At 41.1% G+C, this 72089-nt stretch overlaps 4 protein-coding genes across 12 annotated transcripts in view; all 4 read right to left on the reverse strand.

Moving 5' to 3' along the window:
• camsap1a (calmodulin regulated spectrin-associated protein 1a) overlaps positions 1-8740 on the reverse strand; it is a 28970-nt gene extending 20230 nt beyond the window's left edge. For both annotated transcript variants that reach the window (XM_081390705.1, XM_081390704.1), the window contains exons 1-2: positions 8391-8740; positions 6798-6955 (exon numbers count right to left, since the gene is read on the reverse strand). In XM_081390705.1, coding sequence (XP_081246831.1) covers positions 6798-6954 — 157 coding nt within the window. In that variant the 5' untranslated portion in view covers position 6955; positions 8391-8740. The remainder of the gene's footprint in view (positions 1-6797; positions 6956-8390) is intronic.
• Positions 8741-13062: 4322 nt separating this feature from the next.
• LOC308705391 (cholesterol 24-hydroxylase-like) lies at positions 13063-26148 on the reverse strand. 4 transcript variants are annotated; one of them, XM_081390382.1, is made up of 15 exons: positions 25837-26148; positions 25623-25700; positions 25076-25157; positions 24897-24970; positions 22530-22616; positions 22312-22450; positions 22105-22218; positions 21857-22013; positions 20904-20975; positions 20757-20829; positions 20582-20666; positions 15963-16073; positions 14519-14607; positions 14342-14408; positions 13063-14257 (listed from the first exon to the last, which is right to left on the reverse strand). In XM_081390382.1, exons 1-15 carry the CDS (start codon positions 25968-25970, stop codon positions 14117-14119), a joined length of 1503 nt encoding a protein of 500 aa, XP_081246508.1. In that variant the 5' UTR covers positions 25971-26148; the 3' UTR covers positions 13063-14116. The 4 variants fall into 4 exon arrangements, with proteins under 4 accessions (XP_081246508.1, XP_081246509.1, XP_081246510.1 ...); XM_081390383.1 differs by having other exon boundaries at positions 13985-14257; positions 25623-25670; positions 25837-26016; XM_081390384.1 differs by lacking the exons at positions 24897-24970; positions 25076-25157 and having other exon boundaries at positions 13985-14257; positions 25837-26044.
• A 4233-nt stretch (positions 26149-30381) lies between these two features.
• On the reverse strand, positions 30382-48771 carry LOC308705390 (cholesterol 24-hydroxylase-like). 3 transcript variants are annotated; one of them, XM_081390379.1, is made up of 15 exons: positions 48451-48771; positions 48236-48313; positions 47615-47696; positions 47434-47507; positions 45085-45171; positions 44867-45005; positions 44655-44768; positions 44407-44563; positions 43489-43560; positions 43342-43414; positions 43167-43251; positions 39425-39535; positions 31651-31739; positions 31483-31549; positions 30382-31398 (listed from the first exon to the last, which is right to left on the reverse strand). In XM_081390379.1, exons 1-15 carry the CDS (start codon positions 48582-48584, stop codon positions 31258-31260), a joined length of 1503 nt encoding a protein of 500 aa, XP_081246505.1. In that variant the 5' UTR covers positions 48585-48771; the 3' UTR covers positions 30382-31257. The 3 variants fall into 3 exon arrangements, with proteins under 3 accessions (XP_081246505.1, XP_081246507.1, XP_081246506.1); XM_081390381.1 differs by lacking the exons at positions 48236-48313; positions 48451-48771 and adding an exon at positions 47924-47981; XM_081390380.1 differs by lacking the exons at positions 47434-47507; positions 47615-47696 and having other exon boundaries at positions 48451-48765.
• An 11215-nt stretch (positions 48772-59986) lies between these two features.
• Positions 59987-72089, reverse strand: part of LOC308705389 (cholesterol 24-hydroxylase-like) — an 18394-nt gene continuing 6291 nt past the window's right edge. The window contains exons 10-13 of one of the 3 annotated variants that reach the window (XM_081390377.1): positions 69023-69133; positions 61256-61344; positions 61088-61154; positions 59987-61003 (exon numbers count right to left, since the gene is read on the reverse strand). In XM_081390377.1, coding sequence (XP_081246503.1) covers positions 60863-61003; positions 61088-61154; positions 61256-61344; positions 69023-69133 — 408 coding nt within the window. In that variant the 3' untranslated portion in view covers positions 59987-60862. The remainder of the gene's footprint in view (positions 61004-61087; positions 61155-61255; positions 61345-69022; positions 69134-72089) is intronic. The other 2 variants (XM_081390376.1, XM_081390378.1) reach the window with 2 other exon arrangements.

The following is a 72089-nucleotide window of genomic DNA, read 5'->3' on the forward strand; positions in this document are numbered from 1 at the left end:
CAATATAATCCTCTGGTGCGGACGCTAATATAGCGTTCTTGGTGTGAATAGGCCTTAAGACCTCATCCTAATAATGTGTTTGATGGATGGGAATGTGTGAGATCTGTTTTGAGGGTGTGAAAAGAGACAGGAAAGGATCCGTTAGAAATCAAGCTGGAAAATTGGACTTGCCACTTGAAATGTAAGTCCAGTCAGATTTATTTGCATAGTGCTTTTCACAATACGCATCCTTTCAAAGCAGCTTTCCAGAAAGTCATACTGTCATGTCAATAAAGCTTTGGGTGTTTTACCATAGAGCAAGTTATTGGGCTGGGCAATATATAAACATATATAATAATAATATATAACCATATATACAAGTGATCCTCTGGGTTTTAGATTAGCTATATTGCATTTATTGTGTGTTGTAGCACATATATTAGTACAACATTGATTTAGGCACATGTCTGAGTGTTCAAAGGCAATTAAGAGATATTTGAATATTGGTCATTTTTGTTCAAAGCAAGAGTAAGCGATTAATGTATTAAATATAATATTTGAATATATTAATGTAAATAAGATTGGACACCACAGGAGAAAAGTCTAATGCTCGGGTGCATGCTGGGAGAAAGTAATTAAGAAATTTCATTTTTTTGCAAGCAAGAGTAAAAACATTCTCAGAAAGCATTGATCGGTTTGGTTGTAAACTAGTTGGTTATCAGAGTCTGATGTGTTTAACATTTTCCAAATGTAATTAAAAGTAATTAAAAGTAATTTAAAAGTCAAGCGACAGTGTTGAGAAATATAGGGCGTGGCCTTAAAGGGATAGTTCACCCTAAAATGAAAATGAAAGCAACACCAAATAACTTTTCCTCTTCGGTCCCCCTACAGGTTGGAAGCGGAATTGTCCATTACCGCTGTCGTAAATAAGTTAGCCTACCATCGCACGCATGCTATTTGTTTATCCAGCACCGGCTTTGGAATGAACGATGTCCACAGGCAAGGTAGAGTATGTTGCATGATTTTATGAAAGTATGATGTATTGCGACATCAGAAACGAACAAAAACGAAATAATGACTATTGTAACGCTTGCCGTAGTTTCTTACGTCTCATTCGAACTAAAGATCCGCTACCCGATCTGGCAAACTTGCATAGTGCGCTTATAAGCCGATAGAGGGTCGCAAAGCGAATGCAGAAGTGCCGTTCACCCTGTTACGAGTTGATGAACCACTGAAACGATTTTGGAAACATTATTTTAAGGTAAAAAATAATCTTTAGTGTTGCTTTAAGGCATCATTTACTCACCCAGGTGTTGTTCAAATGCCGTATGCCCTTCTTACTTTTTTAAATAAAATGTCCCGCTAGCATACGTTCATATAATGGCAGTGAATAGTGACCAGTGTCTTTTTTTGAAAAGAAACAAAAGTATCACAGAATGATCTCATGCAACACGTGCCATATATTCTGTTCTGAGGGTATACGAGAGGGTTTGGCGCAAAGCAAATTTAACGCATTATTTAACAAAAATCCTGACCTTCCGTTGGTCTTCTGTGCCCAGAAAAAGCACACAAGTTGTGAGAAATCTAAATGAATAAAAACACAACACAAAAGAAATCCCCCAAAAAAGTATCCATGTACTTCACTAAGTTGAATCTCCAGACAGGAACACTGTTTGTCTGATGACAGAATAACAGTAGACGGATGTAAACGCCATAACTTTTTGACACAACAGATATATTCACCTCAGAGAAAAAGCACATGGATTGTATTTCATAGCACATTTTTATTAATGCTGGTCGCTATTCACTGCCGCAAGTGGGACGTTTTTTTTTAAAATTCTCCTTTTGTGGTCCATAGAAGAAGGGCATACAGCATTAGAACAACACCAGGGTGAGTAAATGATGACTTGATTTTCATTTTAGGGTGAACTATCCCTTTAATTTAAGACTGAATTAATAGTATAACGTAATGGCATTCCTTACTGTAATTGAACATTTATTATATTGTGAAAAACATTTTGTCATATCGTTGTCAGCAAAAGTTAAAACATCAAGTTTGGCTGCATGACAAAGCGCCACTTTCTTTGTGACTTTCCCTGTGCATTTTTACACCAAGCAATGCAGCATTCCTGTGGAATGAAGTGAGTTCGGACTGTTTACACAGAGTAAACTCTCCTAAATGTCTCACAAGACCTTTCAGATTACCATGGTACTACTTTCTTTTAAGATACACACTTTCATCTCCTAAACTGGCGATGTAGATAACCCTTGATATCCTAGAATTTATTTTTTTAAATATATAATAAATACCATTCGAATTAAAAAAAAAATAATAGTAATAATAATGTATGTTAAATTTAAAATATAAACAATGAAATATTTAAATTGAAATAATCCATAATTTTAAAACATTTCTGTATTATAATTACATAAATGACTATACAAAGAATATATTATAACAAAAATAAAAAAATATTTTTACTTTTTAAATTCACAATAATTTACAATCCTATACACATCACAAACCGCTTCCCATGTGTGTGTGTGTGTGTGTGTGTGTGTGTGTCAGTAAAGGCGTGTGCACTACTTCTCATTAATAAATAAAGGCTGACAGTCAGAAGTGGGTCACACACTCGGAGGGTTTCCCTCACGATGACATCTGACCACACCTTCCAGGCTGGACAAAGAGCTTACGAGCAAAACTTCACATGAATCCGCAAGATCACATCAAATTGTCTTTATCTCTGTTTTAGCTGAAGAGACAGGTTCAGGTCTCAGACCCCGAAAGTCTCTGAGAAAGGACAATCAGTCAAATGCTAGGATATAACTCCACGTTATTCTGAAATATTAGAGTGCATGCAGTAACTGAACATTTAGATTCAGATTTGTTTATTTAAAAAATATATCTGCATAATGTAAAAGCTTTTTTGTGACAGAACACAGACAATATCACTCATTAGGGAAATGAGGGTGCTTAGTTTACATCCGGTTCCTTCATTCATATGCATGAGGCCAAAGAAATCTTACAGATCAATATGGATCTATAAGCAATAAAGACAAAGCTTGTTTCAAAGGGAAGTTCAATCTATCAATCAAAATGATCCATTTAATTCTATAAGTAGATAATAACCATTTAATTTATATACAAAATTATTACAAAACCAAACATTACATATTATTTCACAAACTGCTGATCTACTAAGATTTTATAATAAGAATGTTTTTGTTCTGAAGAAATCAGCAGATTTACAAGACCTCCAGTTACTAGCAAACAGAAATCCTTTAGCGTCACTCAGGGTTATCAACACACCATACACACGTTCACACACCGGTGCTCTCCCACAATCACAGCTATTTCAGTCTGTAAGCTTTGTGATGTAACACTGACGTCGTTATTTCTGTCCCCCGATTAAACTCAAGACAATCTGCTAGAAGAAAACACACACCACCATCATCACCTTTCTCCCTGCCTATCAAATCCACTGTGTTTCATATGCACAAATGTTCATTTTCCAAAACGTGGAAAACTCGGATGGAATCCAGTCATAAAAATGGAATTTACATTATAACGTGGAATGTCATGGAATTTTGCTGAATAAATCAAAAGTAGGACTGTACAATTAATCAAAATAGCCATGTGGACTAGTGTCTGTGAATATTAAAGCACAAACAAATTGTGGTTAAAAACTGAAGTCTGCATGTTCAGCATGTCTGTGTGTGAATGAGCACCGCAGAGTTTGATCTACTACACACACATACTGAAGCACGCGTGACACTCGTGGTGTTTTCAGCGGCCACCGTCTCACTCACTATATGAGGACATGAACAACTTCATCTAGCTGATCCAGTCAGACTGGAAGCAGAAGGTCTGGACTCCATCGCAGCTTTCATTGGCCAAGGACCGCATAAGAGGACATTTGATGCAACCAATCACAGTTTGTTTTGTTCCGCATCATTTTTAGTGTGAAAATGTTGATGTCGATGTCCCTACATTAACAGACCGGCGTGCATCTAATGCAGTATCATTCAAGAACGTTGTGCAGGTTTATTGCAACAATGGCACCGTGAACGTCACATACTTTTGAATATCCCGCTGATAAGCGCTCATTGTCACAGTTGCAAACATGATGGCTTTCTTTTTCCATAAGGGGGTTTGGCATCACGACAGCGCGCAGTTAAAGGTGCACTGTGATATTTAGGAGGATCTGTTGACAGAAATGCAATATCATATACATAACTATGTTTTCAGTGGAGTATAAAGATCTTACTTAAACGGACAGTATGGGATTTTTTTTCGCCACTAGGGGTCGCTAACCTATTTACAATAACAAAGGCGTAGTTTGATGACGCAACATTTGCTAAGAATTATGGATCTTGTCGTCAACGTCAAGCCGACTGATCTAATAATGTTTATGGATGACTGAATACATCGATGTTTTTATCATGACTGTGATATAAAGCAGTTCGGGATTGCTAAGAGACAGCTATCAGCTCCACACACGACGCGAGTCCCACGGATATAAAAGGAATATGGACATTTCATTCTACTGAACTACATGCAGAATTACTACTCACAGGTCAGTTTATTAGACAAATTAAACTTGTGAGGTAACGCAGCGCTGTTTCACTTGGTCTAACATTACACTAGCACACTAAACTGCATTTGAGTGTGTTGAAATGTATGTGTTAGTTTGTCTGTATGAGACTAGCAGTAAGATAGATCAACATTAGAATAACATACAGATCATATTCTGACATTTTATCATTGTTGAACTATATAACATTGTTTAGTTTTATGTAAATGTGCTCACCTGTTTAATAAAGTACATGTAGGAGCGGTCGAAGTCTCGGACGTGGAGCTCTCATTTATATACTATCTATGGGAGCTCTAGGCATCTAGAAAACACCGCGCTGATATTGATTCTCGTTTAAGTTCTCCTTTTTTATCCAAAGTCTGCTTGCCATGGTCCATAATGTTTGAACGAAACAACAACAGCGTGCAGACAGACATTGCGAACCACAAAGTTGTCCGCGTCAGTCGCTTTGGTTACTATCAGAGGGCTCTGGTTCATAGCTCTGGTTGCTATGGCAGTACGAGCGGAAACCAGGGACAATGCGGATATGATGTTATTGACGGCGACAAAACGGAAATAAAGAAACGGGATGTTTCTCGAATTAAATTACAAATTTCTCCTGGTTTGAAAGTTGTTGGAAACAGTCGGGATAATGTAAGTACACAACTAAAAAAATATATAACATAGATATAGTGATTTTTGCTATTTTTAAAGCAAAAAAAGTTACATATTGTGCCTTTAATGAACCGTTATGTTTTTATTCCCTTAGAATGAGCCATTTCGATCTACACACACACTGAAATGCACCGCCATGTTTCTACAGGAGCCTTAAACGGACAAACGCGTTTCGTCACTATGTTGTTCTTCGGGAAAAGAAGCTAGCTAAAGTCAGTGAATAAAACACTGACACAATGATGATCAAGTAACAGTAATATTCGCAATAAACACATCGTTTTACTGAATAATTAAGTAAACCTAATTTCTTAATTTATCTTTGTAAAGAAACCTCATTGCTTAACTGGCTACTCTCTGCTGTCTCAGACGACGACATCACTTCCTGTCGGCCACCGTAACATCTGTTGGTTGCAATTTGCAAACCTCACCACTAGATGCTGCTAAAAATTACACAGTGCACCTTTAAGGAACGCAACACACACGTCTCCCAGAAATCCTGTAGATTTCAACCAATCAGATGGTAACTTCAAAACTCCTAAAGTGTTTCCCATATTGTGAGCCATTTGCATCAGACATTCAGTCAACTTTATGATCATTTCACAATTTAATTCGATAAAAACGATCATCATATCATATAGACACAGAAACTCAAAGGTCTTCATGACAACCCATCAATATAAAAGTTTGAAGAAACTGTGACAGAAATCTATTACTACTTCTCAAAGTAATATAATAATATATATATATATATATTTTTTTAAATTTAAGTAATATAATTGTTCTTCCATTTTAACAGTAAATCATAAATACAGAAAAATTAAAACAGACAGAAAAAAAAATCTAGCAGGGCGCTATTACTGTAAAAAAAAGATTTCATGTCCCTAAACATTAAATTTTTGTGAGACCGTCCGGTCCTTTCCCAACCTCTCTTCTGGTCACTGTGGACTCTGAGAAATGCTGACTAAGCATCCACACACACACACACACACACACACACACACACACACACACACACGTCTGGTGCACTATCTTTGTGAGGACTCTCCATAGACGTAATGGTTTTTATACTGTACAAACTGTATATTCTATCCCCTTACACTGTCCCTATCCCTAAACCTACCCATCACAGGAGACATTCTGCATTTTTACATTTTCAAAAAAACTAATTCTGTATGATTTATAAGCTTTTGTACCCATGGGGACCTCAATTTAGGTCCCCACGGTGACACGAGTCCCCATGAGTCTGTGTGCATTCAGGTTTAAGTCCCCACCGGTGTAGAAAAACATGTCCACACACACACACACACACACACACACACACACACACACACACACACACACACACTTCTGCCACATCGGAACTATTTTCGCCATGCCAGTCACTATATATCTCTACCAGCATCCAAAGCAAGAACTTCAATAGAAGTCACAGGCCAAACAAGAGTGTGTTGTGCCCAGAATACAGTTACCAGCACAAAGAACTGTATTTCTATGGTTTTGGGAACCTATAAATATCACAATACCATCACCTATTTGTAAGGAGGGATTGCAGAAGAGAGATGCACCTACCTTCACCGTACGCTTTGGCGAACAACCAGCGGAGGTTAGCTTCTATCTTTGCTCGGGCCGAGTCGTACATTTCCAGCGGCACGATTTCAAGTCCTCCCTCAACCGAACCCGCTCTTCTCGGGCCGCCGTCCACACCTGCGAGCGCACCTACATCCATCCTAAACACACAAGAGGCACTGAAAACATTGTAAAACTAACAGTTCATTCAAAAATAATTCTATTCCTCATAATAATCATATGGCTTTAGATGATTTTGAAATATTCAGTGTCATATACACCACCAAAAAAAGTAATAAATAAATAAAATAGGCCTAATTATTGTATTTGTTGTTTTTGACCGATTTAATAAACAAGGTTGTTACACTAAAAACTACTAGTCAAACTCATATAAATTTCAAATATTGTTAAAGTAAACTGTCAGTAATAAAATAGGAACAAATAACTAAATTATGAGCAATAGCACAAACATAATAGAACAAACATACAAATAAAATTGGCTTTTCATGTTTTTTAGGTAAGTCTAACAGTATTTTTTTTTGTCCTTTGTTGTTTGATTAATATTAAAAGAAAGACAGCAGCAGGTTTATTAGGCTGCTGTCACTTTAAGAGCTGCACGGATCCAATATACTGTTACACACATGCATCTTATTTCTCAACTGTTTATGTTCACTTAAGATATAACAGACTTTAACAGTAAATATTTTACCTTTAGGGGTACAACAGCTTGTCACAGGGGCTGTACCCTTAAAATTACATCTTTGTACCTTTTTTACTACTAAAAGGTGCATATTAGTTCCTTAGAGTACTTAGGTACGTTAGGGTTAGGATTCTAACCCCACCCCATCCTAATCCCACCCTAACCCTAACCATAACCCTAACGTACCTTAGGTACTACTATGAACCCTTTTGTGGTAAAAAAAAAAAAAAGGTACAAAGATGTCATTTTAAGGGTACTGCCCCGAGCTGTTGTATCCTTAAAGGTACAATTTTTAGTAAATAAAAGTAAAAGTAAATACATTTTTTATTTATTTAACAGTAAATAATATTTCAATACCTAGCTTGAGCAAACCATTTTGTTGTCAACAAGTACTGCTGCACATTTGACATTAAATTTTGACTGCGATGTACCATGGTAAATGCCATCACTTTACTACAGTTCTACCACAGTACTAAGCCCATCCTTTATTGAATGTAGACAGTCTGCAGTCATTGTAAAACCAGTACACAGTGTAATTCTGTGAGTGTTTAAACACCAAAACAGCAGAGGCCCAGACAGACAACCCAACATCCTGATCCTGATCCAGACTGTGTGTTTCAGACCAAACAATGAGTTACAGAGGAACAATCACCTTCCAATAACATGAGACAGCAGCACTGAGGAGTCACACAAGTGATAATGAATGTTTGTGAAACAATGCGATTAATTATGATGTGTTCCTGAATGCAATCCTCAATGCATGCTCAGCAAACGCGAGATTATGAATGAATGGAGCTGCTTTACTATCACTCTCACAGAAATATTATCCGACTGCACCTGTCAGCTAGCGGCCACAACCAGTGACATCAGAGACGCTCGAGCGACCAGAAATTTACCTCGATCCCCGTGCAGAATCCACAATCCAGCTTTGAAGATGCGCGAATATTTCCCGACGCTTTTCCCGAAGGCTCTTCTTCCAGGCGTCTGATCGTTCCCCTCCCCGCCCAGCAGCGCGAGCGAGCGAGCGCGGCCTCTGCTACATGGCGCGCCGCGAGATATTCAGCAAGTATGACGTAAACGGACGGAACAACACGTTTCCAAAAATGTCCCAATTCAAAAATACATATTTGCTCGTGTCTCTTCCGCCACCCGGGCGCTCGCTCATTGTCTGGCTGCCGTTGTCATGGGAGACGCCGCGGCCCTGGGCTGTTATTGTCACTATGCACATATATATGCACGCTCATGGAAGGACAGTGCGCATGCGCGCGTGCGTACAGGCGCGTCCTCAAATGCACGTCCTGATTTAGCCAAGTGGGACCAATATCTTTATGATGACCCTGGGACACCATCATCACCGTGTCCCCCCGTCGAGTCTGCCAAAAAAACACAAAAAAACAACAACAACACACACCTCTGCCAACAAACGCACAACTTACAAGGTAAGACCAGCGACTTTTTACATTCTCCTATTAATTAACACATCAGTCTTCTACTACGGCGGATGATGTTAGAATTCTTTGTTTTTAGAATAGCATTTATCGGAGTACTGACGTTAACATTAGTACAGGAACACCAGGGGCGTTTCTAGGTTTTAAAAACATCAGGGGCTGAGCCTGAAACATCAGGGGCTGGTGTGGGTAATAAGATAACATGATTCGATACAGAGAATAATGTATATTTTAGGCCTATATGCAGGGGGCAGACTGGTTAAAAAATTCAGTCCTGGCACTGTTGCCACACCAGCCCATATTACCACACAGACACACACATTAAAATGTGAAGTAGTTAGGGGGGTTCGGGGGCATGCTCCCCCGAGAAAATTTGGATTTCTCGGACCTACATATGTGCATTTTAAGGTGTTTGAAGGCCAACATTTTTTGATAACAATTATAGCTTTAAAAGCATGTCAGTGGGCAGTATACATAAATTATTTGTCAAGCAGATAACAGATTCTTAAAAATGAGAATGAGGATAAATGTTGAAATGAATGATCCACACTAGAAAATGGAAATGCAAAATGTTTCTGCTTATAGTTGACAATACACAATCACATATTCCAAACAGGAATGGCCTTAAATGAGAAATCTTTCAAGGATTATTTTGAATAGATGTAAACTTTTTAGCATTAAAGTTTGGTTTCAGCAACTTGTTTCTTTCTTGAGTTAATCAATGTTTTTGGCACTATTAAATCAGTTAAATCAAATTTCAATTGTTCACTCATAAAGACAGTCACTTGTCACCACCTACTGGCTTAATGATGCAAGTTGCGCAAACACGGACAAGCGGAGTGATACAAACTGTGAAAAGGCTGATGCTGGTGAAATATTCGAACACATTCGAGGACCTTATATAGGCTATATAGGCTACATACTGTATCAGAGTTAAATAGGATAGGAATACATTGTAATGATGTTAATCAAGCAGCCTAAATCACAGGACTGTGCAGCAATATTTAAGCTCATTATACAAATGAAATAATACAGATCTAGACAAATTGGGCTGCTTATAGTTAAAAGAATGTCATGAACGATCATTTAGGCTAGATGTAGGCCTATTTTTCACATTTTTGGTCACAAAATATTTCGTCAGTTTTGATGACTTTGCAATATTGATAAAATATTAGAATATTAAAAATGAAAAATGAGTAGGGCTACGCCAAAATGTGTAACTTATGTAGCCTACAAAGGAATACAAAAGCCCCGACATAGAGTTTTGACGCAGCTTTAATCTCCCTTTTGGTTATTTCAATACTTAATTGACGACAGAACACGACGTTACATGCTAGTAGTTTATTTTGCGTGATACAGGGCGCGCCGCATTTGCGCGTGATTGAAGAGTGCGCGCCGCGAGCAAACGGCTGACACGACAGTAAGTTAGTTTTTCTGAGTTTTACTGACATATAGCCTGACAACATCTGGTCTGACAGAAGACTGTGCGGCGGTGCTGACTGCGTTATTTTTTATTATTTTTTTAATTGCTGTGAGATTGTTTGCTGTTGCGCGCAAATCCTGGAGATGAACTTGGATAGCTAAATCGCTCACGTGGTGCGTCTCTGTGTGAGAGTAACCATAGTAACTTTGATCTGCTTGAACACATTTTAATCGTCTTTAATACATGATTGATTCCGAATGATATATTAAAAGACCCGGTCAATTTTTTTAAAATAAATACAAAATTATTAAAAAATAATAATAATTATCAATAAATTCAATTTTTTGAGATCCGGGGCTATAAAAAAAACATCCGGGGCTGAAGCCCCGGATGCCCATGCCTAACGACGCGCCTGAGGAACACCATCGGAGTACAGTAACATTAGCTTGCATTGGCGAGTTAATTGGCAGTTGCCAGCCAAAATTGATCAGCATCACTGACGTTCTGGCTCATAAAAAATAAGTAAAATAAAATATGAAAATACTGTTTAGATATTTATATTTTTATAGTGTGCCTAGCTAAAAAAAAAATAATAATAAAATAAAAAAAAAATAAACCCTGGCTTTTTGCGAGCTCATTTTCTGCCGGTGCAGTTTGTTAGCGCTCGCACTGGTGTCACAGAAAAGTTTCCTAAAATCTCTTTAAAATCTCTATAATAACAATATATTTCAATGGCATAAATGGACCATAATTATTGGATAAATATTAATTAGTGCCATAAAATTATCTCAAAATACAAAAGAAAGAATTATTATTATTAATATTAATAAATTATTAATATTATTGAACAAAAATAGGAGGTCACTTTTGATCACGAAGAACACAAGTGTGACTTTCAAATAAAGGAGCACACTTTCTGTACCTGTTACTGTAAAAATAAGTTTACTCATGTGTGACCTCTATAACATATTAAAAACGTGACTATAACACATGCAACAACAAACAGTTAAAATGTTAACCATTTCTTTCTTTTTTCTCTGAACACTTTAAATTAATTTTAATTGTGTCCATATTTTAAAGATTTATGCTCTGCATCTAAATTTTGTTCCTCTTATTTCTTTCTTCACTCCACAGATTCAACTTCATGCCTCACCTTCCTTACATATGTGAACTATAAAATAACCAGTGAATGTCAGTTTATTTAATGAATTTGGTTATAGTTACTGAAGATTGAAGGTCATCCACTTTCTCACGATTAGCCAAAGTGGGTCAGCAATATTTAAACACATTACAAGGCAACTAACTTTTTTTTTTATTCTTTGAATTTTATTCCCTATTAACTGTAGTAACAAACCAAACCGGAAACTGTCACAATAATAATGTGTTTACATTTAGTGAGCAACCTTATCAATTAGATGGGTTTTCTATCTCTCACCATGAGGGAGTCCTCCTTTGAGATCTGGCCACACCCAACAGCGTCATTACATCGGCCAAAACTATTTTATCATTTAAAGAAATAGTCTCTTTAATTTAAGACCATTGTTGTGCTTGTAAAATGATTGAGCACAGTTCAATAAAGCATAAACAGCCCACTTTATAAGTTCCAAAGTGCAGATATATTAAAGTTCAACTTTTGGGGAATGAGGTTAAACTCTTGAGCAACTCTTTGAACTTTTTTAAAGACATAAAAGCCTTTAAGCTGTTTCACTTCTGTATAATTTATTTAAGTTTTTTTTTATTATTGTTTTTTTAGGTTTTATTTATCTTTGTTTAATTGTTTAATGTTTTTTTTTTTTGCAAGTTTGTTGTTCTATATAATCATTATGCATAATCAGATGCGTATAGGATTTGTCATCTTTAGTGATTTAACTACTACTCTAGTTTGTACAAAACAAACTCTTTTTTTTTAGTCTATGGTACAAACACACATCCATGTTAGAAAAGGAACAGAAGGTGGCGTTATGTGCCAAAGCTGAGGAAATGCCAAACCAGCCCCGAAAGACATTTATGAAGCCTTTATTTATTTATTTATTTATTTTTTATTGAAAATATCAAGATTTACAAACAAACATGGCTGCATAAAATCTGTTTCTTCAGAATAGGATACAGAGAAGATATAGCCAGAGGGAGCAGCTCTTAATACAAACAGGAAATATATACATGTATGTAGTCTTAGTAACAAAAATAAGGATGATTTATAAAAGGAAAAAGAAACATTCAAATAAATAAACAGTAAGAAATTATAACATAAGCGGAGAATTCAGCCATTGTTCAGCTATTAACCTCAGTTAGGAAGTGTTTTAGGTTATCGTATATTTTTGTGCTTTAGGACCTTTCAGAGTTTTTAAGGATTTTCTATACAGTTTAAATTCATTTAAAACAAAAACAAATTTGGGAGGTGATTTCACAATTCTACATCTGTGAATGAAGAATTTAGCTAAACATACAATTGTATTAGTACAGAGCTCATCACCCTTGCTTTGCAATATCAATCCAAATGTTATGTCGTCACTGGAGATAAAGGTTGGGAATGAAGACAACCCATTTATGTATATCACACCAAAATATCTGTATCACATAATACATGATTGTCGTACTTTAAGAACAAGTGTTACAGTTTCACATAATACAAATAAGAAATACTGTTCTTCAAAAGAAAAAGGACCCCACATAAATCAGCTTTTATATTTTTTTATTCACTGTGTTTAATCTGTTTGGCAAAGTGGTAGGAAAATATACTATGTAAAGAGACATTTTTAAAATCTGATAAACAAAATGTTTTAAGATTTTGCTGATAATATAATTTGTAATGAAAAAAGTATTAAATGAGCAAAACAAGCATTTTCACCAGTGGTTTCATTAGTTCCTATTGTGTTTATAAAATGTTCATATTTATATAATCAGTGCTGGGTCGATTATTTACAAATTTTTGTCTGTTACAAATTACATGACAAAAATGTATTCTAAAAATATATAGCATTACACATTTTAGGTAATGTAATCAAACTACTTTTTGAAACTTTTAGATTACTTTTGACCCAACTCATTTATCACATTGATTTGAATATGATAATCTTGTACCATATTGATATAAAAATACAAACAGAAAGTTTGTTATTAACAAAATGAAGTGCATTAAACATTACATTACATCAGGGTTTCCCAAAATTAGGTTTCTGAAGGAAAAATTAAAGCATTTAAAATAAAACACTAAAAAGACTGAAATGCCGCATTTACCTGTCAAGTCATGTGGCCATAATTAAATTTGATCAGAGAACCGAGAACATGCAAATCTGTTGTTAATCTAATAAAAATATATATATTTAATTAAAATTTAAAAGATCAAAATAATTAGCGAAAATCAATCAATTATGAATAATTTACTACTATTGTGTTACTAATATGTAATCATGAATCATAAAATCAATATAAAAGTAACTAGTCTGATTATGAGTATTTTAAAAAGTAAAATAATCCAATTACAAGTAGTCTACTTAATTTTGGAATCTGATTACATAATCCAGATAGCATGTAATCAGTTGCTACCCAGTACTGTATACAGTATAATCCACATAATGTATTTCGAGATTATACAAAACCAAATCAATTAAAAGTGCGGATAAAGTATCATAGATGAATAGCCTGTTACAACTTCTGTGCTTAGGTTAATGTTTGAATAATACAAGACCATGTTTGCCAAGTAGACACAAGTACACAAGAGTTGACACAAAACAAGTGCCATAAACATGTCCTATGAGCAAGGTTTAATGTTGCAGATCACTCCACTCATGGGCCGTAGAGTTCCAGTGTCTTTAATGCTGAAAGACTGTCCAGGAACCAGACTGAACTCAAATCTCTGAAGCAGTTTGGCAAGCACAACTTTAGCCTCCATCTGAATGTAGAAATACGCTAAGTTGTTATGATCACAGCAAATTTCGCACTTGGAAAACAAATTGCGCAAATGTATGTTTGTTACCTGTGAGAAGACCTGCCCTAGACAGGTTCGTGGACCAAGTGCAAATGGGTAGTAGCAGTAATAAGGCCTTTCAGACAAGAACACAATTTGATATCAGCATACAGTATGATATTCATGCTATAATGTTTATAACATCCTCATAAAACTCATTTACAACTTGTCCTCATAATGACTTACTTGGGGGCATTCACATCAAATCTCTCAGGATCAAACTTCAACGGATCTTTGAAAAACTTTTCCAGTCTTTGAGAGACATAAGAACTGAGCTGTATGGAAAAAGGTCAAAATGGTTCAAAATAGTCATGTATTCAAATACAATTAAACAAGTAAAATTGATGATGCCATTGTCATGCCATGATGCCGTTGTGCCCAACTTGGATTACATGTGCTTTGTGGATTTAGAGAAGGCATTTGACTGTGTCCCTTGCGGCATCCTGTGGAGGGTGCTCTGGGAGTATGGAGTCCGGGGCCCTTTGCTAAGGGCTGTCCGGTCCTTGAACGACCGGAGCAGGAGCTTGGTTCGCATTGCCGGCAGCAAGCCAGATTTGTTCCTGGTGCATGTTGGACTCCGGTAGGGCTGCCCTTTGTCACCGGTTCTGTTCATAATTTTTATGGACAGAACTTCTAGGCGCAGCCAGGGGCCGGAGGGGGTTAGGTTTGGGGACCACGCGATTTCGTCTCTGCTTTTTGCGGATGATGTTGTCGTGTTGGCCTCATCAAACCAGGACCTTCAACATGCACTGGGACGGTTTGAAGCCGAGTGTGAAGCAGCTGGGATAAGAATCAGCACCTCCAAATCCGAGGCCATGGTTCTCAGTCGGAAAAGGGTGGTTTGCCCACTTCAGGTTGGTGGAGAGTTCCTGCCTCAAGTGGAGGAGTTCAAGTGTGGGAAGGATGGAACAGGAGATTGACAGACGGATTGGTGCAGCTTCTGCAGTAATGCAGTTGATGTACCGGTCTGTCGTGGTGAAGAAAGAGGTGAGCTGCAAGGCGAAGCTCTTGATTTACTGGTCAATCTACGTTCCTACTCTCACCTATGGTCATGAGCTGTGGGTTATCACCGAAAGGACAAGATCCCAGATACAGGCGGCCGAAATGAGCCTTCTCCGCAGGGTGGCTGGGCGATCCCTTAGAGATAGGGTGAGGAGCTCGGAAGAGTTCTGGCCTGGGAACGCCTCGGTGTCCCCCCGGAAGAGCTGTAGGAAGTGTCTGGGGAGAGGGAAGTCTGGGCATCTCTGCTTAGACTGCTGCCCCCACGACCCGGCCCCCGATAAGCGGAAGAAGATGAGGATGATAGAACCGCGTATACTAAATGAGTCAAGGGTGTAGAGTTACATTCAAGCTATTATAAGGCATGAAGACATTTTTTCAAGGGAAAAACATTTACATTTGTAATTTTGGTGATCAAAGATGAGATTTAAGCGATACAATCGATACAATTGACTACAGGGGGACTTTAACTAAAATATAATATTTCCAAACAATGTTGAAGTTTTCTTTCTATCTCCATTCAAGTAGACAGGAGCTGTACTTGTGTAGCTAGGAAGAGCTTTCCCAGCCAGGTACCACACAGGCCACAGAGTGAACAGACCAGCATTACTGGGAATCTGGCAATACTCACAGCAATAGAGCAGCCGCCTGGGACTTTCAGCCCATTTATAACCATGTCCTCATGCAACCACCGATTGGTTCCTGGAGCAGTGGGGTACAGTCGCAGTGTTTCCTTCAAGACCTAATACATTGAGTCAACAATACAAAGACCATTCAGAGAAATGGATACAGAACCATTTGTGTTTGTAGCATAAAATACCATCTCTGAAGACCTGGGGTGTCCAATCCTGTTCTTGGAGATCTACCTACCAGCAGAGTTCATTATCCAACCGTGATCCAGCACACCTGTCTGTAATTAACAAGTGCTCCTGAAGATCTCAATTAGCTGGTTCTGTTGTGTTGGATCAGGGTTAGAGCTTTGCAGGAACTTTGCAGGAAGACAGATCTCCAGGAACGATCCGGGTTACTTGACTGTAACCCTGTTCCTTGAAAAACCAGAACGAGATGCTGCGCTGCTTAGTGCATTGGGAACGTCTTTAATCATGACCAGCAGTGAATATTGTGTGAAACACGTCAATAGAATTGACCTGGAGGAAATATAGCTTCGGTCAATGACGTCATTGCCGCGCACCCGCGACACGAGGCTATAAATAGATGTGCCACATACTTTGTCTGCTGCGCTGCTTAGTGCATTTGGAACGAGAATACCCACGCCACCGTGCTTGAAGATGTCTAGACCCCTTACGGTTGTGTAGGTAAACCCTGAGAGTGGTGGGGCATGTGCCTGTTGATAACTTTTCCTGCAGGAAGTCCAGAACTGAAGCAATCTGGCAGTTGACCAGATCTGCATTATGTACAACACACCACCTTTCAAATACACCCCATTTGCTGGCATAACTCTTTCTAGTGGAAGAAGCCCTAGCACTTAGAATGGTCTTAATAACGTCAGGCGAAAGCCCAGTGTCTCTCAATTGGTACCCATCAGGGGCCAACATGAAGGTTCCACAGGTCGGGCCTGGGATGGAATATCGCGCCCTCCACTTGAGACAGAAGGTCCCTCCCTCTCCGGAATCGCCCATGGCGAGCCGTCGAGGAGAGATATTATCTCCGAGAACCATAATCTGTTCGGCCAACACAGCACTATCAGTAAGAGGCAAGACCCTTGTTGGCGAACTCTGGCTAGAACTCCTGGGAGCAGAGAAACAGGAGGAAACGCATACAGGTGTATTTTGGGCCAGACCAAGGGGGGCTGGGTGACTCAGAGAGAAGTAGAGGGGACATTGTGCTGTCTGATGGGAGGAGAAGAGATCCACCTCCGCTTTGTAAAATCTGGTCCAGATCTGTTTCACTACTTCTGGGTGGAGTTTCCATCCCCCCATCGGTAGTTTCTGTCTGGACAGTAAATCCGCTCCCACATTCAGATGTCCTGGGATGTACACTGCCCTGAGTGACAGGATCTTGTCCAGGGCCCAGAGAAAAATCTGCCTCGCTATTCTGTTTAAGATTGCGTGAGCGCAGACCTCCCTGATGATTTATGTAAGAGACTGCCGGTGTGTTGTCCACCCACACTAGGACATGACAGCCCCTCAACTGAGGGAGAAAGTATTTCAGGGCCAGAAATACAGCCATCAGCTCGAGGCAGTGTCTGTGCCAATCGAGCTGATGACCCTCCCATTCCCCTTGAGCTGGACGACCACTTAAGACCGCTCCCCAGCCCATCAGGGAGGCGTCTGTCGTAAACAGTTTGCGACGACAAGGCGTCCCTTGAGTCCCAAGGCGAGGAACCGGGGTCTGAGCCAAAGAGATAGTGTACGAAGCCCGCGGCCCGTCCACTTTTAATTGCCTTTGAGGATTGGCCCTTGGATGAAATCCCCTGGGTTTTAGCCACAACTACAACGTTCTCATGTGCAACAGCCCCAGAGGAATCACCCTGGATGCTGAAGCCATGAAACCTTGCATTTTTTGGTTTAGCATTCTGGGCAGGAGAAAGAACGCTTTTCTTGGCGTTGGGTCTCAACACTAGATAAACTAGATGAGCTAACACAATATCTCTGTGTTGAAGCGCCATCTCTTGCGATTGTGCTAGTATTAATCAATTGTCGATGTAATTCAAAATGCCGTAAGTCGTAATGGAGCCAGTGCTGCATCCATGCATTTTATGTGTGTGCGGGGTGACAAGGTGAAGGGTTACAAATTTAAGAATCTATTTCAGATATGCTTCCTTACATAACATCACGGTGAAGAATATTGTATTTAGCGTTTAGGTTGAGATAATGATTCTGCTCAGCAAAGTTGCCATTCCTGTTTTCTCCTTATTGTCTTTAATGGCTCTGGAGTCCCAGTTTCACTCAGAGCCACAGCCCAGACATTGAATCGTTGGGCTGATTGGATTAGAACATATGCGTTTGAATGGTTATGCTGATTGGACTGAGACTGTTAACACGCTGGAGTCAGGCAGGTTCCTTAAACCTGTATACTTAATTTGCATGCTTTGTTCAACCTCAATGTAAATCCCTCCCCCTAAATGTCTATAAATTTGCAAGGCAACTTTCTTGAGTTAGACTTGGAAGAAAACTACAGACTTGGAAGAACACTACAGACGACACACAGCGAAGATCCAAATAAATCACTTGTGCTTATCCCAATGTCTCCTGGTCTTGCGTCGATGAAAGAAAACTTTCCAACAGACTAGACCGAATGGAAGAACCCGAAATTGGTACGCTTCGCCCCCGAAAGCGAACCTCAGGAACTTCCTGAGTTGTGGCAATATTTCTATGTGAAAATATACATCCTTCAGATCGACCGTGATGAACCAATTGTGATGTTGAATTTGCGACACGACTGTCTTGACAGTAATCTGCTGTAATAGCCCAACTCTCTCTCTGGAAGAGGAACATGTTCTATGGCCTCTTTGCTCAGAAGAGTTTGTAGCTCTTGTAGTTTTTGTACGCGCCCCGTCCCGCCTGCCCCCACCAGACTGGGCACCAGACCATCAGGACTTCCTCTTTCTAATAATAATAGCCCTGAGGTCTGGCTTGGGAGGTTGCTTAGCACGACGAGCCTGTCCCCAATCCTTATGAGGGGGAGCACGGCTCGCCACACTCTGCTTTTTCACCTCCCAGGCTTTTGAAGGACCGGAGAGAGGTTCAGTGGCCGATGACCCCTCCCCTTGAGTGCGGTGAGGAAGGAACTGAACAAATGCTTCTTCATGCTTCTTAACCTTCCTGAACCTGGTGACGACAGTATTGATGGAGTTGCCAAACAGGCCAGAGGGTGAAACAGGGGAATCTAACAGAAACACACAATCTTTCTCTTTAATTCCTGTCAGATTAAGCCACAGATGCCTCTCCGTGTTGACCAAAGCTGACATTGAACGGCCGATGGCACGGGCCGCTTGCTTGGTCGCACGGAGAGACAGATCTGTGGTTTAACGAAGCTCAGAGAACACTTCCTCGTCGATCGTACTGCCCGCACTCAAGTCCTTTAACAGGTCAGCCTGGTACGCCTGTAACACTGCCATAGTGTGCAGCGCAGCACCAGCCTGACCTGCAGCTTGGTAAGCTTTACCCACAAGAGCCGAAGTTGTTCTGCACGACTTTGTGGGGAGGGTAGGTCTCTTTATCGAAGATGCCGACCCAGGCGAGAGATAGCTTGCGAGCGTCTCTTCAACCTGTGGCATCTCCGTATAGCCCCGTGACTTAGACAGCTCATCATGGAGGTCCTCGAAGAAGGGGAGAGACTGATGTTGTGGTCCCTCCCCCCTGCCACCGGACAGAAACCTATCCTCTAGCTTACTATGTTTGGGGGTCTCTTGTTCGCGTGGCCAGTCAAGCTGTAACCTGGCCACTGCACGAGTAACCACCTCGAGCAATTCCTTGACAGATTTACTTTTGCGAGAGGAACGCTCAGAGGTAGGCTGCTCGAAGTCCGCAGACCCAAGGGATATATCGTCATCCCCCTCGTGAACCGAAGAAGCACCGGAGCGCGCTTCGGGATCACGAGAGGGGACATCTGGATCTGGTGATACGGCAAGCGATAGGGAAGGATCCGTCTCTTGCTCATCATTCAGATCCATGCGGGAGCCCCACGATGGTAATGTGGGTGTGGTTTGAAAAAAATTCAGGCAAGCATGCAGCATCTTAACAGTAAATAGTTCACAATGCTCGCACTCGCCATTCTCCAAAACCAAAGCCGCATGCTCCTCCCCCAAACAAACAAAACAGTAATTGTGTGTATCCAAGTCTGATATACTGTAGGATGAGAACATGGAGGGACACAACGCTTACTCTTTTGTTGACTAATTTTTACTTGTATAAACTCTTTTATAGACGTTCAGAGAAAATGAGAATTTCTGCACACTGCCAGTTGGAAACTAACTCCTCACAAAGATCTGTAGTCAGATATAAAGAGAGAGAGAGAGTTTGACGCACACATGCATAGAATGGCCTCTGAAGACAAAAGACCTGACGATGCACCTGTGGCTCATCTATTTATAGCCTCGTGTTGCGGGTGTGTGCCGATGACGTCATCAACCGAGGCTATATTACCTCCGGGTCAATTCTTTTGATGTGTTACACACAATATTCACAGCTGGTCACGATTAAAGACGTTCCCAATGCGCTAAGCAGCGCAGCATCGATTGTAGCTTTTGAAAGAGAACAGGATTGGGCATCCCAGCTGTAGACCAACCTGAGACAAGTAAGTGAATTTTCCAAGGTCTTCATATGAAATGTCTCTCTTTGTCCCAAGAACTTCATCCACTTCTGCTTTAGCCCTGGGAATGAAAAGAAATTAATACTAGAGCATTGTAATAAAAGTAAATGTGGAATAGGTCCATATTTCTAAGAACTGTTTTATTGTTTACCGTTTATATATCTCAGGATGTCTCCCTAATTCCATGATTGCAAACGAGAGCTGATTTGCTGTTGTCTCTTGCCCTGCAAAAGAATCAAGCACTGTTTATATTGGCAGGGGTTTTTATGAGCAAAAATCTAACAAAGCTGTAACTCACCAGCAATGAAGAAAGTCACGAAATTGTCCAACATCAGCTCATCATCTTTAGCATTAGTAACATTTTCCTGTTCTGCAGCAAAAATGGAAAGTGTTAAATAGTTAAGTAACTCTACCAGTGTTGTGTTGAATATGTTATTATAAGGGCTATTAACTGATTCAAATTTGGAATGAAATTAATTACATGATATGCGGATTAACCACTTTTAATTCCCTGATATACTTCAGGCAAAAATCGAAGAACAAACAGATGTGTATACTGATGTATGATGCTCATTTTAATTTATTTGACTTTTTAATTTGTATGTGCAGAATTTTTGTATGTGCAGTATTTATTTTATTTTTAGTTTGATAGTAGAATGTTTGAAAGTTTAGTATGTTAATTGTTATTTATCTGTATATTTTTGTTGAAACAAAAATCCCGCACTGAAAATGGCCCCCACTGTTGATCTATGTAAACATTTTAGAAGATGGACATGGACATCTTTAGTTGTAAAGTTGCATCTTGCACCATGAAAGCTACGTTTTTAAGACAACGTGTCAACTTAAAGTACATGCAGTTTAAATTTTTTTTTTTTTTTTTTTTTTTTTAAATGTGTCCTTTCTGTGATATTTGGCCAACTTGTATTTGAACTTGAACTGCTCCAATGGTAAATTATTTACCAATTTCTCCAGATTTAGTAGGTTTAAAATTTACAAATACAGTTTAACTTTTTAAAATGTGTCTGGTTCCTGTATTCTATTCCTTTAAGTTGCATTTTTCACTTTTTGGCGTTGTATTTGAACTTTTTATTTTTTATTGTTCAAATGTTAAATTACTTATCAAATGTTCACACTTATTAAGTTTAACCGTGGTATGGTAATTAAATAATTACAATTAATAAATATGCAGCCCATTTAAAAGTTACCTGTATAACAAATGGAAGAAGGAAAATACACTTGAGACCCACATACCTGCCGTTTTGAGGATTTGTGTGAGAATGTCTTGGGGTACATCTTCTCCATTTTCTACTGCTGTCTTCCTGTTTTGTATCCATTTTTGTCCTGTTGTACGCAGGAGTTCAGCTGCATCTTTAACTTGCTGTATAATCTTCCAATTCTTGGGAAAAAGCTGAGGTCCCACATTTAAAAAATAAAAACAGATTATATTACATTAACCATACAACTTTATTGTGACATAAGCAACTTGGTTAGATTCTTACTCTAAAAAATGGGTCTCTGATATCCAACACCATGCCTTTTAAACACAGCTCTACTGCATTCTGGAAGGGGCTGTCAGTTTGCTTTAAGAAATTCAAATCAACACCGAAAGCCACCTGTGAATGAAAACATGACTATTAAGTATTGATCAACAGCTGATTTTCCTTGTATTAGGCTTTCCCTTGGATTAGCAGAAAGCGAAGCGAAACCTTGCAAATGACATCGAGTGTGACACAGTTGACCAGGTCGTGCATGACGGCAGGTGTTTTTGTCTCAGCCATTTCCTCCAGCTTTTCCATTAGGCGCTCCGACATCTCGTTAAAAGTGCCCATCGAGCCTCGTAAGTATCTGACGAATGAGACCACATCAGCTGAGGTGCATCTGTATCACATTTCAGTATACAAGAGATTGTCTGTATTTGACTCACGAGCTGCTAAAGGCAGGATCCATGATGCGACGCTGCCTGTACCAGGTGTCATGGTCCATAGCCGTAACTAGCCCGTTCCCCAGGAACCTGAGAAGATTGAGTCATGTGACTTATTCAACTGTAAAGTCACCACTGGCAAAGCAAATCCTATAAAATATTCAAATTTGAATATGAATTAAGTTGCAGTCACACTAGACTTTGAGAATGCAAAATTTATTCAATACATATTTTTTAAAACATACATTCAACATATAACAAATAATAATAAATACAAAATGTAAAAATAGTCTACAGTCTACTCCACCTCCCCTCAAAACTGCAAACCTGCAGCTTTAAAGTGTGAGTTCTTTGAATACCTTTGGAATAAGCCAAAGGTATTACTGAGCATATACTTTTTCCTCAAATATAATACACTTATGGTATATTGCTTGTATGTTTCGAAGACACTCGTAATGAATTTGTAACTGTAACACATATAAAGCACACTTTAATATCACTAATCATGCATCTAATTAATCCCTACACAGGCATATACTTAAAGTATACTAAGAATACTTGAAAATGAGTTGTTACGAAATAGCACATTCAAGTTAATTAATCAGTAACACACTTGAAATATACTGAATTAGTCTGGCTGCACGTATACTTCACTTTTTTTTTTTTTTTCACCAGGGAAAGCATATACAGCATTAGCCAAAAGTGATGTTCGGCCGAGGAAAATTCTTCACCCTTTGTTCAAAAATTACTACAAATTGTTAAAGATTTTGTAAACATATTGCGGAGTGGTGCAATGAAACATGCCAAATTGTGCAGCCATAATATTGTCCAAGCTGTCATAAAGTTGTCATAAATAACCTCCCAAATTATAAGGCGGAGGGAGGTCACGTGATGCGAAGCAGGTAGGAGCACCTCGTTTTTATATTGCATCACCACCACCAAGGGAAGTGTCATTTCACATATGCCACACACTGGTCCGAATATATGGCAAACTAATTATATGTTGGCTATGAATGCTGTAAAATTTTGTACATTTAATGTAAAGGGCATCCACCACCCTATAAAGCGCAAGAAAATATTAAGCACTTTAAAAAAAGAAAGAGTACACATTGCATTCTTACAGGAAATGCATCTGGTGGATAAAGAGCATGTCAAGCTAAAAAGGGATTGGGTGGGTCAGGCTCACTGCTCATCATTTTCGTCCAACAGTAGAGGGGTAGCTATTCTTATACACAAATCTATTCCATTCGTACTGGGTACTTGCAAAAAAGAATATAAGAATTTAAATTGTGCATTGGACAAGTTATTGGATAGATCACCAACATCCAGCATCATTCAGCATAATTCTGGGGCTCCTCTTGTCAAAATGTTGGAAGAAATTAATATGATGGATGTTTGGCGAACCCTGTCTTTCACATCTACTGCGGTCAGATTCACCGTGTTCACTCTGAAGGAATCACTCACATGGCTGGGCACTTGTAATGACACATCAAGGATGTTAAGAGGCTAAAAGCAGGTTTATAACTTGCCCCATTGAAGTCAACAGTGTGCAAATTTTAAAAAGAGGATAACATGCTGTAGGCAACACAGATTTTTGTCGTTGTTCTCTGTACTGACAGCACTCCAAATGTACCAAAAAAATTAGCTCTATGTTAAAATTGACCGGAGTTCTCCTTTAAGAGGCAAGCTGGGCCTTAGTTCACCATACTGCTGTAAATGCAATATTGAAATGGGGACATATGGACATATGTTTTGGAAGTGTGTTAAAATTCAAAAATATTGGAGCGATGTTAAAAATGAAGTGAGCACGCTATTGGGATAAAATTTAGAACTTTCACCGTTTCATTGTGTTCTTGCTGCTAAAGTGGACAATGCAAGGGACAAGCATAACGCGAAACTGACGGAAATTCTTCTTTATGTGGCAAGAAAGACTATTTTGAAATTTTGGATTTCCAGTGACTGTCCTACAATTGAGGACTGGTACACAGAGGTCTTGAGGATACTCCCTCTGGAGAGACTTACATATTTTCTACATGATAACAATGATGGATTTCTGGACATCTGGCGACCGGTTGTTCATAAAACTAACCTTGCATGACCACATAACTGCTTACAATGTACCTGTGATTGTGTGGATCGTTTTGAAAATGGAACTTCAATACTTTAATGGATCTAGTGGTGATGACACTTGTATGTGAGACATGTTTTTTTTTTTTTTTTTTTGCATCGCTGTTGATTACTTTTTGTTTTATTTTATTTGTTCTTCGTTAATAATGTGCCTTAGTGTAGCACACTGCTATCAATGTAGAGATATTGACACTAGACTTCACCTAGCAATGCAATGACATATCCAGAAAAAATGAAACATACCTTTTTCCAAACAAGTTAAAGAAGCGTTTGTAGACAAAAGGATCTTTGATATACTTAGGTGACATCAGGAGTGTCTACAATAACAGGGCAGAGATTTTTTATTATTATTAGATTTTGTGGCTTCTGATACAATTTTTTATTTTCTTTTTTAATAAAGAAATAAAATATATAATATTTACCTTTGTAGCCTCAGGACAATAAACTATGATGATGACATAATGAAAACTGTACATCTTGTAGACAGGGCCATATTTCTCTGCCCTTAAAAACAAGAACATGGTCACATTGGCGAGAACGCTTTACCAAATTTCCCCTAGAGGATTAATAAAGACTATATCCATATATCTATTTATTTAGCTGAAGTGAGGAAATGCCTGCTATTCAGTGAAACAACTGTGTTTTTATTATAGTTTAGTAAAAGTATATTGATGAAGTGGAAAGCATAAAACTAGAAGATGGCTTAATATGTCTCTATATTTCAATAACGTTCAGAAGTGTTCTTCTGAAAAAATATATTAAATTACATTAAATCATTTGACTTTTTAGAGTTCAAATATTAAGTACACTCACACAGAGAGAGAGAGAAAGAGAGATATGCAATGTCACTACCTATGTGATATTACGTAACAATTGACACGTTTTGTAGATGCAAGGTCAAAACAACAAGATATTACTCTGGCAAAAATTTGCAAATAATCTGTGTTTATACAAGAGTTTTGCTCTTACCACTCAAGAAAAAAGTCGTGCAGAAGACTTTTCGATTTCATTGCTTTTCTGAAAGATGGTATATGACCCAGCAGAAAACTGTCAGAACATCAGTTTTCATGTTAATTCATATCAGCTTTGATCATATACTGACAAATACTGACTTACTGCAATACCGTTATATAGTTGTATCAAACACATTTATATAGAGAACACATTCATAAAGTTTTCTTACTTATCTCTTGGAGGTCCAGGTATATGATCATATTTCTGATGAACATGTCTTACATACAGACAATATGCAATAAATGCACTGAAAACAGCAGCGAGCAGGTAAAACATCACAAAGGAGACCCATTCTGAGATCATGATGGCTCAGTAACGTTACAGTAGCTCAGTGTATAATGTGCGTCTGCCTTTCTTATACTGTCTATGGCGTCTGTCTATGGGCGTCTGCCGGCTACCTACAAATGATTTAATTTCCGGGTCTCTGGAACTTGTTCTGAACGGTTGTGGACCATAGAGGGCAGTACTAGCCTTCTTCCCCATTAATGAACTTTCTGACCCCTTTTCAGTTGGTAAACATGGTGACGTTTTTGTGTGGGCGGAGCTTAGGTGAAGGCAGAACGATCCTCTGGCCGCTTCACTAACGTTAGTTTGCAAGTTTTGTTAGCTTGTTTTTTTTTAACAATGACTGGGGAAAATCAGATTTTATCTTAATGTGCAAGGACACTTACTGTCCAGGACCGCGATTGTTATTTGCAAAAGTTAATTTTAACGGACATCCCCCGGCATACACGCTCAATAAATGGATAGACGATCTATAACTGTAATCTAAATGGTCACAAGACTTTTGTGGTAGCCTATGGCCAGACAGAAGACGACAATGTAAAGAGCGGTGTAACGTGTAGCCTACATCATGTTTAACGTTACCATAGACCGTTCCAATATGGCGGACGGCAGCGGGTGAGAGAAAGCCCTGCTGAGAATTTTGGGAACCATCGATCCATGGTAGTGTTGTGTGTGAGAGAGATGAGTTGATGAGTTAGAGAGATGAGTTGATATTAGCTATTGAAGGACATTGGGTTAAAGGGATAGTTAACCCAAAAATGAAAATTCAGTCATTAATTACTCACCCTCATGACGTCCCAAACCTTTGGAACACAACTGAAGATCTTAATGAAATCTGAGAGCTTTTCGTCCATTGACAGTCTATGCAACTACCACTTTCAAGCCCCAGAAAGGTAGTAGACATCATAAAAGTAAACCATGTGACTCCATTGGTTTATCCTCAAATTTATGAAGCGACATGCTGTGTTTGCGCAAAAAACAACAACAACAACAACAACAACAACAACAACAATAATCTTCACAAGACCACCGCAACGCATGCGTGTTGTGTTGACACAAGAGCGGATGTTGTCACGTGAACGCTCATAGGAGATTATTTTTTTGTAAATGAACGACAAAATAATTAATAATAATTAATGACAGAATTTTCATTCTTGGGTGAACTAACCTAAGAACTAAGTTTGATAAATTGAAAGCAAATAGCCAAGTCTAAAAATCAAATCTGACTGCAAAATTTTCATTTGAACGGCAAACGTTTTCAATGCATGTCCACAGTCTATCAACAAACAATGTCTGATGTATATCAATATCATTGTATATCATTAAAATAACTTTTGGTTTGTTCTGTTACCGATAGTGACTCTGTCCCTGTGTGACTTGTTTAATCGATTCAACTTTGTCACTGTCGGTAACAGAACAAACCAAAAGTTATTTTAATGAATGAGCCATCCTCACTAATATGTGCAGAGCAGCCTGGGAAACTAAAGAACTATGTACATGAATCTGTTCTGATTTCATAGTGCAGGTTTAATTTTAGATCCATCATGTTTTAGTGCACTTTCCTAGGCTGTAAATGGAGAGTTGCAGGTGAATCAGGTGCCTCGTTCAGCCTTTAAATAGCAGACTTTATTTACAGACAAATTAATTCAGTGAATGTCACTGGTTCCACTTGAATCTGGGAAAAGCATTTAGGCTACACTCATCCATCCAGAGATGCTTCGGGGTCATCTTTTTTTTAAATAACCACATAAAATACAGCCAGTGAGTGAGAACTTCAAACCTACTACAACTATCTGAAATATGAATATTATATATTAAATATTATATTTACATAAAAATGCTTTATTATTGGGGTGAATTCTTTTTTTAATTTGGAAAATTGTTTATAAAAAATAATTCAGCTTCGCCATCACAAGAATAAATTACATTTTTAAATATTTATTTTTACTGTGTTTTTGATCAAATTCAGCCTTGGTGAGCAGAAGAGACAAAAACATTAAAGAAAATCTTTTGAACAGTAGAGTATAAGAAATAGTGATGCTTTGCTGCTTTTCACATGAATATTTTGAAGGCAAATCAAGACTGATGAGAAAGACAATGTCACCAAACGGTGTCCTTTATTGTGTCAAGAAAAGGTACTTTACAAAAAACATTGAACAAAATACTTTTTTTCTCCACAAACTGCAAGTCTCTCTTTTTCATGTTATCATTAGAACATTTGATCTGCATTTATAAAACATAAAAAGTCTGGAAAGCAACAATCACACCTCATGTGCACCAATGATGTCATCACACTGCGACACACACACCTGTCTCTTTCTCTTTCTCTTTCTCTCTCTCTCTCTCTCTCTCTCTCTCTCACACACACACACACCTACATGTGTTAGAATATGTCCTACATGTCTACAGCAGGCAATAAATAACAGTGATTGCTACACTACATATGAAAAAGCTCCCCAAAACACCTGAAGCAAGGTACCATGGGAAAAACATTTGAGTTCTCAGTGAACTCAGAACAGTGTCTACAGACAATACTCGGTCATAAACCACTCTCTTTTATGTAAAAACACAAACAAACGTGTGTAGAGTGTGCATGTGTCCATTTGAATACATCCAAGATACAATAAAGTCACCATTTTAAGACTCTTTTTCTACTTTTTTTGTTCACAGAAAACTAATTGTTTGGTAAAAGGACCATAAAAAATCTAATTAATACTGAAATTAATTAAAAACAAAATAACCAAAGCAACAACAACAACAACAAAAAACTATTTTCTGGCAGCATCACAATATTCAAAATTATTTTCAGAACAGTAAATGTTCAAAATAAAAATAAAATACAGTATAAATTAAAAAAGACCTTTTATATCTGTAGTCCAAAACGCATATAAATAAATACAAAAAATAATAAAAATGGTTCTTAGCATACAAAATCAGTAAAAACAATTCTTATCATTAATATAAAATCATTTAAAGAGTCTATTCCGTAACTCAGTCTAGCTTCTTGATGCTAAAGCCCCGCCTACTTGAAGGCGTCTGGTATATGGTTCATTTGCATACTGGTGGGTGGGCTCGAGATGCCCTCTGACCAATCAGACAAGTTGGAATGTGGAGACGAGCTTGACCATTGGTCAGGAGAGCCAGGAGAGGGCGTGAGGAACGGGTGGTCAGGAACCTGCGGCTGGTGACTGGGCGTGTTGTCCATGGGGTTGGAAAAACTATGTTGAGAAGGCGGAGTCAGAAACTGCGTGCTAGAAATGGGAGGAGCCATGCGCTGGCTCTCCTGTGGTAGGATGGTCTGGATGGGGGCGTGTCCTGAGCCAGACTGAAGATCCAGCCCACTCAGGTCACCTAGGAAGTGATGAGAGAGGATGTGGCCAGAGGAGGCGTTGTTTTGATGCTGCATGGGCGCCATATTCTGGTGGGCGTGGTTGGGGATCATGTGCGACGCTGCGCCGAGGTGGCTAGTTTGCATTGTTGGATAGCCCATATGTGACATAGTGGTGGCAGGGTGCATTGTGGGTATCAGCTGTGTGAAACCTGCCTGCTGTTGTTGCTGTTGCACCCTTTGCAGCCAATCGCACGCCCCTGTTTGAGCTCCATTGTTAGCCACTGGCAGATGGGATAAGCGTGGAGGGGCGGAGTCAAGCGGCTTCCCTAAACTCTGAAGAGCTCCGCCCATGTGAGAATCAGCCAATCCTTGGAGTTGATTCAAAGTGATGGGTGGGGACTGTTGAAAGGGTGACGTCATCATAGGTGGGGAGGAGACGTCCGACAGGTAACCGTGGGGCGACTCCAGCGAATCGACAGGCGAGAGGACGCCCACTTCCATAATCCCTCCGTTTTTGCCCTCTCCATTCTTTTTCTTTTTCATTCTCATGTCTTTTCCGCTGTCCTTCCCTCCTCCCACGCCTTTACCCGCCGGTTTCCTCGCCTTCTTGGCCGTGTTGTTGTTGCCCGGGCTGGGTTTGGTGCCCAGATATGTGTTGGGTGGGTATGTGAACTGCTTCTACGGGGCCATAATGTAAGATACAAGGTAAAGGAGCCTTTTATACATTGTCGTGTTTCTTTAGAAATAAACAGTGGACAAAATGAGTCTTTAAACGCCTCAGATGAAGTTATTCGCTGTCCAAGTGAATGGGAGTCAATGAATGCTAACAGCAGGTGATGGTTTGTTAGCAAATGGCGGCCCCCAGGGGTGGTACACTTCTTGGGCGCTGGATTACCCCCTGTTTTTTTCCTCCTGACTGCCACAGCTGGCTCTATAGCTCAGGGTCACAAGTTTGATCCTCACTGGGGCCTGGAAAGGCGATGCTTTTTCTTACAACACGTTCATAATACATGATTGTCGTACTTTAAGAACAAGTGTTACAGTTTCACATAATACAAATAAGAAATACTGTTCTTCAAAAGAAAAAGGACCCCACGTAAATCAGATTTTATATTTTTTATTCACTGTGTTTAATCTGTTTGGCAAAGTGGTAGGAAAATATATTATGTAAAGAGACCTTTTTAAAATCTGATAAACAAAATGTTTTAAGATTTTGCTTATAATATAATTTTTAATGAAAAAAGTATTAAATGAGCAAAACAAGCATTTTCACCAGTGGTTTCATAAGTTCCTATTGTGTTTATAAAATGTTCATATTTATATAATCAGTGCTGGGTCGATTATTTACAAATTGTAGTCTGTTACAAATTACATGACAAAAATGTATTACATCGAGAAAAATATATAGCATTACACATTTTAGGTAATGTAATCAAACTACTTTTTGAAACTTTTAGATTACTTTTGACCCAACTCATTTATCACATTGATTTGAATATGATAATCTTGTACCATATTGATATAAAAATACAAACAGAAAGTTTGTTATTAACAAAATGAAGTGCATTAAACATTACATTACATCAGGGTTTCCCAAAATTAGGTTTCTGAAGGAAAAATTAAAGCATTCAAAATAAAACACTAAAAAGACTGAAATACCGCATTTACCTGCAAGTCATGTGGCCATAATTAAATTTGATCAGAGAACCGAGAACATGCAAATCTGTTTTGGAATCTGATTACATAATACAGATTGGATGTAATCAGTTGCTACCCAGCACTGTATATTATCCACATAATGTATTACGAGATGATATAAAACCAAGTCAATTAAAAGTGCAGATAAAGTATCATAGATGAATAGCCTGTTACAAATTCTGTGCTTAGGTTAATGTTTGAATAATACAAGACCATGTTTGCCAAGTAGACACAAGTACACAAGAGTTGACACAAAACAAGTGCCATAAACATGTCCTATGAGCAAGGTTTAATGTTGCAGATCACTCCACTAATGGGCCGTAGAGTTCCAGTGTCTTTAATGCTGAAAGACTGTCCAGGAACCAGACTGAACTCAAATCTCTGAAGCAGTTTGGCAAGCACAACTTTAGCCTCCATCTGAATGTAGAAATACGCTAAGTTGTTATGATCACAGCAAATTTCGCACTTGGAAAACAAATTGCGCAAATGTGTGTTTGTTACCTGTGAGAAGACCTGCCCTAGACAGGTTCGTGGACCAAGTGAAAATGGGTAGTAGCAGTAATAAGGCCTTTCAGACAAGAACACAATTTGATATCAGCAGATTTCATACTATAATGTTTATAACATCCTCATAAAACTTATTTACAGCTTGTCCACATAATGACTTACTTGGGTGCATTCACATCAAATCTCTCAGGATCATACTTCAACGGATCTTTGAAAAACTTTTCCAGTCTTTGAGAGACATAAGAACTAAACTGTATGGAAAAAGGTCAAAATGGTTCAAAATAGTCATGTATTCAAATACAATTAAACAAGTAAAATTGATGATGCCATTGTTTGAATTTATTGGAATTCTTAAAATAGAATTAAGTCATAATTTACTCACCCTGGTGTTGTTCTAATGCATTATGCTGTTCTTTCTTTTTCAGACCACAAAAGGAGAAATTTAAGAAAAAAAGTCCTGCTCTGCATCATCCACATAATGGCAGTGAAAGCGACCAGCATCAAGCTTTTTAAAAAAAGACGCGAAAATATTACAGAATGATCCCATGCGACGTATCGTATATCCCACGTGAAGGGTTTATTATAGGTTTTGGTAAAAATCCAACCAAAATTTAATGTATTATTTAAAGAAAATCCTGACCTCTGTGCACGACTGCATGTTCATGAGACACTATTAGCTCCACAGTTCACTCTGACTCGCCCAGAAAAAGCACACAAGTTGTGAGAAATCAAGATGGATAAAAATGCAGTATGAAATACAACGCCTAGAAATCTCAATAAAAGTATCAGTGTACTTTCTACACTGAGTTGATGACAGTCAGAAGGACAGTTGACAGATGAGAACGTGATAACTTCTTGTTGCGACGAACATAACGGAAATATTCACCTCAGAGAAGAAGGTACATGGATTGTATTTCATTTCGCATTTTTCCTAGTCTTGATTTCTTACAACTTGGGCCCTATCTTGCACCCAGCGCAACTGACTTTGTACAATGACGCATGTATCATTCCTATTTTGGACCCGACGCACAGCGGACTTTTCCCTCGACAGACGCACGCCGGTAAATTAGGGAATGAACTTGCGCTCCCGGTGTCACAGTGTCTGGTTTGTGTTTCCCCGGGTGTCCACTAGAGGTCTCCTTCCCTTCCTGTCACCATTCACTCTGGAACCGCATTCCCCATAATCCTTTGTCTGTTCTCATCACTCGTGATTGCACTCAGCTGTTCCCCATCACATTGTTAGTGTCTGTGTATAAATACCCTGTCTGTTTCAGTTCATGTCACGGAGTCATTGTTGAATATCACGCTACACATTGGAGGTCTGTTTCAAGTCTGTTCTTGTTTTGTTTCTTGTTTATTTTGTGTATTTGTTATCAGACTGATTAAAATGGTTTTCGACCTTTGCATGGATGACTACGATTCTGATTACTTTAATTCTGACCTTTGCATGGATGGCAATGAACTGGATTGCCCTGACTATAACATTGCTAAATTTGGATCCACCCACTTCTCTGTATTGTCCCGTGACACCCGGGGGCGGTTCAGCGAAAAGAGGCGTGTTCCAGCGCAAACATTCCCTGGTGCTATTTTGCAGTTCCAGAAAACATTTCCGCCACAGACCAGGAAAAACCTAGTCTAAAGTCTGTGGCGCGTTTTCAGTGGCGTGTTCAGATGCTATTTTAAGGGCGCATGCTTGGCCATAATATAGCGTGTGCACAACGCGCATACACTTTGCTTCTCTCCTCTACACATACACAAGCAGTTGCAATTTTTGCAAACCATACATAATTACAAGGAAAAATATTCCACATGAGGGAAATCATTGTGGTGTCCATGAATATGTGAAAAAATAAGCATAAATCTAGCTTAAACATTTACCAAAATTATTATATGCCTGTTTAACCTAAGCTTATTTGGGTGGGTTTCTCCAGAGACAATTTATATAAGAGACAAGCCACTTCCTCAATCCTCAATACAACTAAATAAGAAAAACCCGTAACGGCAAAGATGGCGGTTGTATGCACATGTCCCGCCCCTCCCGCTGGAAAGCCAATCATCTGCTTTTAAAAGTCAAGCCAGGAAACATTTAAGCCCATCGTCTGGTTCCACTGACGCATGCGCACAGTTGAGGTTTTGCGACAGCGGAGAGAGAGAGAGCCCCGGTCGTGCGCGCGCACTCTCTCTCTCTCTCCTCGGAGCCAGGCGAAAGTGTAAACAAGACTTCACCATCTCCAAATTAAGTGCTTTCTTGCTTTCTCTCCCGCACGCATATTAATCAAAATAAAACGACATTATGGTAAAAGGTCGGAAGACCAAAGTTTCATGTGGAGCATTCGGAGATTTTTTTTTTTCCTGAATTACCGCTGGGTGTGAATTGGGCTAAAATACGTTGCCTTATCTTCTCCGAAATGCGTTCCGCACATTCAGCTGACATAAAATTACTCTCTAAATAAACGAAAAAACCTATCCAGTGATGTAATGTTTTCTGTGTTAACACTAACCTTGTGGGATGTCCATGTCCTAACTGCTGGGATAAACACACAACCGTATGACACGTCCAATTCGCGAACTAATGACTCTTTTGAACCGATTCATGTTAATGAATAGTTAAAACAACTGATCTATATAATACATTGTTATTACTGATAAAGTGCAAACCTGCTTATATTTAAAGGGGTCATATAATGGTACATGCACTTTTACAAGTTGATTGCACTGAAATGTCTGTTGGCAGTGCCTGTGCACAACCATCCTATCATGATAAAAATCCATCCAGTGGTTTTGTTTTAATCTCCTTATGTTTGACCCTCTCTGAAATCAAGCCGTTCGATATTGTGACGTCATAATATCCAACGCCCCTCCCGTGATTGTGATTGACAGCCGTGTTTCAACACAAGCGAGAGCGAGCTGTGACAGCTGTCGTCATAGTAGTCCGCCATTGTTGATATGCTGGAGCAGAATGGCGTCTAAGCGATTGTGGTGTTCAGTTCTTAGATGTAATAAGGAACACAGCAGTCATTTTACTGTTCCGAAATCCGACCCGCTGAAGACGCAGTGGCTGAGTTTTGTTTTTGAAGGAAATATTCCCAACGATCAATCTAAATGCCATTATGTTTGCGCTAATCATTTCTCACCAGACTGCTTTTTAAACGAGTGTCAGTATAAAGCTGGGTTTGCTAAGAGGCTGCTACTGAAAAACGAATCTGTACCAACTATTCGTGTGCCAGCTGCAATTCCAGAAGAAGTAAGTATAACGATTTATTAACATGTATATTAATCTTTGCAAATCGCTTGCACTTTATGATGAATGTGGCTAATGTTTACACTCATTACTGCACCGTAGGGTACATTACGGCATGTTTTCTATGTAACGACGTTCTCAAAACAACTCATAATCCTATACTGTATAATAATGAACAACGCGTTATGGTTAATGTGTTAACGTTATAAAAACTGTGTACAACAAATTATTAGGTATCTTTCAACTACTGCTAGAAACAGTCAACACAGAGATAACGTTACGCAATACGCATCATTGAGAAGCCTAACATTTACAAAAATAGTTTTTCAGCATCAATCTGTCAACGAACTAACCTATACATAAGTAAAGCTAAACACGTAACGTTTGTATCTCACTATTCTACCGTGCCAGTACATACAAAAATAGATCAAAATGACATTACGTTAACCAACCATTCAGAAACATCCTGTCCGATGTTTCCTGTAATGGTCGAACTTCTTCGGGGCCGTCATCTTGTTCAGAGTCCGAATCAGGTTCAAATTGGTATGGTTGCAAAGACGTATCCCCAGAAACTCCCGTTGCCATTATTGTTCCAAAATATTACCTCAACTGTTGTCAAGGCAACGGTCCACGTGCGTTGTTTCAGAACGGCCCACAGAACAGAGGGGCGGGGTGAGCAAAGCTCATTATCATTTAAAGACACATGCACTGAAATGGTGTGCTGGAAACAGAGCTGTTTTTGACCAGGTAAAATGAGTGTTTTCTTACAATACTAATGAGAATTTTTAATTAAAGTATATTACAAACTTTTAATTTAGACCCAAAAGAAACATATTAGCTTGTACAAAAATGGCATTATATGACCCCTTTAAATAATGGAGAACAATATTGACATTGATTATTGCACAACACCAGCATTATGGATAGAGACGTAAATTAAATTGGTGTCGTGAACCCTTGCACATGCGTAGTAAAGTATAACCTGTGGGGAAAAAGGCGTTTTAAAACTTATTTTGGGGCAAAGTCATCAAAGTTTTTCAGCGATTTTTATCATATTTTACTGCTGTTTCGATACATGCAGTTTTTATGTCCCGGTGACCAGTGAAAGTGCAGTTCTGACTCTCTGCCCATTCATTTAGATAGGAGCCTGGTCTTGTTAGTCCGAAAGAGCTGCCTGGAGGCGTTGCCAAAATGGCGGCCGAGTGGCACGACTTGCCTAAAAGGACTTTGGTTTCTCCCATCCCCATACAATGTCACTTCTCTGTCTTTTACGGCCCTGACGAGAACGTCGGTCTCCTCGGCTATTAACCGCTCCTGGCGTGCCCCTGGCAAATCTTCCGTTATACAGTAATAGCAATCCGCCATGGAACTGCTCTTAAAGGGAATGTGAGATGACGCTCTGATTGGTTTATTACATGTTACACCCAAACCACACCTATGAAGTCACACTTCAGACCTACCCATTTTAGATTTGCGTCGGGCTCAAGAGTTATTTTATTCCGCCAGTATAATAGCAACAGCGCCCGAGGTCCGCCCACAAAGTTACTTGCGTTTCGCGTTTGATACTTGCGTTTCAGAGCATTAAAATAGGGCCCCTTGTGTGCTGTTTCTGGGCATGCTGGGGTAAGACCAATGGCAGGATGTTTGGAATTTACGACACATGCCGCATGGGATCATTCTGTGATACTTCTGCATCTTTTAAAAAAACTTGATGCTAGTCGCTATTCAATGCCATTTTATTGATGAACGTGAGCTAGACTTTTTTTTTTACAAATTCTCCTTTTGTGGTCCAAAAGAAAAACAAGGGCATATGGCATTAGAACAACAAATGTGTGAGTACATGAAGGTGAACTAACCCTTTTAAGACCCCCTGTGGTCAAAATCAAACTTTTAATGTTGTTTATATGTCGTGGGCATGTGGTGTTTTTAATATGATTTAAGACAAACCATGTGAAAATTCATAAGTCAGCACCATTGCTGATCCTAGGAGCTATGTTGTCTGGGGCTATATGCCCCTGGTAGGGTCAGGTCCTAGGTGACGGGTCAGACTAAGAGCGGTTTATAAACCCTTTATGATACTAAAAACGAGGACTGTGATGTTGCCCGGCATGGCGCAGCCGGGGCCCCACCCTGGAGCCAGGCCCGGGGTTGGGGCTCGTATGTGAGCGCGTGGTGTCTGGGCCTCCCTCCATTGGGCCTGGCCGGGCTCAGCCTGAAGGAGCGACGTGGGGCCGCCCTCTCGTGGGTTCACCACCTGCAGGAGGGACCGTAAGGGTCCGGTGCAAAGTGGATCCCTCGATGATCGACTTTGTGGTCGTTTCATCCAACCTCTGGCCATAGGCTATGTCTTGGACACTCGGGTTGAAGAGAGGGGTGGAGCTGTCAACTGATCACTACCTGGTGGTGAGTTGGATCCGATGGCAAGGGAGGAAGCTGGACAGACTCGGCAGAACCAAACGTACTGGGAGGGTCTGTTGAGAACGTTTGGCCGAGTCCCCTGTCAGAGAGATCTTCAACTTCCACCTCAGGCGAAGCTTCGACCGGATCCTGAGGGAGTTCTCCACCTCCATTGTCGACATGGACGCTCGGAGCTGTGGCCGTAAGGTCTTAGGTGCCTGTTGAGGCAGCAATCCCCGAACCCGGTGGTGGACACCTGAAGTAAGGAATACCGTCAAGCTGAAGAAGGAGTCCTATCAGGCCTGGCTGGCTTGTGGTACTCCTGAGGCAGCTGACGGGTACCGGAAGGCCAAGCAGACTGCACCCCGGGTGGTTGTGGAGGCAAAAAAATCGGGCCTGGGATGAGTTCGGTGAGGCCATGGATAAGGACTACCGGTTGGCCTCGAAGAGATTCTGGCAAACCGACCGGCGCCTCAGGAATGGGAAGCAGTGCCCTACCAACACTGTTTACAGTGGAGGTGGGCAGCTGTTGACCTAAACTAGGGATGTCGTTGGACGGTGGAAGGAATACTTTGAGGAACTCGTCAATCCCACCGACATGTCTTCCAATGAGGAAGCAGAGGCTGAGGGCTCGGAGGTGGACACGTCCATCACCTAAGCTGAAGTCACCAATGTGGTCAAGAAGCTCCTCGGTGGCAAGGCACCGGGGGTGGATGAGATCCGCCCTGAGTACCTCAAGTCTCTGGATGTTGTGGGGCTGCCTGGCTGACAAGCCTCTGCAACATCGCGTGGCAGTCAGGGACACTACCTTTGGGCTGGCAGACCGGGGTGGTGGTCTCTCTTTTTAAGAAGGGGGGCCGGAGGGTGTGTTCCAACTACAGGGGATCACACTTCTCAGCCTCCCTGGGAAAGTCTATGCCAGGGTACTGGAGAGGAGAATATGGCCGACAGTAGAACCTCAGATTCAGGAGGACCAGTGCGGTTTTCGTCACGGTCGTGGAACACTGTACCAGCTCTTTACCCACTCCAGGGTGCTGGAGGGTTCATGGGAGTTTGCCCAACCAATCCAACATGTGCTTTGTGGATTTAGAGAAGGCATTCGACGTGTCCCTTGCAGCATCCTGTGGAGGGTGCTCTGGGAGTTTGGAGTCCAGGGCCCTTTGCTAAGGGCTGTCCGGCCTGTACGACCGGAGCAGGAGCTTGGTTCGCATTGCCGGCAGCAAGTCACACTTGTTCCTGGTGCATGTTGGACTCTGGTAGGGCTGCCCTTTGTCACAGATTCTGGTCATAATTTTTATGGACAGAACTTCTAGGCACAGCCAGGGGTCAGAGGGTGTCAGGTTTGGGGACCACGCGATTTCGTCTCTGTTTTTTGCGGATAATTTTGTGGTGTTGGCCTCATCAAACCAGGACCTTCAACATTCACTGGGACGGTTTGAAGCCGAGTGTGAAGCAGCTGGGATAAGAATCAGCACCTCCAAATCCGAGGCCATGGTTCTCAGTCGGAAAAGGGTGGCTTGCCCACTTCAGGTTGGTGGAGAGTTCCTGCCTCAAGTGGAGGAGTTCAAGTGTGGGAAGGATGGAACGGGAGATTGACAGACGGATCGGTGCAGCTTCTGCAGTAATGCAGTCGATGCACCGGTCTGTCGTGGTGAAGAAAGAGGTGAGCTGCAAGGCGAAGCTCTTGATTTACTGGTCAATCTACGTTCCTACTCTCACCTATGGTCATGAGCTGTGGGTCTTGACCGAAAGGACAAGATCCCGGATACAGGCGGCCGAAATGAGCTTTCTCCACAGGGTGGCTGGGCGATCCCTTAGAGATAGGATGAGGAGCTCGGAAGACGTCTGGCCTGGGAACGCCTCAGTGTCCCCCCGGAAGAGCTGTAGGAAGTGTCTGGGGAGAGGGAAGTCTGGGCATCTCTGCTTAGACTGCTGCCCCCACGACCCGGCCCCCGATAAGCGGAAGAAGATGATGATGATAGAACTGCGTATACTAAATGAGTCAAGGGTGTAGAGTTACATTCAAGCTATTATAAGGCATGAAGACATTTTTTCAAGGAATTTGAATACAAATTTACATTTGTAATTTTGGTGATCAAAGATGAGTTTTAAGGGATACAATTATTGACTACAGGGGGACTTTAACTAAATATAATATTTCCAAACAATGTTGAAGATTTCTTTCTATCGCCATTCAAGTAGACAGGAGCTGTCCTTGTGTATCTAGAAATAGCTTCCACAGCCAGGTACCACACTGGCCACAGAGTGAAGCATTACTGGGAATCTGGCAATACTCACAGCAATAGAACAGCCGCCTGGGACTTTCAGCCCATCTATAACCATGTCCTCATGCAACCAGCGATTGGTTCCTGGAGCAGTGGGGTACAGTCGCAGTGCTTCCTTCAAGACCTAATACATTGAGTCAACAATACAAAGACCATTCAGAGAAATGGATACAGAACCATTTGTGTTAGTAGCATAAAATACCATCTCTGAAGACCAGGGGTGTCCAATCCTGTTCTTGGAGATCTACCTACCAGCAGAGTTCATTATCTAACCGTGATCCAGTACACCTGTCTGTAATTAACAAGTGCTCCTGAAGATCTCAATTAGCTGGTTCTGTTGTGTTGGATCAGGGTTAGAGCTTTGCAGGAACTTTGCAGGAGGACAGATCTCCAGGAACGATCCGGGTTACTTGACTGTAACCCTGTTCCCTGAAAAACCAGAACATGATGCTGCGCTGCTTAGCGCATTGGGAACGTCTTTAATCGTGACCAGCAGAGAATATTGTGTAAAACACGTCAATAGAATTGACCCGGAAGAAATATAGCTTCGGTCGATGACGTCATTGGCGCGCACCCGCGACATGAGGCTATAAATAGATGTGCCACATATTTTGTCTGAAGAGCAGTCCCGGGACATCTTCAGTACGGCAATGCAGCGCAGCATCTCATTCCACTTTTTCAGGGAACAGGGTTACAGTCAAGTAACCTGGATCGTTCCCTTTCAAAAGCTACAATCTATGCTGCGCTGCTTAGTGCATTGGGAACGAGAATACCCACGCCACCGTGCTTGAAGGTGTCTAGACCCCTTACGGTTGTGTAGGTAAACCCTGAGAATGGTGGGGCATGTGCCTGTTGATCATTTTTCCTGCAGGAAGTCCAGAACTGAAGCAATCTGGCAGTTGACCAGATCTGCATTATGTACAACACACCACCTTTCAAATACACCCCATTTGCTGTCATAACTCTTTCTAGTGGAGGAAGCCCTAGCACTTAGAATGGTCTCAATAACGTCAGGCGAAAGCCCAGTGTCTCTCAATTGGTACCCATCATTGGCCAAACATGAAAGTTCCACAGGTCGGGCCTGGGATGGAATATCGCGCCCTCCACTTGAGACAGAAGGTCCCTCCCTCTCCGGAATCGCCCATGGCGAGCCGTCGAGGAGAGATATTATCTCAGAGAACCATAATCTGTTTGGCCAACACAGCGCTATCAGTAAGAGGCAAGACCCTTGTTGTCGACCTCTGGCTAGAACTCCTGGGAGCAGAGAAACAGGAGGAAACGCATATAGGCGCATTTTGGGCCAGACCAAGGGGGGCTGGGTGACTCAGAGAGAAGTAGAGGGGACATTGTGCTGTCTGATGGGAGGCAAAGAGATCCACCTCCGCTTCGTAAAATCTGTTCCAAATCTGTTTCACTACTTCTGGGTGGAGTTTCCATTCCCCCATAGGTAGTTTTTGTCTAGACAGTAAATCCGCTCCCACATTCAGATGTCCTGGAATGTACACTGCCCTGAGTGACAGGAACTTGTCCAGGGCCCAGAGAAAAATCTGCCTCGCTATTCTGTTCAGATTGCGTGAGCGCAGACCTCCCTGATGATTTATGTAAGAGACTGCCGGTGTGTTGTTCACCCGCACTAGAAGATGACAGCCCCTCAACTGAGGGAGAAAGTATTTCAGGGCCAGAAATACAGCCATTAGCTCGAGGCAGTTGATGTGCTGATGATGAGCTGATGACCCTCCCATTCCCCTTGAGCTGGACGACCACTTAAGACCGCACCCCAGCCCACCAGGGAGGCGTCTGTCGTAAACAGTTTGCGATGACAAGGTGTCCCTAGGGTGGGACCCAAGGCGAGGAACCGGTGTCTGAGCCACAGCGATAGTGTACGAAGCCCGCGGCGCGTCACTTTTAATTGCCTTTGAGGATTGGCCCTTGGATGAAATCCCCTGACTTTTAGCCACAACTAAAATGGTCTCAAGTGCAACAGCCCCAGAAGAATCACCCTGGATGCTGAAGCCATGAAACCTAGCATTTTTTGGTTTAGCATTCTGGGAAGGAGAAAGAACGCTTTTCTTGGCGTTGAGTCTCAACACTAGAGAAACTAGATGAGCTAACATGATGTCTCAGTCTTGAAGCGCCATCTCTTGCGATTGTGCTAGTATTAACCAATCGTCGATGTAATTCAAAATGCGAATGCTTTGGAGTCGTAATGGAGCCAGTGCTGCATCCATGTAGTTTATGTCTGTGCGGGTGACAAGGCTAGACCAAATGGAAGAACCTGAAATTGGTACGCTTCGCCCCTGAAAGTGAAAATCGAAAAAGAGTTGTGGCAATATTTCTATGTGAAAATATACATCCTTCAGATCGACCGTGACGAACCAATCGTGATGTTGAATTTGCGACACGACTGTCTTGACAGTAATCTGCTGTAATAGCCCAACTCTCTCTCTGGAAGAGGAACATGTTCTATGGCCTCTTTTCTCAGAAGAGTTTGTAGCTCTTGTAGTTTTTGTACGCGCCCTGTCCCTTCTACCCCCACCAGACTAGGCGCCAGACCATCAGGACTTCCTCTTTCTAATAATAATAGCCCTGAGGTCTGGCTTGGGTGGTTGCTGAGCACAACGAGCCTGTCCCCAATCTTTACCCACAAGAGCCAAAGTTGTTCTGCACGGCTTTGAGGGGAGGGTAGGTCTCTTTATCGTAGATGCCGACCCAGGCGAGAGATAGCTTGCGAGCGTCTCTTCAACCTGTGGCATCTCCGTATACCCCCGCGACTTAGACATCTCATCATGGAGGTCCTCGAAGAAGGGGAGAGACTGATGTCTCTGGTCTCTCCCCCCTGCCACCGGACAGAAACCTATCCTCTAGCTTACTATGTTTGGGGGTCTCTTGTTCGCGTGGCCAGTCAAGCTGCAACCTGGCCACCGCACGAGTAACCACCTCGAGCAATTCTTCGACAGATTTACTTTCGCAAAAGGAACGCTCAGAGGTAGGCTGCTCGAAGTCCGCAGACCCAAGAGATTTATCGTCATCCCCCTCGTGAACTGAAGAAGCACCGGAGCGCGCTTCGGGATCAACGAGAGGGGACGTCTGGATCTGGTGATACAGCAAGCGATAGGGAAGGATCCGTCTCTTGCTCATCATTCAGATCCATGCGGGAGCCCCACGATCGATGGTAATGTGGGTGTGGTTTGGAAATTATTCAGGCGAGCATGCAGCATCTTAACAGTAAATAGTTCACAATGCTCGCACTCGCCATTCTCCAAAACCAAAGCCGCATGCTCCTCCCCCAAACAAACAAAACAGTAATTGTGTGTATCCAAGTCTGAAATATGATGAGAACATGGAGGGACACAAGGCTTACTCTTTTGTTGACATATTTTTTACTTGTATAAACACTTTTATAGACGTTCAGAGAAAATTATAATTTCTGCACACTGCCAGTTGGAAACTAACTCCTCACAAAGATCTGTAGTCAGATATAAAGAGAGAGAGAGAGTTTGACGCACACATGCACAGAATGGCCTCTGAAGACAAAAGACCTGACGATGCACCTGTGGCTCATCCATTTATAGCCTTGTGTCGCGGGTGTGTGCCGATGACGTCATCGACTGAGGCTATATTACCTCCGGGTCAATTCTATTGATGTTACACACAATATTCACAGCTGGTCACGATTAAAGACGTTCCCAATGCGCTGATCAGCAATTGTAGCTTTTGAAAGGGAACAGGATTGGGCATCCCAGCTGTAGACCAACCTGAGACAAGTAAGTGAATTTTCCAAGGTCTTCATATGAAATGTCTCTCTTTGTCCCAAGAACTTCATCCACTTCTGCTTTAGCCCTGGGAATGAAAAGAAATTCAAACTAGAGCATTGTAATAAAAGTCAATGTGGAATAGGTCCATATTTCCAAGAACTTTTTTATTGTTTACCGTTTATATATCTCAGGATGTCTCCCTAATTCCATGATTGCAAACGAGAGTTGATTTGCTGTTGTCTCTTGCCCTGCAAAAGAATCAAGCACTGTTTGTATTGGCAGGGGTTTTTATGAGCAAAAATCAAACAAAGCTGTAACTCACCAGCAATGAAGAAAGTCACGAAATTGTCCAACATCCGCTCATCATCTTTAGCGTTAGTAACATTTTCCTCCTCTGCAGCAAAAATGGAAAGTGTTAAATAGTCAAGTAACTCTACCAGTGTTGTGTTGAATATGTTATTATTAAGGCTATTAACTGATTCAAATTTGGAATGAAGTTAATTACATGATATGCTGATTAACCACTTTAATTCCGTGATATACTTCAGACAAAATCGAAGATTTGTGTATACTGCTGTATGATATTCATTTTAATTTATTTGACTTTTTAATTTGTATGTGCAGAATTTTTGTATGTGCAGTATTTTATTAGTTTGATAGTAGAATGTTTGAAAGTTTAGTATGCTAATTGTTATTTATCTGTATATTTTTGTTGAAACAAAAATCCCGCACTGAAAATGGCCCCCACTGTTGATCTATGTAAACATTTTAGATGGACATCGTTAAGTTGCATCTTGCACCATGAAAGCTACGTTTTTAAAACAACGTTTCAAGTTAGAGGACATGCAGTTTAACTTTTTTTTTTTCTTTTTAAATGTGTCCTTTCTGTGATCTTTGGTTAATTTCTATTTGAACTTGAACTGCTCCAATGGCAAATTATTTTCCAATTTTTACAGATTTAGTAGGTTTAAAATTTACAAATACAGTTTAACTTTTTAAAATGTGTCTGGTTCCTGTATTCTATTCCTTTAGGTTGCATTTTTCACTTTTTGGCGTTGTATTTGAACTTTTTATTTTTTATTGTTCAAATGTTAAATTACTTATCAAATTTTCACACTTGTTAAAGTTTAACTGTGGTATGGTCATTAAATAAGTAATTACAATTAATAAATATGCAGCCCATTTAAAAGTTACCTGTGCAACAAATGGAAGAAGGAAAATACACTTGAGACCCACATACCTGCCGTTTTGAGGATTTGTGTGAGAATGTCTTGGGGTACATCTTCTCCATTTTCTACTGTTGTCTTCCTGTTTTGTATCCATTTTTGTCCTGTTTCACGCAGGAGTTCAGTTGCATCTTTAATTTGCTGTATAATCTTCCAATTCTTGGGAAAAAGCTGAGGTCCCACATTTAAAAAATAAAAACAGATTATATTACATTAACCATACAATTTTATTGTGACATAAGCAACTTGGTTAGATTCTTACTCTGAAAAATGGGTCTCTGATATCCAACACCATGCCTTTTAAACACAGCTCTACTGCATTCTGGAAGGGGCTGTCAGTTTGCTTTAAGAAATTCAAATCAACACCGAAAGCCACCTGTGAATGAAAACATGACTACTAAGTATTGATCAACAGCTGATTTGACTTTCCTTGTATTAGGCTTTCCCTCGGATTAGCAGAAAGCGAAGCGAAACCTTGCAAATGACATCGAGTGTGACACAGTTGACCAGGTCGTGCATGACGGCAGGTGTTTTTGTCTCAGCCATTTCCTCCAGCTTTTCCATTAGGCGCTCCGACATCTCGTTAAAAGTGCCCATCGAGCCTCGTAAGTATCTGACGAATGAGACCACATCAGCTGAGGTGCATCTGTATCACATTTCAGTATACAAGAGATTGTCTGTATTTGACTCACGAGCTGCTAAAGGCAGGATCCATGATGCGACGCTGCCTGTACCAGGTGTCATGGTCCGTAGCCGTAATTAGCCCGTTCCCCAGGAACCTGAGAAGATTGAGTCATGTGACTTATTCAACTGTAAAGTCACCACTGGCAAAGCAAATCCCATAAAATATTCAAATTTGAATATGAATTAAGCCACAGTCACACTATAAAATTTATTCAATACATATTTTTTAAAACATACATTCAACATATAACAAATAATAATAAATACAAAATGTAAAAATAGTCTACAGTCTACTCCACCTCCCCTCAAAATTGCAAATCTGCAGCTTTAAAGTGTGAGTTCTTTGAATACCTTTGGAATAAGCCAAAGGTATTACTGAGCATATACTTTTTCCTCAAATATAATACACTTATGGTATATGGCTTGTATGTTTCGAAGACACTCGTAATGAATTTGTAACTGTAACCACGTATAAAGCACACTTTAATATCACTAATCATGCATGTAATTAGTCCCTACACAGGCATATACTTAAAGTATACTAAGAATACTTGAAGTTGTTCCAATTTAGCACACAAAAGTACACTAAAAAGTTATGCTTTACTACAATTTAATTACAACTAAAATATACTTAATACAAAATGAGTTGTTCCGAAATAGCACATTCAAGTTAATTAATCATTAACACACTTAAAATATACTGAATTAGTCTGGCTGCACGTATACTTCATTTTTTTTTTTCACCAGGGAAAGCATATAGCCGACAGTGTTAGCCAAAAGTGATGTTTGGCCGAGGAAAATTCTTCACACTTTGTTCAAAAATTTCTACAAATTGTTAAAGATTTTGTAAACATATTGCGGAGTGGTGCAATGAAACATGCCAAATTGTGCAGCCATAATATTGTCCAAGCTGTCATACAAAGAAATGATGAACACATGCAATAACAAGAAAAACAACAATATATGAATAAATGAATATAGCATTTTGTTCTTCCCTCATATTTAGATGGTTTTATCAAACTTTTATTGTCATTAAAAACAAACACCCCCTCCGGACATCACTTTTTGCCACTACTGTAGATGATATTAAAGCTATCGGACTAAAGATTTTGATTTCATGGGGCCTCTACCATAAAAACTTCTGGATGATAGTAGTAATGTGCCTTAGTGTAGCACACTGCTATTACAGTTTTTCTCAGTCGCTTTGGTGCATTTCTCACATCACTATTTACATTTGCACAACAGTTAGTTCAACCTCCACAACATTTAGTCATTTGTGCACATCATAGTAGCAGTTTCTCATTCCTCCCAACAAATTGCAAATGCTTTTGGACATGCATCAATTGCTTTCATACAACTCTCTGCTGTTTTATAACATTATCATTTGCTTATGTCATGTCAGTCAAAATTAACTATACTTGTGAATGCTGAATAGTCATTCCATATAAAACTAATAGTCCTCATTTCATTGCTTGAGTCATTACATACAAAAATGTTGAACTAGTTGTCAAAATCTGTCATTTAAAAAAAAAAAAAAATCCTGAAAAAGTCTCCTTAATTGAACAATTTGCAATTGAGCAAGAGATGATATTCGCTGTGATGTAGATTAAATTATGTGACCAGACAGAGAGGAACGTCTGGATGTGCATGAATGATTACAGTCCTATGTATGTTGTATGTTCAGTTCCAATACAGTATATTGGCCTACTGCAATATTGTGTACAGTTGTGCACAGCTCTACCCAAAGGGAGTTTATGTTTGTTGTAAATAAGGGTGTATTTTTTTCTTTTGCACAATGCTGTGAACAAATTAGAATTGCAAAGAGCATATGCAGTAAAAATGTGAAACATACATATATTCAGTGTCTTGTACTCAGTTACCTCATAAATACAGTAATGTGTAACTTTACTGTATTTTTCAAATGGCTGTGCAAATAGTATTTAGTGCTGTATTGAGCATTTTCAGGTAGTGTCACCAAGATCTGACTTTTTTGCATTGGAAAACATTTACAGAGTAAACTGTCGTAATGAAAACATGACTAAGCCATTTGACTATCTTGTTCATAAACAATGGTGTCAGGACTTTTTATTTTGTTGACACTGACACTTTTATTGACATGAATACTTGCTTTTGAGGAATGGGCTATCCATTTTGAGCAAGTGACACGCTTTTGCAGGTCATCAACTAGGTTTTGCAGTTTGTACTAATTGTTTTGAGAACTGCATTAACTGTTGTGCAAATGTAAATAGTGTTATGAGAAATGCACCAAAGCGACTGAGAAAAACTGTAATGTAGAGATATTGACACTAGACTTCACCTAGCAATGCTATGACATATCCAGAAAAAATGAAACATACCTTTTTCCAAACAAGTTAAAGAGGCGTTTGTAGACAAAAGGATCTTTGATATACTTAGGTGACATCATGATTGTCTACAATAACAGGGCAGAGATTTTTTATTTTATTATTAGATTTTGTGGCTTCTGATACAATTTTTTATTTTCTTTTTTAATAAAGAAATAAAATATATAATATTTACCTTTGTAGCCTCAGGACAATAAACCATGATCATGACAGAATGAAAACTGTACATCTTGTAGACAGGGCCATATTTCTCTGCCCTTAAAAACAAGAACATGGTCACATTGGCGAGAACGCTTTACCAAATTTCCCCTAGAAGATTAATAAACACTATATCCATATATCTATTTATTTAGCTGAAGTGAGGAAATAGCTGCTATTCAGTGAAACAACTGTGTTTTTATTATAGTTTAGTAAATGTATATTGATGAAGTGGGAAGCATAAAACTGTAGGCTATTATTTTCCAGCAGTTTCTCAGAAGCTTACATGCTAGAAGATGGCTTAATATTTCTCTATATATCAATAACGTTCAGAAGTGTTCTTCTGAAAAAATATATTGAATTACATTAAATCATTTGACTTTTTAGAGTACAAATATTAAATCACACACACACACACACACACACACACACACAGAGAGAGAGAGAGAGAGAGAGAGAGAGAGATATGCAATGTCACTACCAATGTGATATTACGTAACAATTGGCACGTTTTGTAGATGCAAGGTCAAAACAACAAGATATTACTCTGGCAAAAATTTGCAAATAATCTGTGTTTATACAAGAGTTTTGTTCTTACCACTGAAGAAAAAGGTCGTGCACAAGACTTTTCGATTGCATTGCTCTTCTTAAAGATAGTACATGCCCCAGCAGAAAACTGTCAGAACATCAGTTTTCATGTTAATTCATATCAGCTTTGATCATATACTGAAAAAATACTGACTTACTGCAATACCGTTATATAGTTGTATCAAACACATTTATATAGAGAACACATTCATAAAGTTTTCTTACTTATCTCTTGGAGGTCCAGGTATATGATCATATTTCTGATGAACATGTCTTACATACAGACAATATGCAATAAATGCACTGAAAACAGCAGCGAGCAGGTAAAACATCACAAAGGAGACCCATTCTGAGATCATGATGGCTCAGTAACGTTACAGTAGCTCAGTGTATAATGTGCGTCTGCCTTTCTTATACTGTCTATGGCGTCTGTCTATGGGCGTCTGCCTTGGCTACCTACAAATGATTTAATTTCCGGGTCTCTGGAACTTGTTCTGAACGGTTGTTGATCATAGAGGGCAGTACTAGCCTTCTTCCAATGGGGTCATTAATGAACTTTCTGACCCCTTTTCAGTTGGTAAACATGGTGACGTTTTTTTTTAGGGCGGAGCTTAGATGATGGCAGAATGATCCTCTGGCCGCTTCACTAACATTAGTTTGCCAGTTTTGTTAGCTTGTTTTTTAACAATGACTGGGGAAAATCCGATTTTATCTTAATGTGCAAGGTCACTCATTGTCCAGGACCGCGATTGTTATTTGCAAAAGGTAATTTTAACGGACATCCCAGATTGGCTGACCCGGCATACACGCTCATTAAATGGATGGATGATCTATTCTATAGCTAACTGTTAAAGAGCAACTTGCAGGTAAAAAAAAAATCTAAATGAATATATAACCGTGTATGAAAATACCATATGAAAAGATAATGCAGGATTTAAAATGTTTTAAAACGACATAATGACACCAATTTAGTAGATAAAGTGAGCGTTTCTTTGACTGCTCGTACAAGCCGCTTTTTTTTCAACATCGCGTCATTTTACGTCACACGAGGGAGACGTGTGCTGTGCTCTGCCGCAGCTCAGTGCAGAGTAGGTTGGTATTCAGTAAGAGCGGTCGTGAGACAGTGTGTTTTCAGTAGTTTTTGTATTTCAATTTATCATCGTCATGGTAAATGTATGTGTTTGTGGAGCTTGCAAAAACTCCAGCCTGTCAGGACATCGAGTCCACCGGTTTCCTAACAGGAAAAAGGACGGTGCTATCTTTTGTGCCTGGGTGCGGGTTGTGCAGGTGAAGAGACGGGATTTCTCTTCCGCGTCGGCTTCGGAAAACGCGGTCGTGTGTAGCGTTCACTTCAGATCGGATGATTATCGTCCCGGCGATATGAAGGAGTTCAACATGGGATACCGAAGTAAGAACCGGGTGAGACTCAGAGCTGGTGCGGTTCCTTCAGTGTACGCATCTTCGGGTTCTCCCGCTGGATGTAGGCGCGAGCACAACATCAACTGGCAAACGCAATGTAAGCGGAACGAAACTGAGCTAACAGTTACTCGTTATTGTGTTTGTGTGGACCGTTTATCAGTTTGGACCAGTGCAGCGCGAGCCTGATCAAGCAACACTAGCCTAACTGCGAGGTAAATAAAGAGTTCGCCACTGAAGTAATAACATCGCTGCGAGATCTAGTGAGAAATATTCACATTTCTCCGTTATTAACGAATCAAACAGCGCTGACGTGAAAACCAGGAATAAACATTGTGCAATGAATGAACGAACTATCCAGTGTCCACAGATCAGCAACATTCACCATGGCTTTACTGTAGTAACACTAACTGCAACCATGGAAGTTTGGCATTTTCCACTAAGGCCCAGTATGCATCCATCTCCCTGCAACACTGACTTTCCTCAGCTGTAAACATTGCCTCGCATTTCCCACACAAGCACCTATGGAACAAAAAATGTATCATGAATAAATATCTCTCTGTCTCTCCATGAGAAACTGCCAAGTTATATCACGTAACGTTAGTCTGGGCGGATATTAATGAGCATGACAAACGCCTGATCAAAGCTTAGTTTCTGTTATTGTAAGTTCCAATATGTTCTGTCTAACATTAATCCTGGCCTGTCCCTGCTCTCTTGGCAGCCTAGCAGGCTCATAATTGTATGGCTGTGGTCCGTAAACAATTTCCTCAGCGTCCGAAATGTCATTGCAATCCATATTTCCCTGTTGTGTGAATCGACCGCTCTCCCTCGTGCTACGTCACGACTCTCGCCCGTCACGCCCATTTTCAGATGCGGAAGTAAAATTTTCTCACAAAAACGACTCCAGAAGCCACTGTAGCATATTTATATTTTTTTTTTAAAGAAAATCTAGTTCCTACATTATTTTTCTATACATTGACTTGTTGGGTATTCTAACCTGCAAGTTGCTCTTTAAGTGTAATCTAAATGGTCACAAGACTTGTGTGGTAGCCTACGATGCCTAGCCAGCGCCAAGGCCAGACAGAAGACGACAATGTAAAGAGTGACATTACGGTGCAATTTTAATGATGTGAATATTTTCTAGAAATAAAAATTCCAGATAGGCCTACAGCATTTTTAACTTTGTATTTCATTACACTTACCAGGTTCTTCAAAAAGTCTAGTCAAAATCAATGTATGTATACAATCATAGATGATTCACAAATAATCACAATAATTTAAAAAACATTATGCGATAAAATTTCAAATTAGAGCCTGTACTGTACTCCGTCGATTCTTGCACCCAACAACACAAAAAAGTCTTCTCACGTTGCTAGGAAACCGTTGCTTAGTGTTGCTGTTGTCGCTTCCTTTTATCCATCATTTTCATAGAGGTCGCAAAGACTCGCGATGAGTTCAAAACGGCAAAAAAAAAAAAAAAAAAAAAAAAAAAAAAAACTCTATTCATTGCACAATGATGAATAACACTGCCTATTTCTCGAGTTGAATAATTAACAAGTTTTGTTGGAAATTGAAAATATTCACTAACTGTTACTCGCACAAACGTGCGCTTTTATGTCTTTTATTTTCACAGATAATCAAAGCACTTCAAATTAAAATAAAGATGGTGATTGATTGTTAATGCTGAATTTGGATTTTCATGTATTAACAGCCAGTATATCTGCTTGAATCATGCAGCGTTGTAGCCTACATGATGTTTACCATATATAATTCGGTAACACTTTACAATTGTTAGATGATAAATTTTGTAGACAAACTTTAAGTTGTCTTGAAAAAGCCTAACAAGAAAGTTTGAAGTAGTTTTAAAAGCTTGAAGTTTGACGTAGCCTACACACAAAAAAAAAAACTATTTGAAATATGTAAACAATAAAGTACAATACTAGTAGCCTACAGTGCAGCAGATTAATGGCATATTTCAAGAGAATCGTTGAAAAGCAAATTGGTATAAAAGCATGAAATTTGGCACAGATACTCTCTAAGGGCCACTTTTTGGGAAAAAGGCGTTGGCCACCCAAAAATTCAAAATGGCGGCCATTTTTTCAAGATGGCCACTATTTCTGTCAAATGCTCATTATGTCAATTGTTCAAACAGTGATCATGTAGGCATAACATTTTGTGAAAATACTCTCTTCAGAATGTTTTTTTGGAAAACGGTGCTTGTCCCTCAAAAATTCAAGATGGCTACCATTTTTCAAGATGGCCGCCATTTCTCTTGAATCCTTACATCTTTTTTTCAAATGGTGATGCTATCATGAAATTTGGTACAAATATTCTTCAAGGAACATTATCATGGAAAAAGGTGTGTGCCGCTCAAATTCAAGATGGTGACCATTTTCAAGATGGATTAGAGTGAACGTCATTACACAACCAGGGCACACTGGTGACTTCACTGCTGTGGAACTCAGCATGGGGTTCAGTGTCAGCTGATCTAGTTTTACTTACACTGTAGTTCTTGACTAGTAGTAATAGTATAGCTAAGTTTAGTGTCCCAAATGCTGCCTAACAGCCCCTCATCAATTAGCTAGTAATATACGTAGTTAGAGAGCCAAAGAGCCACTTCTTTGGCTCTCAACGAAGGCGGTCGCATTTTCTTCCCCTCCTCTCCCTTACCTCCCCTGCTTTGCTCCTCTCGTCTCGTCTACTCTACTGTCTTGTACTTTGAGAGACTCTCTCTGCACTGCTCTCCAAACTAAGAAATTATGGATTTGATCAACTGGTCTCTCAACGCAATTGACACCATCTTCTCGACGAGAAGCTTGTGTTCGGGGTAACCTGACTGCCCTGCCGGAACGTTCGCAGATGGCTACACGATGGACGCATGGGAGAGGTGGCGGGTCGTGTGTCTGGCGGCTCTTTCTGTGGAGGACATTGAAGATATCTACCTATTCGGAACCATGATAATAGGTCTTCTACTCAATGGATTAGGCATTGCCCTGATTTATCGAGGAATTAAGAAGACGGTGACAGCTGTCCAAAGTCCCACAGGGCTGCCCATCATGATTGAAGCAGTGGGCAGAGCTGTCAGCACTCAGACTGTGACTATGAACCACAATATGGATAACATCATGGAGAAGCTCACAGCTTTGCAAAGACAAATGGATCGTTTCGGAGACCAAAATGGACCAGGAGAATAGCCGTGTAAATTGGAATGCGGCTACTCGCCCCAAGACCAAACAATCCCAATCTTATCTGCTTTCGGCCCCCCTCAACCAGCACTGGCCTTGGCCGAGGCTGCTGTTGGAACAACAACTCCCCCGGAAGAGCACTGCAGTGAGACGCTCTTGCGTTCCTTCCCCCACTCCCACACTGATTGTTGACTCTGTCTGGGACATGATCAAGGTTGTCTCCATGGCAATTGCTGTGTATCGCTATGACAATCCTGCGGACTGAGGCACTTAGATTATGATGCCAGGAGTAGCGACTCTCCAGGCCTACACATACATGAACTCTTACATATAGACAGATATGCAATCACCCCCCCACCCCCCATCCCTCGCCTTCAACGCTTTGTACCCCCCGTCTGACAGGCGGGTCTGTGACCAGCACCGAGAATGGCTGCAGGACCGGATGGCTGCTTGCCTTTGCTGGGTTACCTCCATCCCCCACTCCCCTCCCCTGTTGCAAGTCTTGTGTGTTCATGTTGTAGAGTGTACTGATATGTGCTAATGTTGCTGAGGTGTTTTTTTACTGTTCCCAAACTGTACTCCTTACAGGAGCATAGTCTGGGGGTTGCCTTTTTTTTCTCCTCACCTTTCCTCATGTTATGCTGTATTTTGTTCCTCAATCCTCTGTCTTCCTGTCCTGTCTACCCCCTTGTCATATTGTATGTATGTTTGTATGGACAGGTTGATGGCTAATTTTGCTGGTACTTGTGACTAAGTGACAATTAAGGCTACTACACACTACAGTTAGATAGCCGAACCTGAATTGACAGGTTGTGCCAGCGCGGGAGAGCCGAGCCAAGGGTAAGCGGGGCAATACATGACTTGTTCATGTATGCTTACCTGGAAGGTGTACAGATCACATGGGACTTAAATGGCACTGGATGTATCCCATACCTGAATGTTTACTATGTCTATGATTGAGGTGGTAAAAGGATAACCCCTCGGCCTTAATCAGACAACAAACCCCCAAAATGGCAAATGAAAATCCCATGTCAGCCAAGAGGCCAACTGATTGGATGAAATGTTGTCTTTGTCAGACAGACACAAAGGAACCCCTCCAATCACCACCTACCCATCATGTTTCTCAACATGATGGCTTTAAAATGATTGCCACCAACATTCCACTCTTTCACAAGATGAACAAAATGCCAATGACCCTGGAACGACTGGATGAAGGTGGGGGTATAGAAGCTACTTTGAGAAGGAACCAAGTGAAGTATCACTACAATTGTCGACTTCGGTTCAACAACACAAAGTTACTTCATGCCCAGATGCAACAATCCGATGCTCAATGTAGTGAGACTGATGAAGGCCAAACAAAGCATCGCAGAACCATGATGCAGAAAAGTCTAGATGATAAGGTTTGCTTTCTTTGTGATAACATATCTCCTGAATCTGACCTACGTCAGGTAATGACACTGCAACTGAATGACAGACTACATGAATGTGCACAAACACTGAATGATGCTTCATTATTGTCTCAACTAAGTGGTGCTGATGCCATTGCACAGGATTTGAAATACCATCATTTGTGTCTCATTCATCTTTACAACAGAGAGTCACAGAGTGAAATGATTCAACCAGCCATCTTTCCTATGGCTCTTTCTGAACTGGTCACCTATATTGTTGAAACCAGTCTCAATTCTGATGGTCCTTCCGCCTTCCGTCTCGCAGATACAGTGGCGAGAACAAGTATTTGATACACTGCTGATTTTGCAGGTTTTCCCACTTACAAAGCATGTAGAAGTCTGTCATTTTTATCATAGGTACTCTTCAACTGTGAGTGACGGAATCTAAAACAAAAATCCAGAAAATCACATTGTATGATTTTTAAGTAATTAATTTGCATTTTATTGCAAGACATAAGTATTTGATACATCAGAAAAGCAGAACTTAATATTTGGTACAGAAACCTTTGTTTGCAATTACAGAGATCATACTTTTCCTGTAGTTCTTGACCAGGTTTGCACACACTGCTGCAGGGATTTTGGCACACTCCTCCATACAGACCTTCTCCAGATCCTTCAGGTTTTGGGGCTGTCGCTGGGCAATACGGACTTTCAGCTCCCTCCAAAGATTTTCTATTGGGTTCATGTCTGGAGACTGGCTAGGTCACTCCAGGACCTTGAGATGCTTCTTACGGAGCCACTCCTTAGTTGCCCTGGCTGTGTGTTTCGGGTCGTTGTCATGCTGGAAGACCCAGCCACGACCCATCTTCAATGCTCTTACTGAGGGAAGGAGGTTGTAGGCCAAGATCTCGCGATACATGGCCCCATCCATCCTCCCCTCAATACGGTGCAGTCGTCCTGTCCCCTTTGCAGAAAAGCATCCCCAAAGAATGATGTTTCCACCTCCATGCTTCACGGTTGGGATGGTGTTCTTGGGGTTGTACTCATTCTTCTTCTTCCTCCAAACACGGCGAGTGGAGTTTAGACCAAAAAGCTCTATTTTTGTCTCATCAGACCACATGACCTTCTCCCATTCCTCCTCTGGATCATCCAGATGGTCATTGGCAAACTTCAGATGGGCCTGGACATGCGCTGGCTTGAGCAGGGGGACCTTGTGTGCGCTGCAGGATTTTAATCCATGATGGCGTAGTGTGTTACTAATGGTTTTCTTTGAGACTGTGGTCCCAGCTCTCTTCAGGTCATTGACCAGGTCCTGCTGTGTAGTTCTGGGCTGATCCCTCACCTTCATCATGATCATTGATGCCCCACGAGGTGAGATCTTGCGTGGTGCCCCAGACCGAGGGAGATTGAACGTCATCTTGAACTTCTTCCATTTTCTAATAATTGCAACAACAGTTGTTGCCTTCTCACCAAGCTGCTTACCTATTGTCCTGTAGCCCATCCCAGCCTTTTTACAGACCTCTACATGCTGTAAGTAGGAAAACCTTCAAAATCAGCTGTGTATCAAATACTTGTTCTCCCCACTGTATGTGCAACCTGTACCAGCAGCGTATCCTTTTTCTAACAGTGGCACTTCCTCTCTGTGGACTACACCTTGCCGTGGTGGAGAGGCTTGTGTACTCCAGTGAACCTGAGACCTATGCCGGTGGGGATTTTATATTCCTGGCAAGTTTAACTAAGCTGGACAGGTCAAAGGAGAGGAGGCAGACAAAGCAGACATTATGACTATTTGACAGAAATGGTGGCCATCTTGAAAATGGTGGCCATCCTGAATTTTTGAGTGGCACATACCTTTTTTCAAAAGAGTGTTCCTTGAAGAGTATTTCTGCATAATTTTATGCTTGCATCACCATTTGAATACTTGAAATAATTAATATTCGACAGGAACGGTGGCCATCTTTAAAAATGGCAGCCATCTTGAATTTTTGAGGGACAAGCATCTTTTTCTATTAACATGTCCTTTAGAGAGTATTTGTATCATATTTTATGCTTGGATCACTGTTTGAATAATTGATATAATAAGCATTGAATAGCAATGGGGGCCATTTTGAATTTTTGAGTGGCCAACGCCTTTTTCCAAAATAGTGGCCCTTAGAGAGTATCTGTGCCAAATTTCATGCTTCTATACCAAAGTGAACGATTTTTTTACTAATCTGCTGCACTGGTAGGCTATGTGCAGTATAAAGTACAGAACATCTTTCTTTCTTTCTTTCTTTCTTTTATTGCTTTAAACATAAATGGTATATTAAGCCAATTAAGCAAAAACCTGTCAACAAAGGTCTGCAAAAAAAAAAAGGTCTGCAAAAAAAACCTGGTATAACGCTTGGCATTCTGTCCCCTTCACTTTTGAAATGATGGCTACGCCTTTAACCAATGATATCTATGTGGCTACGCCCCTGGGTGAGAAGCCAGCTCGTCGGCTAATACAGAAGCCAAAGTCTCATCATGTGTTTAGTGCAAATTGAATTTCCACAAATTAAAATGTATCCCCTGCAATATATTGATTTTGAGACGTCAACCCATTAATAGTACTAAATTACATTACATTTATTTTACATTAATCAGACACTTCCTGCAGTTAATTTATGAAGTTATTCACTAAAATAACTTTTGGTTTGTTCTGTTACCGATAGTGACTCTGTGTGACTTGTTTAATTGATTAAACTTTGATGGATTAAACAAGTCACACAGGGACAGCCTGGGAAACCAAAGAACCATGCACACAAATCTGTTATTTAATAGTGCAGGTTTAATTTTAGATTCATCATGTTTTAGTGCACTTTCCCAGGCTGTAAATGGAGAGTTGCAGGTGAATCAGGTGCCTCGTTCAGCCTTTAAAAAGCGGACAGAGGTGAAGTAGTGAAAAATTAATTCAGTGAATGTCACTGGTTCCACTTGAATCTGGGAAAAGCATTTACGCTCATCCATCCAGAGATGATTCGGGGTCATCTTTTTTGAAAAGAACCACATTAAATACAGCCAGTGAATGAGAACTTCAAACCTACTACAACTATCTGAAATATTAATATTATATTTACAAAAAAAAGGCTTTATTGTTGGGGTGAATTTAATTTGGAAAATTGTTCATAAAAAAAAAAATAATAATTCATCCTGGCCATCACAAGAATAACATTTTTAAAATACATTATAATAGAAAAAAATATATTTAAAATTGTAATAATAATTCACAATATTACTTATTTTTACTGTGTTTTTGATCAAATTCAGCCTTGGTGAGCAGAAGAGACTTTTCAAAAACATTAAAGAAAATCTTTTGAACAGTAGAGTATAAGAAACAGTAATAGTGATCCTTTTCTGCTTTTCACATGAATATTTTGAGGGCAAATCCAGACTGATGAGAGAGACATAGTAAAAGTAATGTCACCAAACGGTGTCCTTTATTGTGTCAAGAAAAGGTACTTTACAAAAAACATTGAACAAAATACTTTTTTTCTCCACAAACTACAAGTCTCTCTTTTTCATGTAATCATTAGAACATTTGATCTGCATTTATAAAACATAAAAAGTCTGGAAAGCAACAATCACACCTCATGTGCACCAATGATGTCATCACACTGCGACACACACACCGGTCTCTTTCTCTTTCTCTCTCTCTCTCTCTCTCTCTCTCTCTCTCTCTCTCACACACACACACACCTACATGTGTTAGAATATGTCCTACATGTCTACAGCAGGCAATAAATAACAGTGATTGCTACACTACATATGAAAAAGCTCCCCAAAACACCTGAAGCAAGGTACCATGGGAAAAACATTTGAGTTCTCAGTGAACTCAGAACAGTGTCTACAGACAATACTCGGTCATAAACCACTCTCTTTTATGTAAAAACACAAACAAACGTGTGTAGAGTGTGCATGTGTCCATTTGAATACATCCAAGATACAATAAAGTCACCATTTTAAGACTCTTTTTCTACTTTTTTTGTTCACAGAAAACTAATTGTTTGGTAAAAGGACCATAAAAAATCTAATTAATACTGAAATTAATTAAAAACAAAATAACCAAAGCAACAACAACAACAACAAAAAACTATTTTCTGGCAGCATCACAATATTCAAAATTATTTTCAGAACAGTAAATGTTCAAAATAAAAATAAAATACAGTATAAATTAAAAAAGACCTTTTATATCTGTAGTCCAAAACGCATATAAATAAATACAAAAAATAATAAAAATGGTTCTTAGCATACAAAATCAGTAAAAACAATTCTTATCATTAATATAAAATCATTTAAAGAGTCTATTCCGTAACTCAGTCTAGCTTCTTGATGCTAAAGCCCCGCCTACTTGAAGGCGTCTGGTATATGGTTCATTTGCATACTGGTGGGTGGGCTCGAGATGCCCTCTGACCAATCAGACAAGTTGGAATGTGGAGACGAGCTTGACCATTGGTCAGGAGAGCCAGGAGAGGGCGTGAGGAACGGGTGGTCAGGAACCTGCGGCTGGTGACTGGGCGTGTTGTCCATGGGGTTGGAAAAACTATGTTGAGAAGGCGGAGTCAGAAACTGCGTGCTAGAAATGGGAGGAGCCATGCGCTGGCTCTCCTGTGGTAGGATGGTCTGGATGGGGGCGTGTCCTGAGCCAGACTGAAGATCCAGCCCACTCAGGTCACCTAGGAAGTGATGAGAGAGGATGTGGCCAGAGGAGGCGTTGTTTTGATGCTGCATGGGCGCCATATTCTGGTGGGCGTGGTTGGGGATCATGTGCGACGCTGCGCCGAGGTGGCTAGTTTGCATTGTTGGATAGCCCATATGTGACATAGTGGTGGCAGGGTGCATTGTGGGTATCAGCTGTGTGAAACCTGCCTGCTGTTGTTGCTGTTGCACCCTTTGCAGCCAATCGCACGCCCCTGTTTGAGCTCCATTGTTAGCCACTGGCAGATGGGATAAGCGTGGAGGGGCGGAGTCAAACGGCTTCCCTAAACTCTGAAGAGCTCCGCCCATGTGAGAATCAGCCAATCCTTGGAGTTGATTCAAAGTGATGGGTGGGGACTGTTGAAAGGGTGACGTCATCATAGGTGGGGAGGAGACGTCCGACAGGTAACCGTGGGGCGACTCCAGCGAATCGACAGGCGAGAGGACGCCCACTTCCATAATCCCTCCGTTTTTGCCCTCTCCATTCTTTTTCTTTTTCATTCTCATGTCTTTTCCGCTGTCCTTCCCTCCTCCCACGCCTTTACCCGCCGGTTTCCTCGCCTTCTTGGCCGTGTTGTTGTTGCCCGGGCTGGGTTTGGTGCCCAGATATGTGTTGGGTGGGTATGTGAACTGCTTCTACGGGGCCATAATGTAAGATACAAGGTAAAGGAGCCTTTTATACATTGTCGTGTTTCTTTAGAAATAAACAGTGGACAAAATGAGTCTTTAAACGCCTCAGATGAAGTTATTCGCTGTCCAAGTGAATGGGAGTCAATGAATGCTAACAGCAGGTGATGGTTTGTTAGCAAATGGCGGCCCCCAGGGGTGGTACACTTCTTGGGCGCTGGATTACCCCCTGTTTTTTTCCTCCTGACTGCCACAGCTGGCTCTATAGCTCAGGGTCACAAGTTTGATCCTCACTGGGGCCTGGAAAGGCGATGCTTTTTCTTACAACACGTTCATAATACATGATTGTCGTACTTTAAGAACAAGTGTTACAGTTTCACATAATACAAATAAGAAATACTGTTCTTCAAAAGAAAAAGGACCCCACGTAAATCAGATTTTATATTTTTTATTCACTGTGTTTAATCTGTTTGGCAAAGTGGTAGGAAAATATATTATGTAAAGAGACCTTTTTAAAATCTGATAAACAAAATGTTTTAAGATTTTGCTTATAATATAATTTTTAATGAAAAAAGTATTAAATGAGCAAAACAAGCATTTTCACCAGTGGTTTCATAAGTTCCTATTGTGTTTATAAAATGTTCATATTTATATAATCAGTGCTGGGTCGATTATTTACAAATTGTAGTCTGTTACAAATTACATGACAAAAATGTATTACATCGAGAAAAATATATAGCATTACACATTTTAGGTAATGTAATCAAACTACTTTTTGAAACTTTTAGATTACTTTTGACCCAACTCATTTATCACATTGATTTGAATATGATAATCTTGTACCATATTGATATAAAAATACAAACAGAAAGTTTGTTATTAACAAAATGAAGTGCATTAAACATTACATTACATCAGGGTTTCCCAAAATTAGGTTTCTGAAGGAAAAATTAAAGCATTCAAAATAAAACACTAAAAAGACTGAAATACCGCATTTACCTGCAAGTCATGTGGCCATAATTAAATTTGATCAGAGAACCGAGAACATGCAAATCTGTTTTGGAATCTGATTACATAATACAGATTGGATGTAATCAGTTGCTACCCAGCACTGTATATTATCCACATAATGTATTACGAGATGATATAAAACCAAGTCAATTAAAAGTGCAGATAAAGTATCATAGATGAATAGCCTGTTACAAATTCTGTGCTTAGGTTAATGTTTGAATAATACAAGACCATGTTTGCCAAGTAGACACAAGTACACAAGAGTTGACACAAAACAAGTGCCATAAACATGTCCTATGAGCAAGGTTTAATGTTGCAGATCACTCCACTAATGGGCCGTAGAGTTCCAGTGTCTTTAATGCTGAAAGACTGTCCAGGAACCAGACTGAACTCAAATCTCTGAAGCAGTTTGGCAAGCACAACTTTAGCCTCCATCTGAATGTAGAAATACGCTAAGTTGTTATGATCACAGCAAATTTCGCACTTGGAAAACAAATTGCGCAAATGTGTGTTTGTTACCTGTGAGAAGACCTGCCCTAGACAGGTTCGTGGACCAAGTGAAAATGGGTAGTAGCAGTAATAAGGCCTTTCAGACAAGAACACAATTTGATATCAGCAGATTTCATACTATAATGTTTATAACATCCTCATAAAACTTATTTACAGCTTGTCCTCATAATGACTTACTTGGGTGCATTCACATCAAATCTCTCAGGATCATACTTCAACGGATCTTTGAAAAACTTTTCCAGTCTTTGAGAGACATAAGAACTAAACTGTATGGAAAAAGGTCAAAATGGTTCAAAATAGTCATGTATTCAAATACAATTAAACAAGTAAAATTGACGATGCCATTGTTTGAATTTATTGGAATTCTTAAAATAGAATTAAGTCATAATTTACTCACCCTGGTGTTGTTCTAATGCATTATGCTGTTCTTTCTTTTTCAGACCACAAAAGGAGAAATTTAAGAAAAAAAGTCCTGCTCTGCATCATCCACATAATGGCAGTGAAAGCGACCAGCATCAAGCTTTTTAAAAAAAGACGCGAAAATATTACAGAATGATCCCATGCGACGTATCGTATATCCCACGTGAAGGGTTTATTATAGGTTTTGGTAAAAATCCAACCAAAATTTAATGTATTATTTAAAGAAAATCCTGACCTCTGTGCACGACTGCATGTTCATGAGACACTATTAGCTCCACAGTTCACTCTGACTCGCCCAGAAAAAGCACACAAGTTGTGAGAAATCAAGATGGATAAAAATGCAGTATGAAATACAACGCCTAGAAATCTCAATAAAAGTATCAGTGTACTTTCTACACTGAGTTGATGACAGTCAGAAGGACAGTTGACAGATGAGAACGTGATAACTTCTTGTTGCGACGAACATAACGGAAATATTCACCTCAGAGAAGAAGGTACATGGATTGTATTTCATTTCGCATTTTTCCTAGTCTTGATTTCTTACAACTTGGGCCCTATCTTGCACCCAGCGCAACTGACTTTGTACAATGACGCATGTATCATTCCTATTTTGGACCCGACGCACAGCGGACTTTTCCCTCGACAGACGCACGCCGGTAAATTAGGGAATGAACTTGCGCTCCCGGTGTCACAGTGTCTGGTTTGTGTTTCCCCGGGTGTCCACTAGAGGTCTCCTTCCCTTCCTGTCACCATTCACTCTGGAACCGCATTCCCCATAATCCTTTGTCTGTTCTCATCACTCGTGATTGCACTCAGCTGTTCCCCATCACATTGTTAGTGTCTGTGTATAAATACCGTCTGTTTCAGTTCATGTCACGGAGTCATTGTTGAATATCACGCTACACATTGGAGGTCTGTTTCAAGTCTGTTCTTGTTTTGTTTCTTGTTTATTTTGTGTATTTGTTATCAGACTGATTAAAATGGTTTTCGACCTTTGCATGGATGACTACGATTCTGATTACTTTAATTCTGACCTTTGCATGGATGGCAATGAACTGGATTGCCCTGACTATAACATTGCTAAATTTGGATCCACCCACTTCTCTGTATTGTCCCGTGACACCCGGGGGCGGTTCAGCGAAAAGAGGCGTGTTCCAGCGCAAACATTCCCTGGTGCTATTTTGCAGTTCCAGAAAACATTTCCGCCACAGACCAGGAAAAACCTAGTCTAAAGTCTGTGGCGCGTTTTCAGTGGCGTGTTCAGATGCTATTTTAAGGGCGCATGCTTGGCCATAATATAGCGTGTGCACAACGCGCATACACTTTGCTTCTCTCCTCTACACATACACAAGCAGTTGCAATTTTTGCAAACCATACATAATTACAAGGAAAAATATTCCACATGAGGGAAATCATTGTGGTGTCCATGAATATGTGAAAAAATAAGCATAAATCTAGCTTAAACATTTACCAAAATTATTATATGCCTGTTTAACCTAAGCTTATTTGGGTGGGTTTCTCCAGAGACAATTTATATAAGAGACAAGCCACTTCCTCAATCCTCAATACAACTAAATAAGAAAAACCCGTAACGGCAAAGATGGCGGTTGTATGCACATGTCCCGCCCCTCCCGCTGGAAAGCCAATCATCTGCTTTTAAAAGTCAAGCCAGGAAACATTTAAGCCCATCGTCTGGTTCCACTGACGCATGCGCACAGTTGAGGTTTTGCGACAGCGGAGAGAGAGAGAGCCCCGGTCGTGCGCGCGCACTCTCTCTCTCTCTCCTCGGAGCCAGGCGAAAGTGTAAACAAGACTTCACCATCTCCAAATTAAGTGCTTTCTTGCCTTCTCTCCCGCACGCATATTAATCAAAATAAAACGACATTATGGTAAAAGGTCGGAAGACCAAAGTTTCATGTGGAGCATTCGGAGATTTTTTTTTTTCCTGAATTACCGCTGGGTGTGAATTGGGCTAAAATACGTTGCCTTATCTTCTCCGAAATGCGTTCCGCACATTCAGCTGACATAAAATTACTCTCTAAATAAACGAAAAAACCTATCCAGTGATGTAATGTTTTCTGTGTTAACACTAACCTTGTGGGATGTCCATGTCCTAACTGCTGGGATAAACACACAACCGTATGACACGTCCAATTCGCGAACTAATGACTCTTTTGAACCGATTCATGTTAATGAATAGTTAAAACAACTGATCTATATAATACATTGTTATTACTGATAAAGTGCAAACCTGCTTATATTTAAAGGGGTCATATAATGGTACATGCACTTTTACAAGTTGATTGCACTGAAATGTCTGTTGGCAGTGCCTGTGCACAACCATCCTATCATGATAAAAATCCATCCAGTGGTTTTGTTTTAATCTCCTTATGTTTGACCCTCTCTGAAATCAAGCCGTTCGATATTGTGACGTCATAATATCCAACGCCCCTCCCGCGATTGTGATTGACAGCCGTGTTTCAACACAAGCGAGAGCGAGCTGTGACAGCTGTCGTCATAGTAGTCCGCCATTGTTGATATGCTGGAGCAGAATGGCGTCTAAGCGATTGTGGTGTTCAGTTCTTAGATGTAATAAGGAACACAGCAGTCATTTTACTGTTCCGAAATCCGACCCGCTGAAGACGCAGTGGCTGAGTTTTGTTTTTGAAGGAAATATTCCCAACGATCAATCTAAATGCCATTATGTTTGCGCTAATCATTTCTCACCAGACTGCTTTTTAAACGAGTGTCAGTATAAAGCTGGGTTTGCTAAGAGGCTGCTACTGAAAAACGAATCTGTACCAACTATTCGTGTGCCAGCTGCAATTCCAGAAGAAGTAAGTATAACGATTTATTAACATGTATATTAATCTTTGCAAATCGCTTGCACTTTATGATGAATGTGGCTAATGTTTACACTCATTACTGCATCGTAGGGTACATTACGGCATGTTTTCTATGTAACGACGTTCTCAAAACAACTCATAATCCTATACTGTATAATAATGAACAACGCGTTATGGTTAATGTGTTAACGTTATAAAAACTGTGTACAACAAATTATTAGGTATCTTTCAACTACTGCTAGAAACAGTCAACACAGAGATAACGTTACGCAATACGCATCATTGAGAAGCCTAACATTTACAAAAATAGTTTTTCAGCATCAATCTGTCAACGAACTAACCTATACATAAGTAAAGCTAAACACGTAACGTTTGTATCTCACTATTCTACCGTGCCAGTACATACAAAAATAGATCAAAATGACATTACGTTAACCAACCATTCAGAAACATCCTGTCCGAGCCGTAATGGTCGAACTTCTTCGGGGCCGTCATCTTGTTCAGAGTCCGAATCAGGTTCAAATTGGTATGGTTGCAAAGACGTATCCCCAGAAACTCCCGTTGCCATTATTGTTCCAAAATATTACCTCAACTGTTGTCAAGGCAACGGTCCACGTGCGTTGTTTCAGAACGGCCCACAGAACAGAGGGGCGGGGTGAGCAAAGCTCATTATCATTTAAAGACACATGCACTGAAATAGTGTGCTGGAAACAGAGCTGTTTTTGACCAGGTAAAATGAGTGTTTTCTTACAATACTAATGAGAATTTTTAATTAAAGTATATTACAAACTTTTAATTTAGACCCAAAAGAAACATATTAGCTTGTACAAAAATGGCATTATATGACCCCTTTAAATAATGGAGAACAATATTGACATTGATTATTGCACAACACCAGCATTATGGATAGAGACGTAAATTAAATTGGTGTCGTGAACCCTTGCACATGCGTAGTAAAGTATAACCTGTGGGGAAAAAGGCGTTTTAAAACTTATTTTGGGGCAAAGTCATCAAAGTTTTTCAGCGATTTTTATCATATTTTACTGCTGTTTCGATACATGCAGTTTTTATGTCCCGGTGACCAGTGAAAGTGCAGTTCTGACTCTCTGCCCATTCATTTAGATAGGAGCCTGGTCTTGTTAGTCCGAAAGAGCTGCCTGGAGGCGTTGCCAAAATGGCGGCCGAGTGGCACGACTTGCCTAAAAGGACTTTGGTTTCTCCCATCCCCATACAATGTCACTTCTCTGTCTTTTACGGCCCTGACGAGAACGTCGGTCTCCTCGGCTATTAACCGCTCCTGGCGTGCCCCTGGCAAATCTTCCGTTATACAGTAATAGCAATCCGCCATGGAACTGCTCTTAAAGGGAATGTGAGATGACGCTCTGATTGTTTTTTTACATGTTACACCCAAACCACACCTATGAAGTCACACTTCAGACCAACCCATTTTAGATTTGCGTCGGGCTCAAGAGTTATTTTATTCCGCCAGTATAATAGCAACAGCGCCCGAGGTCCGCCCACAAAGTTACTTGCGTTTCGCGTTTGATACTTGCGTTTCAGAGCATTAAAATAGGGCCCCTTGTGTGCTGTTTCTGGGCATGCTGGGGTAAGACCAATGGCAGGATGTTTGGAATTTACGACACATGCCGCATGGGATCATTCTGTGATACTTCTGCATCTTTTAAAAAAACTTGATGCTAGTCGCTATTCAATGCCATTTTATTGATGAACGTGAGCTAGACTTTTTTTTTTACAAATTCTCCTTTTGTGGTCCAAAAGAAAAACAAGGGCATATGGCATTAGAACAACAAATGTGTGAGTACATGAAGGTGAACTAACCCTTTTAAGACCCCCTGTGGTCAAAATCAAACTTTTAATGTTGTTTATATGTCGTGGGCATGTGGTGTTTTTAATATGATTTAAGACAAACCATGTGAAAATTCATAAGTCAGCACCATTGCTGATCCTAGGAGCTATGTTGTCTGGGGCTATATGCCCCTGGTAGGGTCAGGTCCTAGGTGACGGGTCAGACTAAGAGCGGTTTATAAACCCTTTATGATACTAAAAACGAGGACTGTGACGTTGCCCGGCATGGCGCAGCCGGGGCCCCACCCTGGAGCCAGGCCCGGGGTTGGGGCTCGTATGTGAGCGCGTGGTGTCTGGGCCTCCCTCCATGGGGCCTGGCCGGGCTCAGCCTGAAGGAGCGACGTGGGGCCGCCCTCTCGTGGGTTCACCACCTGCAGGAGGGACCGTAAGGGTCCGGTGCAAAGTGGATCCCTCGATGATCGACTTTGTGGTCGTTTCATCCAACCTCTGGCCATAGGCTATGTCTTGGACACTCGGGTTGAAGAGAGGGGTGGAGCTGTCAACTGATCACTACCTGGTGGTGAGTTGGATCCGATGGCAAGGGAGGAAGCTGGACAGACTCGGCAGAACCAAACGTACTGGGAGGGTCTGTTGAGAACGTTTGGCCGAGTCCCCTGTCAGAGAGATCTTCAACTTCCACCTCAGGCGAAGCTTCGACCGGATCCTGAGGGAGTTCTCCACCTCCATTGTCGACATGGACGCTCGGAGCTGTGGCCGTAAGGTCTTAGGTGCCTGTTGAGGCAGCAATCCCCGAACCCGGTGGTGGACACCTGAAGTAAGGAATACCGTCAAGCTGAAGAAGGAGTCCTATCAGGCCTGGCTGGCTTGTGGTACTCCTGAGGCAGCTGACGGGTACCGGAAGGCCAAGCAGACTGCACCCCGGGTGGTTGTGGAGGCAAAAAAATCGGGCCTGGGATGAGTTCGGTGAGGCCATGGATAAGGACTACCGGTTGGCCTCGAAGAGATTCTGGCAAACCGACCGGCGCCTCAGGAATGGGAAGCAGTGCCCTACCAACACTGTTTACAGTGGAGGTGGGCAGCTGTTGACCTAAACTAGGGATGTCGTTGGACGGTGGAAGGAATACTTTGAGGAACTCGTCAATCCCACCGACATGTCTTCCAATGAGGAAGCAGAGGCTGAGGGCTCGGAGGTGGACACGTCCATCACCTAAGCTGAAGTCACCAATGTGGTCAAGAAGCTCCTCGGTGGCAAGGCACCGGGGGTGGATGAGATCCGCCCTGAGTACCTCAAGTCTCTGGATGTTGTGGGGCTGCCTGGCTGACAAGCCTCTGCAACAACGCGTGGCAGTCAGGGACACTACCTTTGGGCTGGCAGACCGGGGTGGTGGTCTCTCTTTTTAAGAAGGGGGGCCGGAGGGTGTGTTCCAACTACAGGGGATCACACTTCTCAGCCTCCCTGGGAAAGTCTATGCCAGGGTACTGGAGAGGAGAATATGGCCGACAGTAGAACCTCAGATTCAGGAGGACCAGTGCGGTTTTCGTCACGGTCGTGGAACACTGTACCAGCTCTTTACCCACTCCAGGGTGCTGGAGGGTTCATGGGAGTTTGCCCAACCAATCCAACATGTGCTTTGTGGATTTAGAGAAGGCATTCGACGTGTCCCTTGCAGCATCCTGTGGAGGGTGCTCTGGGAGTTTGGAGTCCAGGGCCCTTTGCTAAGGGCTGTCCGGCCTGTACGACCGGAGCAGGAGCTTGGTTCGCATTGCCGGCAGCAAGTCACACTTGTTCCTGGTGCATGTTGGACTCTGGTAGGGCTGCCCTTTGTCACAGATTCTGGTCATAATTTTTATGGACAGAACTTCTAGGCACAGCCAGGGGTCAGAGGGTGTCAGGTTTGGGGACCACGCGATTTCGTCTCTGTTTTTTGCGGATAATTTTGTGGTGTTCGCCTCATCAAACCAGGACCTTCAACATTCACTGGGACGGTTTGAAGCCGAGTGTGAAGCAGCTGGGATAAGAATCAGCACCTCCAAATCCGAGGCCATGGTTCTCAGTCGGAAAAGGGTGGCTTGCCCACTTCAGGTTGGTGGAGAGTTCCTGCCTCAAGTGGAGGAGTTCAAGTGTGGGAAGGATGGAACGGGAGATTGACAGACGGATCGGTGCAGCTTCTGCAGTAATGCAGTCGATGCACCGGTCTGTCGTGGTGAAGAAAGAGGTGAGCTGCAAGGCGAAGCTCTTGATTTACTGGTCAATCTACGTTCCTACTCTCACCTATGGTCATGAGCTGTGGGTCTTGACCGAAAGGACAAGATCCCGGATACAGGCGGCCGAAATGAGCTTTCTCCACAGGGTGGCTGGGCGATCCCTTAGAGATAGGATGAGGAGCTCGGAAGACGTCTGGCCTGGGAACGCCTCAGTGTCCCCCCGGAAGAGCTGTAGGAAGTTTCTGGGGAGAGGGAAGTCTGGGCATCTCTGCTTAGACTGCTGCCCCCACGACCCGGCCCCCGATAAGCGGAAGAAGATGATGATGATAGAACTGCGTATACTAAATGAGTCAAGGGTGTAGAGTTACATTCAAGCTATTATAAGGCATGAAGACATTTTTTCAAGGAATTTGAATACAAATTTACATTTGTAATTTTGGTGATCAAAGATGAGTTTTAAGGGATACAATTATTGACTACAGGGGGACTTTAACTAAATATAATATTTCCAAACAATGTTGAAGATTTCTTTCTATCGCCATTCAAGTAGACAGGAGCTGTCCTTGTGTATCTAGAAATAGCTTCCACAGCCAGGTACCACACTGGCCACAGAGTGAAGCATTACTGGGAATCTGGCAATACTCACAGCAATAGAACAGCCGCCTGGGACTTTCAGCCCATCTATAACCATGTCCTCATGCAACCAGCGATTGGTTCCTGGAGCAGTGGGGTACAGTCGCAGTGCTTCCTTCAAGACCTAATACATTGAGTCAACAATACAAAGACCATTCAGAGAAATGGATACAGAACCATTTGTGTTAGTAGCATAAAATACCATCTCTGAAGACCAGGGGTGTCCAATCCTGTTCTTGGAGATCTACCTACCAGCAGAGTTCATTATCTAACCGTGATCCAGTACACCTGTCTGTAATTAACAAGTGCTCCTGAAGATCTCAATTAGCTGGTTCTGTTGTGTTGGATCAGGGTTAGAGCTTTGCAGGAACTTTGCAGGAGGACAGATCTCCAGGAACGATCCGGGTTACTTGACTGTAACCCTGTTCCCTGAAAAACCAGAACATGATGCTGCGCTGCTTAGCGCATTGGGAACGTCTTTAATCGTGACCAGCAGAGAATATTGTGTAAAACACGTCAATAGAATTGACCCGGAAGAAATATAGCTTCGGTCGATGACGTCATTGGCGCGCACCCGCGACATGAGGCTATAAATAGATGTGCCACATATTTTGTCTGAAGAGCAGTCCCGGGACATCTTCAGTACGGCAATGCAGCGCAGCATCTCATTCCACTTTTTCAGGGAACAGGGTTACAGTCAAGTAACCTGGATCGTTCCCTTTCAAAAGCTACAATCTATGCTGCGCTGCTTAGTGCATTGGGAACGAGAATACCCACGCCACCGTGCTTGAAGGTGTCTAGACCCCTTACGGTTGTGTAGGTAAACCCTGAGAATGGTGGGGCATGTGCCTGTTGATCATTTTTCCTGCAGGAAGTCCAGAACTGAAGCAATCTGGCAGTTGACCAGATCTGCATTATGTACAACACACCACCTTTCAAATACACCCCATTTGCTGTCATAACTCTTTCTAGTGGAGGAAGCCCTAGCACTTAGAATGGTCTCAATAACGTCAGGCGAAAGCCCAGTGTCTCTCAATTGGTACCCATCATTGGCCAAACATGAAAGTTCCACAGGTCGGGCCTGGGATGGAATATCGCGCCCTCCACTTGAGACAGAAGGTCCCTCCCTCTCCGGAATCGCCCATGGCGAGCCGTCGAGGAGAGATATTATCTCCGAGAACCATAATCTGTTTGGCCAACACAGCGCTATCAGTAAGAGGCAAGACCCTTGTTGTCGACCTCTGGCTAGAACTCCTGGGAGCAGAGAAACAGGAGGAAACGCATATAGGCGCATTTTGGGCCAGACCAAGGGGGGCTGGGTGACTCAGAGAGAAGTAGAGGGGACATTGTGCTGTCTGATGGGAGGCAAAGAGATCCACCTCCGCTTCGTAAAATCTGTTCCAAATCTGTTTCACTACTTCTGGGTGGAGTTTCCATTCCCCCATAGGTAGTTTTTGTCTAGACAGTAAATCCGCTCCCACATTCAGATGTCCTGGAATGTACACTGCCCTGAGTGACAGGAACTTGTCCAGGGCCCAGAGAAAAATCTGCCTCGCTATTCTGTTCAGATTGCGTGAGCGCAGACCTCCCTGATGATTTATGTAAGAGACTGCCGGTGTGTTGTTCACCCGCACTAGAAGATGACAGCCCCTCAACTGAGGGAGAAAGTATTTCAGGGCCAGAAATACAGCCATTAGCTCGAGGCAGTTGATGTGCTGATGATGAGCTGATGACCCTCCCATTCCCCTTGAGCTGGACGACCACTTAAGACCGCACCCCAGCCCACCAGGGAGGCGTCTGTCGTAAACAGTTTGCGATGACAAGGTGTCCCTAGGGTGGGACCCAAGGCGAGGAACCGGTGTCTGAGCCACAGCGATAGTGTACGAAGCCCACGGCGCGTCACTTTTAATTGCCTTTGAGGATTGGCCCTTGGATGAAATCCCCTGACTTTTAGCCACAACTAAAATGGTCTCAAGTGCAACAGCCCCAGAAGAATCACCCTGGATGCTGAAGCCATGAAACCTAGCATTTTTTGGTTTAGCATTCTGGGAAGGAGAAAGAACGCTTTTCTTGGCGTTGAGTCTCAACACTAGAGAAACTAGATGAGCTAACATGATGTCTCAGCCTTGAAGCGCCATCTCTTGCGATTGTGCTAGTATTAACCAATCGTCGATGTAATTCAAAATGCGAATGCTTTGGAGTCGTAATGGAGCCAGTGCTGCATCCATGTAGTTTATGTCTGTGCGGGTGACAAGGCTAGACCAAATGGAAGAACCTGAAATTGGTACGCTTCGCCCCTGAAAGTGAAAATCGAAAAAGAGTTGTGGCAATATTTCTATGTGAAAATATACATCCTTCAGATCGACCGTGACGAACCAATCGTGATGTTGAATTTGCGACACGACTGTCTTGACAGTAATCTGCTGTAATAGCCCAACTCTCTCTCTGGAAGAGGAACATGTTCTATGGCCTCTTTTCTCAGAAGAGTTTGTAGCTCTTGTAGTTTTTGTACGCGCCCTGTCCCTTCTACCCCCACCAGACTAGGCGCCAGACCATCAGGACTTCCTCTTTCTAATAATAATAGCCCTGAGGTCTGGCTTGGGTGGTTGCTGAGCACAACGAGCCTGTCCCCAATCTTTACCCACAAGAGCCAAAGTTGTTCTGCACGGCTTTGAGGGGAGGGTAGGTCTCTTTATCGTAGATGCCGACCCAGGCGAGAGATAGCTTGCGAGCGTCTCTTCAACCTGTGGCATCTCCGTATACCCCCGCGACTTAGACATCTCATCATGGAGGTCCTCGAAGAAGGGGAGAGACTGATGTCTCTGGTCTCTCCCCCCTGCCACCGGACAGAAACCTATCCTCTAGCTTACTATGTTTGGGGGTCTCTTGTTCGCGTGGCCAGTCAAGCTGCAACCTGGCCACCGCACGAGTAACCACCTCGAGCAATTCTTCGACAGATTTACTTTCGCAAAAGGAACGCTCAGAGGTAGGCTGCTCGAAGTCCGCAGACCCAAGAGATTTATCGTCATCCCCCTCGTGAACTGAAGAAGCACCGGAGCGCGCTTCGGGATCAACGAGAG

Source organism: Scardinius erythrophthalmus (genome assembly GCF_964197995.2).
Source record: "Scardinius erythrophthalmus genome assembly, chromosome: 17".
Classification (NCBI taxonomy): domain Eukaryota; kingdom Metazoa; phylum Chordata; class Actinopteri; order Cypriniformes; family Leuciscidae; genus Scardinius; species Scardinius erythrophthalmus.

Excerpts from the sequence above, each read along its gene's own strand:
- LOC308705391 (XM_081390382.1), bottom strand. The coding sequence starts at position 25,970 with ATGATCTCAGAATGGGTCTCCTTTGTGATGTTTTACCTGCTCGCTGCT. Across the intron at positions 22,219-22,311 it reads CACTCGATGTCATTTGCAAG|GTGGCTTTCGGTGTTGATTT; the intron begins GTTTCGCTTCGC and ends TTTCATTCACAG. Across the intron at positions 20,830-20,903 it reads CGTGACTTTCTTCATTGCTG|GGCAAGAGACAACAGCAAAT; the intron begins GTGAGTTACAGC and ends ATTCTTTTGCAG.
- LOC308705390 (XM_081390379.1), bottom strand. The coding sequence starts at position 48,584 with ATGATCTCAGAATGGGTCTCCTTTGTGATGTTTTACCTGCTCGCTGCT. Across the intron at positions 43,561-44,406 it reads ACAAATCCTCAAAACGGCAG|AGGAGGAAAATGTTACTAAC; the intron begins GTATGTGGGTCT and ends TTTTTGCTGCAG. Across the intron at positions 43,252-43,341 it reads CATCCTGAGATATATAAACG|GGCTAAAGCAGAAGTGGATG; the intron begins GTAAACAATAAA and ends TTTCATTCCCAG.